Below are 71,766 nucleotides of genomic sequence, written 5' to 3' on the forward strand. Positions count from 1 at the left end.
CTTTATAAAAAGAGTTGTGTGCACTTTTCCTCTTGAAAAACCTTTTTATAAAAGAAATTTGCTTAATCTTTCATACCATTCTCTTGGAGCTTGCTTTAAACCATATAAGGCCTTTTGAGTTTAAAGACATGGTTAGGTAAATCAAGATCTTCAAAATCGGGAGGTTGATCAACATATACTTCTTCTTGAATATAACCATTTAAAAAGGCACTTTTAACATCCATTTGAAAGAGTTTAAAATCCATTATACATGCAAATGCAAGTAGTAATCTAATAACTTCTAATCTAGCAACGGCAGCATAAGTTTCATCATAATCAATACCTTCCTCTTGATTATATCCTTTAGCAACAAGTCTAGCTTTGTTTCTAGTTATTATGTCATTTTCATCAAGCTTGTTCCTAAAGACCCATTTGGTTCCAAGTATTGGATAATCATTTGGTTTTGGCACAAGTTCCCAAACTTGATTGGGGTGTCCTCTAGCTACTCTGCAATCTTGTGGTAGATTGTTTCCATCATTGGCTTGTTGACTTGGTGTTTCTTCATTGTTTGCTTCCTTTTCGTTTTGCCTTTCATCTTCCTCTTTGTCATTCAAGTTTATGTTTTCCATGCTTTCTATAACATCATCATCACAAAGTTTCTTTCTAGGCAAGACATTGTTAGTCTCATTAAATACAATATGAATAGACTCTTCAATGACCATTGTTCTTTTGTTATAGATTCTATAAGCTCTACTTGTAAGTGAATATCCTAGAAATATGCCTTCATCGGCTTTAGAGTCAAATTTGCTAAGGTTTTCTTTTCCATTATTTAAAACAAAACATTTGCAACCAAAGACATGAAAATATGAAATATTGGGTTTTTTTCCTCTGTAAAGTTCATAGGGATTTTTCTTTAAAATAGGTCTAATTAAAGCACGATTCATAACATAACACTCGGTGCCAACGGCTTCCGCCCAAAAATATTTTGGAAGATTATTTTCATTTAACATCGTTCTAGCAAGTTCTTCCAATACACGATTTTTGCTTTCTACAACTCCATTTTGTTGTGGAGTCCTATGAGCGGAAAAATTATGTTCAATACCGTTTTCTTCACAAAACATTTCAAATTCTTGATTTTCAAATTCTCCACCATGATCGGTTCTAATTGAAACAATATTTGAAGATTGTTCATTTTGAATAAGCTTGGCTAGTCTCTTGAATGATTTAAAAGCATCGCTTTTATATGTAAGAAATAAAGTCCAAGTATAGCGAGAATAATTATTCATAATGACCAAGGCATAGTAATTGCCACCAAAGCTCATGGTTCTAGTTGGTCCAAAAAGATCCATATGTAAAAGTTGTAAATGCTTTGTGGTAGAAACAATATTTTTTGATTTAAAAGAAGCCTTTACTTATTTTCCCATTTGACAAGCATCACAAACTTTATCTTTTTCAAATTTGAGCTTTGGTAACCCAATCACTAAGTCTAAGGATATCAATTTGCTCAATTGACTCATGCCAATGTGTGCTATTCTTCTATGCCATAACCAAGAGTTATCTTCCTTACTAATCAAACATTTATCGTCATTTGAAGGCATACTATCTAAGTCTATCATATAAATGTTATTCACTCTATGACCAAGAAATTAACTTGCCCATCAATTAGACTCTCAATTTTACAAGAGGTTGAGTAAAAAATAATTTTATAATTTTTATCACATAATTGACTAATGCTAAGCAAGTTATGTCTAAGGCCCTCAAAAGGCAAAACATTTTCTATAGAAATGGAGGAGGAGTTACCAACTTTTCCAATACCGAGAATCTTTCCTTTGTTGTTATCTCCATAGGAAACGTGTCCAAGCTCTTTCTTGGTGAATGATTGGAACTTAGTTACATCTCCCGTCATGTGACTTAAGCAACCACTATCCAAGTACCATTTAGAGCTTTTAGCCTTCAAGCAAACCTACATCACAAAGTCAAGATTTAATCTTTGGTACCCAAACCTTGTTGGGTCCTTGTGTGTTAGTCTTGGGCTTAGTTCCCTTAGGAACCCACACTTTCTTTTGCCCAATAATACCATTCTTTCTAACTTTACATGTGGATGCACTATGACCTTTTCCACCACAATGAAAACATTTAATGAATGGACTACTTGTCATGTAGGATGGAGAAATGAAAAAGTTTTTATATGATTTTTCTTGTGTGCTAGTGTCAAAGCCTAAACCGGATTTGTTGAACATGCATCTTTGTTTACCAAGCAACATATTTAAGTTATCTCTTCCATATGTGAATTTGCTTAGAATTTCATTTAAATCATCAATTTCATTGTTTAGATTTTTACATGAAGTACATGATGATGAAGATGCATGATCATTTGAAGATAGGAATTTGATACAACTAGTGCTAGCATCAAGTAATTTGAGAGTTTCATTTTCATCTTTCAAATCTTTCACTTCCTTTTCTAAAGATGCAATTTGTTTTTCCAAAGAACTAATAGTTTTCCTTGATGCTCTAAGAGTTTTAACATGTTTTAGTGTTTCATTATGCATTTCTTCAAACATGTCAGACAACTCATCATATGAAGGGGAAAGAGTAGAGCAAGATGAGTTTACCTCGGTTTCGGATTCATTTTTGTCCTCATTTGCCATGAGACATATATGTTGAGTTCCTTTGCTTGATTTCTCTGGTGGTCTCCCATCTTGCATGAAGCATAGGTTTGCTTCTTCCTTGGAGTCATCATCGGAAGAACTAGATTCGTCATCCCAAGCAAGATAAGCCTTCTTGAAGTTCCTTCTATCCTTGCTTTGCTTCTTTTCATATTTGTCTTTCTTTTGAATATTTGGACAGTCTGATTTGTAGTGACCGGTTTTTCCACATTCATAGCAAGTGATGGTGAGTTGTGAGGATCCTTCATCTTTAGATCTTCTTCTAGGAGGAAATGCAGATTTCTTTGAAAAATTCTTCTTAAAGAATTTTCCATACTTCTTTACGAAGAGGCTCATCTCATCTTCGTCAAGACCATTTTCGGAATCTCCATCTTCTTTTTCCTCATCCTTCTCTTTGCTTGGTGTTGAGGCCTTCAAGGTAATTCCCTTACTTTTCTTGATGGTTTGTTCCTTCAAGGTTATTCTGGTTAGCTCCATTTCATATTCTTGGAGCTTGCCGAACAAGGTTGCAAGATCCATGGTTTTCAAATCTTTTGATTCCATAATAGCCGTCAACTTGGGTTGTCATTCCCTATTATGCACACTTCTCATCACCTTAGCAATTAACTCAAGGTTAGTAAAAGATTTATCCAAAGCATTTATATGAGTGACAAGGTGTGTGAATCTTTTTTGCATACTTTGAATACTTTCATTTTCAAGAATTTCAAACATTTCAAATTCTCTAGTGAGTGCATTTAATTTTGTAAATTTAACATCACTAGTTCCTTCATGGGTTATTTGAAGAATATCCCACATTTCCTTAGCATTCTTACAATTTGAAACACGAAAGTATTCATCACGACCTAAGGCATTTGTAATCAAGTTTTGAGCTCTAGCATTCCAATTTCCTTTCTTAATTTCATCTTCGGTGTAATTATCTATATCTTTAGGAATATCTTCATCTTTCTCATTTTTTATAGTAGGTGGTGTATACCCTTTTTCAACTATACTCTATACTCTTAAATCATTAGATTGAAGAAATATTTTCATTCGACTCTTCCAATAGGAATAATCGACGCCATTGAAAAAAGGAGGTCTAGTACTAGAAGATCCCTCAAGGGGCATATCATGGTTCAAAGAAGCCATCCCTTCTCTTGAAGCGGTTAAGCTCTTTATACAAGAGTTCAAGCTCTGATACCACTTGTTGGACAAGTAGCTTCAATACTCAAGAGGGGGGTGAATTGAGTTTTACAAATTCTTTTCGCAAAGTGCCTCCTTTGAAATTTTAAAGACTATTTCTTCAATAAAGTGATTTAATAAGGAAAAATCTAAGTGTGAGAGCAAGTGTAGAGATTAACAAAGTAAGCAAGCGAATAAATAAAGACTATCTAAAGATGCAATTTCAATAATAAAGTAAAGAGGTAAAGGTTAGAGAATTTGCAAACTAGATGTATCCTGGTTCAGTCACCACCACCGTGACCTACGTCCAGACTGAAGCCGCTCGATCAATTCTTTTCACTAACTATCAAGCTTGAGGGTGCTTGACAAACCTCTACAATCTTTCAAGACTTCAGGCTTTTGATGCCTCACAATTTTTCACTCCAAATTTACTTAGAAATTTGGTAACCTCTCAAGTATAGGGTTCACTCCCCTCTCAAATCAAGAAGTAATATTGAGGTGATTAGAAGTGGCTAAGTACTCTCAAAGTACAGATTGAACAAATTGAAGAACTAAGAGATGTATAACTTCAAAGAAAAGATGAGCTCAAGTGTATGCAATGATCAAAGAAAGTAATTAATGAACAATAAAAGGCTAGCAAGAGTAATAAAGCATCAATAAATGATCTAGGGTCGTGTACTGTTCATCCCAGCCGATGTGGGTATTTATAATGACACCTCCTAAGAAAACTAGCCGTTTATAGCCGTTGTAATCCGTACATATCCGGATATTTATCGGGCACATATCCGGATATTGGATATCCGGATATTTTTGGTTCCATATCCGGATATTTAATATCCAAATATTTTTGTTACATATCCGGATATTGGATATCTGGATATTCTAAGTGAAATATCCGGATATTTCATGGCAGCATCCTTTTTGTACGAATTCTGAGTTTCTTCTCTTTCCAAATGATTTTTATGACTTGTAATGCATGTTATTGGTTATGGAAATTATCTAGAAAAGTTTGTATCACGTAGGTACTTCTTCCAAACCAATATTGTACATATGAAGCCATTTGTCTTGATTTTTCTTTTAAGGATGCATGCTTTTGAAATATATGAGTGATGAATGACCTTGAGCTCATGCAATGCTTTGTATCTATACATCTTTACATATTTTTCTTAAGTCCTAAATAAATATAAAAATTGAGATTTTGGACTTGGATTGATGCTTGAGACTTGGTGCATGCTTTCACATTTGCTTTTTGGATATTGCTTTGTCTTTGAATCATTCCTCTTTGTTATCATCAAAACGTTGTTGACGTGGAATCATCAAGTGTACGTTGTATCCACATCATCACTTTGATTCATCAACAAGGAGTTTGAATCATTCATGACTGATCATAAGTTTGAGAAGACAGAAGTTGACACTGCGTATTTGTGAAGAGGTATGAGGCCAGAGATTTTTTGATCTTGTTGTTATATGTTAACGACATGCTTATTGTAGGGAAAGACAAATCGAGGATAGCCGCCCTGAAAAAGGCGTTGAGCTCGTCCTTTGCAATGAAGGACCTCGGCCCTGCAAAGCAGATTCTCGGAATCAAGATCATCCGAGATAGATAGAAGAAGCTACTGTGGCTGAGTCAAGAGAAATATATTGAGAAGATACTAAAGAGATTCAGCATGGACAAAGCCAAAATAGTGAGCACCCCCTTTACCGGACACATAAAGCTGAACCAGAAGCAATGTCCGAGATCTGATGAAGACAAAGATGAGATGATGAAGGTCCCGTACCAATCCGCCTTCAGAAGCTTGATGTATGTAATGGTTTGCACTAGACCCGACTTGGTGTATGCTGTTGGAATGGTAAGCCGGTATTTGTCAAATCCCGGCAAAGAGCACTGGGAAGCAGTGAAGTGGATCTTCAAGTACCTCCGAGGTACAACCGACTTATGTCTCAGATTTGGAGAAGGCAAAGCCGAGTTGCAAGGCTAATCGGATTCTGATTTAGGGGGAGACGCCGACTCAAGGAAGTCGACTATAGGATATTTGATGAGATTTGCCGGAGGAGCTGTCTCTTGGCAATCAAGACTTCAGAAATGTGTTGCACTATCGACAACTGAGGCTGAGTACATTGCCGCTACTGAGGCAAGCAAAGAGATGCTGGGGATGAAGAAGTTCCTCATGGAACTCGGCCATGATCAAAACAAGTACGAGCTGGGTTGTGACAATTAAAGCGCAATCCATCTTGCGAAGAATTCGACCTATCACTCCCGCACTAAGCATATTGATGTGAGGTATCACTGGATCCGGGATGTGGTGGAAGGTGGAGAGCTCGAACTCGTCAAAGTGCATACTGACCAAAATTGGTACGACATGATGACGAAGCCAGTTCCAGCAAGGAAATTTGAAGACTGCTGTGAAGGAGCCGGGTTGATGCTGAAGCCGACGCATTGAAGTCGGATGGGGAGATTTGTTGGGCTTCCTCCTTCAATGCTAAGCCTAAGCCCATTAAGGGGTTTTCTAAAAACCCTAACCCTAGATCTCACCTCCTCTATATATTCATTAGTTGTAGGTGGAGACTAGGTTAAGAAATTTGAGAGAATTATTTGAGAGGTTTGAGCAAAGCTTTATGCTTTGCATTTGAGAGATCTCTAGAGAGAGTTTGAGTGAAACATCTCTAGGGTAGTTTGATTATCACCATTGTTGGAGAGGTTGAGTTAACCACCACATTGGTGTATTTGATTCTTTGTAACCATTATTTTCATAGTGGATTTTTGATCCGGACTAGGTCCCGTGGGTTTTTACTTCTTCATTAGAGAAGGTTTTCCCACGTTAAATCTGGTTGTGTTCTTCTTCTTCTTCTCTCTCTCTCTCTCTCTCTCTCTCTCTCTCTCTCTCTCTCTCTCTCTCTCTCTCCCGTTTTGTGTTTTTCGTTTTGATTTTTCCGCTGCGCTGCCCGACCTGGTGAAGTTCAGGCCGAGGTATTGCCGAGATGCGAGATCAGGATCTTGTTGATTGACTTCCGCAGAAAGGCTGCTTAGCCGAGCTTGAGGGAACCGAGTTCCAACAAAAGAAACCGATCTAATCTCATCAGACAAACAGTTGATCTTCTCGAAGTAATTATCAAATAAGTGACTATGTATTTCCCGATATTTTGTTTCATTGCTGACCTTTGGTTCAATGTCATTATAAAGTTTCGTTTATGATTAAAAAGAGAGTAAATATCATTTTTGGTCCTCAGCAAATTTCACGATACCCGCTTTAGTCCCTAGCAAATAAAAAGGCTCATTGTCGTCACTAAGAAATTCAAAATGGACTCATTTAGTTGAAATCCTGGTCCCTCACAAATTCAAAAAAGACCCATATTAGTCCCTCAAAAGGACTAAAATGGGTCCATTTTGAATTTCTTAGGGACCACGATCGGCCTTTTTATTTGCTAGGGACTAAAGCGGGTATCGTGAAATTTGCTGTGGACTAAAAAAGGTATTTACTCTTAAAAAGAAAAGAAGTAGTCTGCGATCACATAAATACTAATATGTCCTTTTCCTGATGAAATGACAGGGCTATGGCAATCAGTCAATTTAGAACGTTAAATGATTCGATTAAATTAATTCTGCGACTCCTTATGGTCTCATTAGGGGTGTAAATGGGTCGGGCTGGGCTGGGCTTTGGCCTTCCTGGCCCAAGCCTACGTAAAAAAAAATTTAGCCTATCTGGCCTACTGGCCTATCAAAGGCTTTATTTGTAGGCCAAGCCTGACCTATTTTTAAAAATAAGAAAGTCCGACATGGCCTACAGGCCTTGTAGGCCTACCATTGTAGATACTAAGCAAAGAAAATAATTGTATAGAGCAAAGAAAGTTTCATTCATGAATGCACTAGTACTTTTCATAAGAAAAAAATAACAAACAAGAAAGAGTCAACATAATACCCCAGCTTTAGAATGTATATCATAGAGGAATAAAGTCAAAGAAATGGGAAAAATAAGAAAAATACAATTATTGGGTGCTGAAATAAAGTCTACAAGAGAATGTCATTCATCTAAAAATTAGGGTTGGCATTGGTACTTTGCCATGCCACATAAAATAAATATTATTTTATTATTTATTTTAATAAATTAAATAAGTCAGCCTACAAGGCTTTGGGCCAGGCTTAACAAAAATGGCCTACGGCCTATTTGTTAAAAAAGCTTTCGTAAAAGTCTAAGCTTACTCTACTTTTCTGAAAGGCCGAGCCAAGCCAGGCTTAATGTAGACCGGGCTGTAGCCTGGCCCATTTACACCCCTAGGTCTCATCATTCATTTATAGAATTCTTTTAATTCTTTCCTAAACAATAAGGAATAATATAATAACATAATTAATTTTTATTCGTTTTTTAAAATAATAGAAATATTATACATATAACTAAGTTACAAAATTTTCGCCGGACTATTATACGCAAAACATTACACAATAATATAAAGGATATTACAATTAATAAACTTTATGTTGTTTTATTTAATACTTATGGATATTAAATGGATATAAATTTTTTTTAGCTGTCTACATTAACCATGAAATATCTAACAATACAAAAATTTTATCTTGTGACCTAATTATTGGTACTTAAATATCATGTCGGTTCTATCACTCACTAATATATCAAACCTACTTAGGACATTATATTTATATGTGGCAACCACAAAGGTCAATTCTGAATTGCCGTAGAAGCACGTAGCAAATGATAAAGACATATCAACTGCCAGAACAAATTATAAAATTGAGTGTTAATTTACAAGAAGAAAGGTAATTATTTAAAAAATAATTATTTATTGCTTGTAATTACTTTATTATGTGAATTTTAAAATCTCAAATAATTATAAAAATTAATTCATGGGATATATATATATATATATATATATATATATATATATATATATATATATATATATATATATATATTGTGACAATATTTTAAGAAATTGGCTTTAATATTTCTACAGTGAATGTAGATAAATTATCTATATTCGGTCCCAAAACGATATTATTTTGGATTAAAAAATTTAAAAATTATAATAAAAAAGACTATTATAATCCTGAAATAAATTATAATTATAAAAATACATTAATTTTTGCCTAAAAATAATTTTATTTTCGGTTTAATGTAGATAAATTATTTATATTGATTATAGAAAAAGAGAACCCAAAAAATTATACATAAAATAATTTTCTCTATACCCAGTTACCCACTATAGCCTAAGAAATTGAATTTATTGGCTAACTTTCATATTCTTTGCATGCGTATTTAATGCTGATTTTCGCTAAATTCATGGTAATTTTGTGTGTTCTGAACGAAGTACAAGCTATGTTGCACCCACATTCACTCGGGACACGGATTACAATACGACACTTCGACACATTAATTTTAAAAAATGTCAAATTTTGAGATATTAGGACACGTTTTGATATTATATAATATTTTTAATTTATGTAGTGTATATTATATTTAATATTCAATAATTTAACAGAAAACTAAAACTAAACTTATAATACCCAACAATTTTGCAAAGAAACATAAGATATCTCAAATGTTTATATTAAACTCAATAAAATAGTAATCGTAATCCAACGAATCTAATAGTTTGAACTCAAAATGCAACTCAACGTAACCTTTGAACTTTTTTTTGAGTCTTTGCAATGAATATTAGAGTGTCAAGAAGTATCAAAGTATCCGTGAATATTAAAAAATATCGGATACGATGAATTTTGAAATATTGATACTTTATAGATTACAGATATATATCCTGAGATTCAGCACGTAAAAGATGGTATCAGAACTTCATAAGCTGGTACTCATTATTGGATACACGTGGTAGCTACCGATGGTGGGGCCAACAAGAGCAATTGCTCTCAATCTCATATAAACTTTGAAAAATATATTTCTAAATATATTTCTAATTTTATAATTATCTCATGCGTATACAAAATGTAAATATGATTATTTTTTTTCTCTTTCTTCTTTATAATAGATTTTATCCATTTTTTTTGTGTTACATCAAATAAAAATATTTTATACAACAAAAAATATATTCCACATAAACTTTTATCCTAAACCCTTGAGACATAAAAGAAATATAATATACTATAAGTCTTCCTCCCTCAACTTCTGCCTTTCAATTTTTAATGTTATTATTTCTCTTATAAAAAGAAAATTGGGAGGATTCTTCAAATCTATTTATGAATTTATTCTTCATCCCTTCTCATAAAATTTTCTAGCTCCGCCAATACATTCTCCTCTCTCTTTCCGGTTAGTTTTACCTAGGTTAGGGAGATAGCTATTGCTTTTCAATAAGAAATTGAATTTATGTCCCTCATATTTTATTTAAACTTAAGCTTCCACTGAGTTAAATCTCAAGAAACGAAGTTCCATGTTAGTTTAGGTGCATGCAGTTCAATAAATACTAAATAGAAACTTTCAGTAACTACTCTTCTGTCTGTTTCTGCCTCTCAGGCTAAACTTTCATCATGCACCTTTGTAGTATGACAAGAATTTAGGAGTTATACTTAAGCTCAGCATAGTATATACTTAACTTATGTAATTTAGGCTTAGCAATTTATAATTTTATAGGATCACAATGTAATAAAACAAAACAATATCTAAATCATAAAATTCTTTTATTCATAATTTGGAGTACAAAAGCACCAATTTCTGTTTTTTTGCTTCACACTCCATACATTTATGATGCTCTTGTCTCGGCCATAGCATTGTAAATAAAGGGTTGAAATGAAGAAGACAAGCGGTAACTACACCTCTTATTTAGCATATCCTTCATGTACGACCTCTTACATGCTTTAGAGACGGGTTCTATCATCTGCTGGAGGGTAGTGACCATAAGGTGGCTTCTCATGTGGAGGCTTGTAAACTGGTGGCTTCTCAACTGGTGGCTTATAAACTGGTGGCTTCTCAGTTGGTGGCTTATAAACAGGTGGTATTTCAGTTGGTGGCTTATAAACTGGTGGCTTCTCATATGAAGGCTTGTAAACTGGTGGCTTCTCAACCGGTGGTTTATAAACAGGTGGCTTCTCAACTGGTGGCTTATAAACTGGTGGTTTTTCAACTGGTGGCTTGTACACAGGGGTTTTTTCATAGTTGGCTAGGCCTTGAGGGGTGAGAATGAGTGCTGCAAGTAGCAACACTAAGAACCTTAAGGAAGAGCCCATGTTCCTGATTTTTGAGTTGCTGTGAAAAACATAGAATAATGATAAGTTTTTATACTAGTTAGAGGCCTTAGTGAAAGGACTGATGGGTGCAAGTCTCAATCTTGAATAATCATGATTTGGTGGAGCTCTTGTATATAAAGTCAGAAGTTGGTGTGGTTTTTCAACATCGATATAACCGATTATGTCTTCTTATAGCTGCCAAGTTGGAAATTATGTGGGAACTCGACAATATCAGCATTAATAGTGTCAATATATTTCAATGCACCGTACGTCATCTTGTCTTCTTTGGAAGTGAGTTGAAGTTTTCAGCATAATTGAAATTGCCATATGAATTCAGACCAAATAATTTCATCGTTTTCCACCACATCGCATCCTACTGATTCTAGCTTGAGAGAGTAGTAGCTAGTAGCAACTAAAACATAATTTATGAGATTCACACGTCAAAATGTATGTTGGGTTGATTTGTGAGGCAAAACGGGTTGTGTATGATTTGGATATATGACAAATTATTATCGTGTCGTGTCACATATATATTCATTCAAATGATCCGCATGTTAACCCCAATTTTGTTAAAAAAAATGTTAAAATTTAGTATTTTTGCATAATTCGTTGTGGATCAGGGATCAATTCATGGGAGATCAATTTATGGGAGATCAATATATGGGAGATCAAGTTTGTACTCAATTTTTTTATATTGATTAAAATTTTTAATTTTTAAAATGGACATTAATTAAATTATTTAATATAATTTTAACATTAATTATTATTTTATATTATAAAAAATTAAATTTACGTCAAAAAAAAAAATCAACTCACTCGCATAACTTTAGGGGATAAATTTGAACCTTTATTTTAAAAGTATCCCTATGTTTTTTAGCTGAAAGAAATAAAAATAACTCTTTAAACCAATAATTTATCAGGGGAAAAAATAATCATGGTCCCTCTAGAAATACATGATGCTTAGCTGATGTGGTAGGGCTTTGTGGCCTAGCTGATGCTTAGAATATAGAATTGGTGTCTGACAAAAGATGAAAAACAACAAAGTGTGAGCAAAAGTAGCAACAATTAAATCTGCCTTTTATTCATAGGCAGTGCGCCTGAGTTTCTAAATTGTAGTAGCTGAAATGACCGCATGCACATGCTTAATGAGTGTCGTTGGACGTCACTCAGATAACAAAAAAAAAAAAAAAAAACCAGTGCCGATGTGGGGTGGGGGCCGTGACACTGCGTCCGAAAAAAAAAAAAACATCGCATGAGGGTCGCAGGAGACTGTGGGCGTCATTTAGAGTCGCTGGGTCCCCTTGCGACACTTAAAGACCCCCAATCGGTAATTTCTTCCATCCAGTATCAAATTTGTAAATTTAAATGGGAATAATCCCCAACTAATCAAAGAGCCGGTCTAAGTTCTCTACGTGGTCCACTTTCATCGGACGAAATGTTCAAATTATAATATAAGGAGATTATATTTATAATTTCTTTTTTTTTTTACAATCATTTTATGGTTGTTGAATCAAAATTAAATTAATATTTATAAAAAATTATTAAATAAGAATCGTTGATTTAATTTTGATTCAACATCACAAAATAATTATAAGAGATTATAAAAAAAAAATTGTAAGAATAACTTTTTCTACGTGTTAGTTTGCCAGGATGTACATTACCTCATTTGTATCAATTTGTCGCTTTATATTTATTACATGGCTTATAGAATAGTCGATTACTTACCGTGATAATTAATTATTATTACCAAAACTTAGTTTTAGTTTTAGCTTTTGTATAAAAATTAATAACTTAGATAATCAATTATCTAGACAAATTAAGAGTAAAGCTGCTATTTTTCTTAAAAAATAATTAATTATTCGTTTTAATAATTGATTTTTTAATCAAATAGAAAATTCCCAACTTCATATTAATCTATTATCACCTGTTATGATAATTGATTATCTTGTTCCAATTTTTTTTTAATTTCTGGAACTTTAACTAATCAATTATTTACCGTTTTTCAAATTTCAAAATTTAAATAGTTCCACATGTATATAATGTATGTGATTCAATTTTTATCCAATATTGGTAAAACCTCATTCTTTCATTTTGTCCACGTCGAAAAATTATTGTTCTTGCTCTGTTCCTTTTTCCTATAAACACGGGCTTGATTTATTCCAAGAAAAATAGAAACAAATACTATTACATGGGCTTATTATTAACTTTTGGGCCACAGTTGCTTTTAGTAAAAACAATTCTCTCTTCGTGAATTAATGCACACATTATTATATACGGTGTCTTTAGACATCTTGGTGGCTTTACTCTTTATCATACTTTTTTCTCTTCAATATATTTTGTTTATTTGTTCATTAATTCCGATGTTCAATTTAGTTTACATTTATAAACTAGCAAGTTAATTGTTATAGTTATCTATTTTGGATTGGTCACACATGCCCATCTTATAAACCGGCCACAAAATCCATTTCTGTCTATGTGACAGAGATGTCTAGTCTAGGGTTAGTAGATCAATATGGAATTTTGTGCTCTTTCTAAGTATCTATGAATTAGATACCTTGGGGGTAGCGAATCATCGTACACAAAAGATTTTAGCCAATGAGGTGGTGTGTGTGCATAGTGACAACATAATAGTAAAAGAGAGGGAAAGAGTGGTCCATACATATGGTCTTTACCTCTTATTTATAGAGTTTACCTTTAGAGTTTGAACAATCTGGACCCTTTGCTTCATGGGCCCAACTGTTTTCTTACTTAGTTGTCGAATATCTGCCTTTTATTGGACCTTTCAGGCATATGAGCCTTATGTATATCCATAACAGTTACCCTCCAGTTCGGCAGCTTGGTTGTCCAAGTTGCTAGGGTGTACGTATTTTGCAAACAATTTTTCCTGCTTGGCTTTTGGTTTTATTCAGGAATAAAACTCTTTTAGCCGCATCCTTTCTTTGACCTTGCTGGTTGAAAGGCTTTGTTTCCGTCTTTGTATATTTTATCCCGAGTTCAGTACCATCCATTTTTGGACTTTGCTGAACCGGGATGAGGTTTGAGCTGAGGCGTAAATGCAGCTTTAGGTTCCTGATCATTGCGAAATATTGAAAGGCATGGGAAAATTATTCTTCCTCTACCATCCTTCAAACCGAGGTATAGATATTACCCTTACTTCACTCCTCTACCAATATCAAATCTTCACATCCCTGTTCATCAGACTCAATTTTCTCCCTGAGTCGTTATTTCTTCCAAGTAATGATAACTGCTTTCTACGTGGCATTTTTTCATAGGTTTGATGTGCGTTGTTATCCCTTCCACGCCGTTTGCATTTAATGCATACTGTCAAGACATCCCTCTTCCGTCTTGTCTTCTACACGATATTACAACACTGCACCTGCCATTTCGCTTTGTGGGCTTAAACCGTTTAACTTTGTTGCTCATTTCATTTTATCCTCATTCTCCTAACTTGCTTTGCATTTACTTGCGAACATCCTTGTTTCTGTGTGCTCTTGCTTCTGAGTGTTCTTGTTTCTTCATCATTTTTCTACCTTTCTTTGTTTTCTCTATCAGGTATGTTAATGATCGCAATGTTGATACCTTTTACATATTCTAGCGTATTTCTGTATTGCAAGCTTTCAATATATTATTGCAATGTTGTTCTCTGCATGCTTTTTGTTCTTGCTGGTTTCCTTTTCACGAATTCTAACTTTTATCTTGAACGTCATCTTTCGTGTTATTTTCTATGTATACCTCTTAGGTTTCATAATTGCATTTTTTTGTCTGGCTTTTTGTAAATGTGTTTGATCTGGGTTTTCAACGTGACCCATTCCTATTTCCCTTTTGAAATCCTCTGTTAGTATGAGTGAGGGAAGATTCAGTGGATGGGGGAAACCAACTTGCCTCCGTGGCTTTGGCCAAAGTGATGAAATTGATGAGGAAGAGGAGAGATTCATCCAGAGTCTTTCTCCAGGTCTGAGGCATTGGATTTTTGGGAGACCTCAGACCGAAGAAGAGAAACAAGCAGCATTATTAGGTAGATATCGAGGAGGTAGAAGTAGAAGGGCGTCATCATCTTGATCTCCATCAACCTGGGGTCGAGGTCAGAGCTTAGGTCATGGTCTCAGAACCATACTTCATACCAGACGAACTAACGTTGATTTAAACCTAGCCAAACAATCATTCAAACCATCGTCTTCAACACCTTTTATTGCCATCCCTTATGCATACCAGTCCAGAGCAAACATTGCAAAGCCAGTGTCCAGCCCTATCCCAGCTATTCAGACCCCGGATCCCTGTTATCACTGCGTGTATCTTAGTGCTCAGTTCATCGAAAGAGGTAATGACACTATGGCTGATTTCACCTTAGGTAGTTATACTCATCAGCAGAGCATCCCAGCTTCAAATCTTACCTTAAATGATCCTAGACTTCCCATTGATATCTCAGATGATTCTTCAAGTCCTTCCAATAGTAATTTATTTAGTTCAGATACGTGCATTCCTTATTTTAATCTTCCCTTCTTGTTGTTCTAGATTCTTATGGAGTCACCTTCTGCAGAATTAGACGTCGGGGTAACTTCTGTTGAGCTAGGATCAAACCCTGAAATAACCTTTGCCGACCAGGGATCGATCCTTCCCAGCACGGATCTAGTTGACCATTACCCTTGGGTAACCCTGGAAGTCTTGAGTTTCAGATCTGACGTGAAAGCTGAAGACATATATGGGCTTCCCATCGGTAACCCGTTATGTTTTAATATGTTTCTTCTTGCAGAAGATGAACCAGTCTGTTCAGGGAGGAATCCAGAAGAACCCCTCTCTTTTTCCTTTTATTGAGACCTGGTTACCAAGGTTGGCATTCGCTTTCCTTTTTCAGATTTTCGGATAAACTTGCTAAACCATCTTCACCTTGCACCTACCAAAATATTTCCCAATGGTTGGGCATACATTGTTTCTTTTGAGCAATTATGCACATCCTTAAAATTACATCCTTAAAATATTTCCCAAGAACATCACCTTCTTGACTCAGCCGCCTTTAAAGTGAAACTCTCCAAAGAAGACAAAGTCATTGCTGAGGCTCTATTGAACCATGTGAATTCATGTGGCCATGTGAGCGATGCTTCCCTTGTTTCTAAGGTGTTGGCGAGTCCTAACAAGCCTTCGAGTATGATATTTGGTGCTGGACTTTTACACATTTGAATTTAAATTTCTTCTTCCTACTGTAACTTTTTCTTTGCTACTTTTCAGGTTCATAAATGTCAGAGTCGGACTACATATTTGCTCTGAGAAGGAAAGCCTCTTCTCGTGTTGGCTCCAAGGCTAAAAAATAAAAGGTATCTGATACTTCCAACTCGGTGCTAGATCTGACTGTGACAGACCTCGTCATAACTGAATCTGGTATTCCACCCTTTGCTCCTGCCGACATCCCAAGTGGGACCTCCTCCAAAGCAGTAGTTACCGTGGATAAAGGGACGCATGTGCTACCCCTACCAACAGGTCTGAGAAGGGGTGCTCTTTTGGATACTTGGAGTCTCAACTGAACTACGGGGTGTAACCGTTCTCCGCCCTCCTTCTACGGTACAAGGATTCCATCAAAAGCTGAGATAGAGGATTTCCAGAAAGCCAAAGTGTATGCATATAAGGCGACTTCTTTACTGAAGCCATATTCAATCCTTCTTGAAAAAATTTCGGAGCTTCAAGCCGAGATAGAAACACTTCGTGCAGATCGGGATAAAGCTTTGGAGGCACACCAGAAGCTTAACGAAGCATCAGCCAAGCTAGAGGCCAATCTGAAGAAATCCAGAGCGGACTTACAATTTATTGCCAACTCTATTGGTGTTGAAATCGACAAGGACATCATTGCCTATTCCATCAAGTAGAAGTCGACTATTCTTCAAGAAAAAGAGTCCGCTCTAGGCAACCTAACTTCTGAAAATGAAGGGCTGCAAACCAAACTTCAAACATTGCAATCTGATTATGATCTCAGTGAAGCAGCGTTAGAGAAATGCACCATGGTTGCGTTTGACAATGAGGAGCTGCAAACCATACTCCCTTGCTTGTTGTAACCCGGCTATGAAGACTTCATATTCAACCTGATTGTTTGAAGTTTTAAAACTCAACTGGAGTGAATATTCCACTGATACTCCATTGGGGCTTTCAACAATGATCTCGGCTCCACTACCATTTGTGTTAGAAGAGCCATAAACATAAATCTTCCAGACATATTGAACCGACAAATCTTCATCTTGAATTGAGGTAGTAAGTTCTCTGACAAAATTCGCTAAAGCTTGAGACTTAATGGCTTTCCGTGCCTTGAAGATGATGTCAAACTCAGATAGCTCAATTTCTCAGTTCATCATTCATCCTGCCAAGTATGGTTTATGAAGGATTTGCCTAATGGGATGATCTGTCCTTACTACCACTTTGTGACCTTGGAAGTATGCCCTTAGCCTTCTAGCCGAGATCAACAAGGAGAAAGCTACCTTTTCCACTTTCTGGTATCTGAGCTCGGCTCCTTATAAAGATTGACTCGTGAAATATATCGGTTGTTGACCTTTCTCATCTTCTTGGATGAGGGCTGCACTAACTCCTGTTTTCCCTACTGACAAATATATTATCAAGGTTTCCCCTGGCCTTGGTTTTGATAGAACCGACGTGAAGCCAAATGCCTTTTCTTTCTTGGAACGTTGTTTCACATTCCGAGCTCCACACATTTTGCATTTCTTTTCTCAACAATTTAAAGAAAGGTAATGCCATTTCTGCTAACCGCGACAAGAATCTGGTAAGGGAAGCTAACTGCTCTGTTAGTTGTTGAATTTCCTTCTTGTTTTGGGGTGCTTGCATATCTAGCATGGCTCTACATTTGTTCGGGTTTGCCTCAATGCCTTTATGGGTCAACATAAAACCCAAGAAATTTCTAGCTTCGCTCTTGGATATATTGACATTTTATGACAGCAGAACATGTGATCTACCCCAGGAATCTCATATGACTTTCATGCGAAAGCATCCTTATTATTCTTAAGGCATTTAATCAATATTGCTTTTACCTCGGCTTCCAAACCTTTTCCTATCTTGGTTGTCTGGCCGAGATCTCCTATTATAACTTCTTCAAGTTCCTCATCAGGTTCAAGCCTAGGCAACTGGGTTTCATCCCTCATGTCGAGCTCCACCACGTTGATAGAGCTTTTCTGCTTTTGTTGTTCCATCTTCCCTGCTTGATCGCCTTCTCTAATCCGGGTAGAGGAGGAAACATTCTTGTGACTGATCTGAAGTAACATTCTTGTGACTCCTTTTGATCTCCTCCGATAGTGATTACCATATTTTGTTTACTCACCATCTTCAACTTCTGATGTTTTGTGAATACGAACATATCCCAAATATGGATAGTTGGCCTCCCAAGAATAACATTGTATGGCGAAGGGAAGTCGGCTACAATGAACATCACCCTTTCTGATTTGTATGCTTCCTTCGACCCCAAATCTAATCTGAGGTCAATATACCCCTTAGGAGAGGTGTTTTGGCCATTGAACGCAATCAGAGTTGTCTTGCAAGGCTTCAAATCTTCTTTGTCCAAATTCATTTTCTTGAATGCATCCCACATGATTATATCAGCATAGCTGTCGTTGTCCACAAACATCTTCTTAACTCGACAATTAACCATTGTTCCTATAATTTTCAGGCCATCTGCATGCCCAAGCATCACATCCTCCAGTTCTTCTTTTATGAAATACAAGAGTGGTGGTTCCGGCTTATTGAAGTCTTCTTTAAATTTGGGCCGCTATCTGACTGAGTGCACTTCCTTTAGATACTTCCTCTGAGTACTCATTATATCTCTGCCACCATCTAGTGCTCAACTAATCATGCTACATTCAAACTCTGGTTCCATGAACTCGTCCTTCTCTTCATCTGATTTCTTGTCTTGGTTTTCCTCCCTTGGCTTCTTTTCTTTTGTCGAACTCCATTTACGACCTTTTTTTTTGTTATTTCTCCATCCTTGTGTTTTGATTAGATACTGGCATAATTTTCCCTCCATAATATACTTTTCAATTGCATCCCTGAAGTCCCAGCATTCATCCGTGGTATGCCCTAGGCCATCACGAAATGCGTAATATCTCGTCTGGTCCAAGCCGCCCTTGTTTAATAACGGCCGATGTTTCTCTACCTTTTTCATTTCGGTTATAACCACCTCCCTCCAGATCTGAGAGTGCGGCAAGTTGAGTGGATCATATTTTTCATATCTTCCTCTCAGTGGTGGTCTTTCTTCGGGTTTCTTACCCCGGAAATCACATTGTCTTCTATTTCCAGGCCTCTACATTCTTCTTGGGCCTATATTTATATCAGAGTTCTCTATCTCTATTTTCTCCAGTTCAAGGTACTTTTTTGACCGAGCTGTGAATTCCACCAATGTCCTAACTGGGTCCTTGTAAATGGATTTCACCACTCTAGAAGTCCCATACAACCCGGCCACCACTAAGTGCACATGAACATTTTCAAACAATCCCGGGACTTGTAACGTCGCTTCTTTAAAGTGGTCTAGGTATTTCTAGAGAGATTCACCAGGTTACTGTCTTATCTTTCTCAAAGCAAATTCTGACTTCGGTTGCTTTTTGCTGGTGGCAAAGTTTAACAAAAACTCCCACCAAACTCCTCAAAGGACCTAATAGATCCTGTTGGCAATGAAGAGAACCACATCTGAGCTTCCCTTGTCAGAGTTGTCGCAAATAGCCGCGGAATCAGTGGTTCTTCTATACCTTTGATATACATGGTTGTACCAAAAGTATCCAGATAGACCTGGGGGTCTTGGCTTCCATCGTACTTTGGCAACTTTAATAAGTTGATATTCTCATGAAAGGGTGCATCATCAATTCCATCAACAAAGGAGCTATCATTGTACTGGCCCCTGTGATACTTCCTCTTGTAGACTCCTGTCACATCATCCGGGTTCCTTGGTTGCCTGGGTTGATCATCAGATAGTCCAGTATGCTCAACTTTCCTATGTGCTTCGACGTCATCCCTTTGGATATTGCCTCTTCCTCCATCTTGCAAGTGACTTTTTCTTTCACTTTTATCGGTTCGTTCATTTTTGGCATCCAGGTTACTTCTTCTTTCCAGTTTGCCGAGTTGTTCATTTTGGGTTGTTCTGTTCATTGTGTCCTCGGGTCTTCTATCCCGGCTACGACTTACATGATCAATCCGTCTTTGACTCCCTTCACCGACATGTCTAGTCGGGTCAAGATTGTTTTTTCCGCGCTCACTATTTGGCTTAGTCACCCTTCGTGGAGGACTTGATATCCTCAGATCATTCATGACCCAAGTCATAGTCTGCCTAGGATCCGGGTTCCTAGCCTGCAGTAATCTTGCTTCCAGATCTCGAATTCGATGTGCATCCTCCTCTCGTTGAAGCTGATTACGTCTCTCCATCTCCTTCATCCTTCTCAAGATTGCAACGACAGCAAGATCTGTAACACGCTGGTCTTGAATGATTTCATATGGGATCTATACAATGTTTGGGATCTGCACAACCAGTGGTTGCAATCCTTGTACATATGGCGCATTCTGATTTATCGTTGGAGTAGAGGTCCAATCAGAATACACATCGCTGACATTAATAGCATTGTGGTCAGCTGCTTGTTGATTCTCAGGGTCGTGTTGATCCGCTGGATCCTCTTGTATCACCGGGTTTTGTTGTGGCTCAGGACTTGGCAATGGTGTGTGTCGATAACCACTTCTGGTGGTGCGTGCCATGATTTTTGTAGGATTTGAAATTTCTTTCGTCGTTCCCCACAGACGACAACGATGTTCTGTCTATGTGACAGAGATGTCTAGTCTAGGACTAGTAGATCAATATGGGATTTTGTGCTCTCTAGGTATCTATGAATTAGATACCTTAAGAGTAACGAGCTTTGGTTTTAAAAGGCTAAGCCTGTATTTAAATGTGTCGGCCTTACCAAGCTTGTTACCTGTTACAAATATAATTATCGGCATGTGGCCTACCTTATTTACGAAAAATAAAAACCTGATTTAGCCTGTTAGAAAAAAATAAGATAACAAAAATTTATCCAAACAGAATATACAATCAACAACACTAGTAATTCCATAAATATTAATAAATTCAATGTATATCCAAACAGCATAATATAGAACAAAATAATTCAAAAAGTCTGTTTAACTAATAAAATGGGTGAAATGGATTGAGAGGAGAGAGAGGGCTATTACAAATAATATAAAAAATATAAATAAAAATAAAAATTAATATACTAGACCAGCCTGAGAGGCTCCAAAGCCGAGCTTTTAAATTGGAGCATGAGCCCTTTTTACTAAACGAGCTTTTATACAAGTTCAAGCCTGGTTCCAACAACCAATATTAGGCATGTAAGCTCAGGCCTTCACGAGCCGAGCCAAAGGCCCCTGGCTCATTTATCACCCCTAATCATGGTCTATTTTGAATTTTAGAGGGACTACGAGTCAATTTTTTTTAAGGGATTAAATTAGACAATGTGATATATGTTGAGGACCATAAATGTATTTGACTCTCTTTTATTTTTTTTCTCTATTTTCTCTTTATATAGTCTCACATGAATCTCATAAACTTTTGGATATGGATCCTCTCATGTGAAAATTCACATGACCATGTCATGTGGAAAATCATAACCATACAAAAGTAGATCAATGGTAATAAAGGAGGAGAGAGAAACAAATGTTAAAATAGGTAGTTACAAAATCATAACCGTTGATTTACGTTTGTATGATTGTGATCTTCCCACATGACCATATCATTTTTTTTTTCCACATGAGAGGATCCATTTTCTAAACTTTTATATGTATGTAAGAGATAAAAATTATCTCAAACGTTAATCCCTATATTAAAATACTACATCTCATTAAAAGAACCGATCTAATCTCATCAGACAAACCGTTGATCTTCTCTGAGTAATTATCAAATCCGTAACTATGTTTTTCCCGATATTTTTGTTTCATTGCTGACCTTTGGTTCAATGTCATTATAAAGTTTCGTTTATGATTAAAAAGAAAAGAAGTAGTCTGCGATCCCGTAAATACTAATCTGTCCTTTTCCTGACGAAATGACAGGGCTATATGGCAATCAGTCAATTTAGAACGTTAACTGATTTGGTGAAATTAATTCTACGACTCTTATATTTTCATCATTTATTTATGAGTAAGTTGTATGTCATTTTAAAGAATGTAAAATTATGTTATTTTAAGAGAGAAAGAAATAGATAAAGGAGGAGAGAGAGTTGACAAAAAAATAAACGTGTGGATCCCACCTCTTTATGAGAGTGAAAAGATATAAGTTGTGTCATTTAAAAAGATAAACATTTTTCCCTTCATCTTTTAGTTCTTTCCTAAAAAATAAGGAATAATATAAGAATAAGAGTAGATTATATTTGTAAATTTTTTATCTATAAATTTTTATAAACTATACTATATATTATAAATAATACATGCTCAAGTAATATGTATTACTTATAGTATATAATGTAGTTTTAAAAAAAAAAAATTATAAATATAAGTCTTATCTAATAAAAAAAATAAAATTTATTTGTTTTTTCATATAATAGAAATATTATACATATAACTAAGTTAAAAAGTTTTCGCCGCCTTATTATATACAAAACATTACACAATAATATAAATGATATTACAATTAAAAAACTTTACGTTGTTTTGTGGGTATTAAATGGATATAAAAAGTTTTTAGCTGTCTACATTAACCATGAAATAACTAACAATACAAATTTTTTATCTTGTGACCTAATTATTGGTACTTAAATATCATGTTGGTTCTATATCCTATGTTGATCCGACATTGATATGGGACACAATGTGACATGTTAATTTGCTAATTCTAAAAAATGTTATATTTCGATATGTTAGGAATGATTTTTGATATTAAATAATATTTTTAATACATATACATTTTTAAAATATAATTTGTATTTAATACATATAACAGCCTATAATAAGTCATATAACTAATCAAATATTTAAATTCCATAACATAAATATAAAGCAAAAATAATTTTTTGTACCTTGTTAATTTTTTATGTCAAATTTTATAATAGAAAAAAATTGATTTATAAATTATTTTTTCATGTTTAGTTAATAAAATCAAATTTAGACCTAAAAAAACATGTTGGATGTATGTTGGAGCATTGACCACGTATTAAAAGGTTAACCGCGTATCCCAAAATATTAACCGTGTGTCAGAATGTATCAGAGCATGTCGATATCTGACACGTATTCGACATGTATTTTTTTAAAGAAAATTGCCTACTTAGGTGATTATATTTATGTGTTAAATCCACAATGGTCGATTGTGAATATTACCGTAGAAGCACGCAACAAACGATAAAGACATATCAACTGCGGGAGACAAATTACAAAATTGAGTGTTGATTTACTAGAAGAAAGGTAATTATTTAAAAAATAAATAAATTATTTATTTCTTGTAATTACTTTATGTGATTTTTAAAATAAAAAATAATTTTAAAAAATAATTTATGGGATATCACCGGTGTCAAATTTGAAATTTGACACCTCATCTAAAAGTCGTTATATAAAAAAAATCAATGGTGTCACATGCTTACAAATCAGAGTCGTTGATCTTTTTTTATCTAACAGCTCTCAGATGAGATATAAAATTTTAAATTTGACTCGGGTATCAAATGATCTTGCCTCTATATATATTGTGACGATATTTTAAGAAATTATACATAAAATGATTTTCTCTATACCAACCATAGCCTAAGAAATTGAATTTATTGGCTAACTTTCATATACTTTGCATGCGTATTTAATGCTGATTTTCACTAAACTCATGGTAAATTTTGTGTGCTGAACGAAGTACAAGTATATCCTAAGACGCAGTACGTAAAAGATGGTATCAGAAGCTTTCATTGACGAGTAAGGGCACTTCATTATCTGGTAATGGTACTCATTCGATACACGTGGCAGCTACCCATGGTGGGCCCAACAAGAGCTAATGCTTGCGACTTTTTCACCCTTTTGTCCCTCATTAATTATTTAATAACTATTTTGCCCCTTATTCAGAACTATCTACCAATCTGTTCCTCTTTAATCGATTAAGCCAAAAAATTAATCGATTAAATGGTCAAAATAGACAAAAATCGTTGACTTGAAGATTTAGTCAATTAAATCTTTCTATTTAATCGATTAAATCTCTCATGCATAAGGCTGTTCTTCTGATAAAGAGGAAGATTTAATCGATTAAGTTGAAGATTTAATCGATTAAGTTGAAGATTTAATCGATTAAGTTGAAGATTTGACCATTTAATCGATTAAATATTCAATTTAATCGATTAAAGAGGGACAGATTGATAGATAGTTTGTAATAAGAGGCAAAATGATTATTAAATAATTAATGAGGGGAAAAAAGGTGAAAAAACCTAATACTTGCCCCCTCAATCTATATAAACTTTGAAAACTATATTTATCATCTTAAACGAATAATTTTATTGTATGCACACACAAAAAATAATAATGGCATACTCAGCAAAAAAAAAAAATTATGTTTGCATTTTTAGGGACGAGAGTTATAGGACAATGCTCCCTAAATTTCCTTTTATTGAAAGTTTTAAATATATTAGAAAACAAAAAAATATAAATAATAAAAGAAAAGAAAACTTCAACTTCAATTTTTTTTTTGAGTAAAGTACTTTTAGGATCTCAATAAAAATGACGAGTTCCAATTTAATTTTTTAGAAAAATAAGTCAACTTATGATCTCTCTGAATTTCAAAATAGACCATGTTAGTTCTTTTGAGGGACTAGTCTTCTTTGAATTTCAGAGGAACCACAATTTCTTTAATTGAATCTATTTTGTAATTCATAGGGACCAAAAGTCGACTTTTTTTCTAAGGGATTAAATTGGATCCCATAATTTTTGTTGAGGACCCAAAAATTACTTTACTATTTTTTTCCAAATATTTATGTCTGCACTTGCACACAGTTGCAATAACATAGGTCCGCCCATGACAAAAAGTAAATATGATTCACTTTTTTTCTCTCTTTTTCTTAATGAATCTCATCCAATTTTTTGTGTATTGCATGAGATAAAATCATCTTATGCAAAATAAAAAAATATACTCCCCATCAACTTTTATGCTAAATCCTAGAGACATAAAAGAAAAATAATATAATATAAGTCTTCCTCCTTCAACTTCTTCTGCCTTTTAATTTTTAATGTTATTATTTCTCGTATAAAAAGAAAATTTGGAGGATTCTTCAAATTTATTTATAAATTTATTCTTTATCCACTCTTATAAAAATTTTAAAATTTTCTAGCTCCGCCAATACATTCTCCTCTCTCTTTCCGGTTAGTTTTACCTAGGTTAGGGAGATAGCTATTGCTTTTCAGTAAGAAATTGAATTTATGTCCCACATATTTTATTTTTTAACTTAAAGCTTCCACTGTGTTAAATCTCAAGCAACGAATTTCCATGTTAGTTTAGGTGCATGCAGTTCAATAAATACTAAATAGAAACTTTCACTAACTACTCTTTTGTCTGTTTCTGCCTCCCAGGCTAAACTTTCATCATGCACCTTTGTAGTATGACAAGAATTAGGAGTTATATATACTTAAGCTCAGCATAGTATATGCTTAACTTAAGTAATTTAGGCTTAGCAATTTATAGTATCACAATGTAATAAAACAACACAATATCTAAATCATAAAATCCTTTTATTCATGATTTGGAGTACAAAAGCACCAATTTCTGTTTTTTTGCTTCACATTCATACATTTATGATGCTCTTGTCTCGGCCATAGCATTGTAAATAAAGGGTTGAAATGAAGAAGACAAGCGGTAACTACACCTCTTATTTAGCATATCCTTCATGTACGACCTCTTACATGCTTTAGAGACGGGTTCTATCATCTGCTGGAGGGTAGTGACCATAAGGTGGCTTCTCATGTGGAGGCTTGTAAACTGGTGGCTTCTCAACTGGTGGCTTATAAACTGGTGGCTTCTCAGTTGGTGGCTTATAAACAGGTGGTATTTCAGTTGGTGGCTTATAAACTGGTGGCTTCTCATATGGAGGCTTGTAAACTGGTGGCTTCTCAACTGGTGGTTTATAAACAGGTGGCTTCTCAACTGGTGGCTTATAAACTGGTGGTTTTTCAACTGGTGGCTTATAAACAGGTGGCTTCTCAACTGGTGGCTTGTACATAGGTGGTTTCTCTATTGGGGGCTTGTACATAGGTGGCTTATACTCAGGGGGTTTTTCATAGTTGGCTAGGCCTTGAGGGGTGAGAATGAGTGCTGCAAGTAGGATCACTAAGAACCTTAAGGAAGAGCCCATGTTACTGATTTTTGAGTTGGTGTGAAAAACAGAGAATAATGGTAAGTTTTTATACTAGTTAGGGGCCTTAGTGTAAGGACTGATGGGTGCAAGTCTCAATCTTGAGTCATCATAATTTGGTGGAGCCCTTGTATATAAAGTCAGAAGTTGGTGTGGTTTTTCAACATCGATATAACTGATTATGTCTTCATATAGTTGCCAAGTTGGAAATTATGTGGGAATTCGACAATATCAGCAATAGTGTCAGTATTTTTCAATGCATCGTACGTCATTTTGTCTTCTTTGAAAGTGAGTTGTAGTTTTCAGCATAATTGAAATTGCCATATGAATTCAGACCAAATAATTTCGTCGTTTTCCACCACATCCTATTATTTCTAGCTTGAGAGAGCAGTAGCTAGTAACAACTAAAATATAATTCGAAATTTGACTCACCGTTACTAGTATGAGGTGACATCCTTGCCGACATCTGTGAGGTGAAAACTTTGCCGACATCTGTGAGGTGAAAACCTTCAATCGGCATTACATGATTAGTTGTAAAACTAGCACCTGCAATGGTTAGCAGAGCATGTTACTATTCTCATCCTTCGCAATTTCCTTTCCACTCAATTCATTTAATAAATGACATAATTTTTTTATGAGATTATAACTTTTTTTTCTCTCTTACAATTTCTTAAAATCACTTTACGATTATTAGATCTAAATCAAATTAATGGTTACAAAATAATATTAAATGAGAGCCGTTGATTTCACTTTGATTCAACAACCTAAAGCGATTGTAAGAGAAAAAAAAGTCATAAATATAATATTTTTCATTTATTAAATTATTAACAAATCAAGTTGCAATTAAGCGACAACCTGCTTGCAACGGTTGTGATTTTTCCCTTAGTGATATATATATTAATTAAAGTGACATCACTTGAGGTACGGCAAATAATAAGTTATTTAAAAAATATATATTTTAAAAAAATTCTTAGGGCAGGAAAGTATTACAATTATTAAAAAAATTATATATTTTTTAAAATCGTGTAGGTTCACTATTAAGCAAAAAACTAAGGGGTGTATTACAAAAAAAAAAAAAAAAACTAAGGGGTGTATTTACAAAAAAAAAAAAAAAAACTAAGGGGTGTATACTGGATTGAGATTTTAAAGAATTTTAATATATTATTTTTAGACAAAAAAATCTATTGGTATCCATTAAGATTTTAAAGGATTGAAAAAAAGTCTAGTATAGATATGTGAAGAGCTGTTACTAGTATGATATCAACTTACATCAAATTACTGATTGAGAAATTTATATTAGGTTTTACTTTTTTTATTAATATCATTGCATTTCTTTGTTATTTTTTTATTTACTCTTGTAATTTTGAATTTTTGTTAAAAATTCATATGATTTTTTGAAATCTTATAAATCTATATTGTCATTTCAAATATTATAAATTGTATTAAAATCCTTTAAAGTCCAATCTTATAAAATCTTGATTATGAAAAAAGTCTTTAAAGTCATTACAATTCTAGATAGTCTTCTAAAATCTATTAGATTTTTTATGTCAAAATAGTCTTTTAAATCATAATACAATACACTCCCTAAATATACAAATACTAAAGCAAGTAGCTTTTCAGTTAATTGCAACTTGATTTGTCAATAAGAATATTTTGACTGAAGAGTAAGATTAAGAAGTCTTACTTTCCATCTCAACTATTAATTTTCGTCCATATAATGGTTGTAGTTTACTTAGTTAATTAATTGATATAACTCAATACATTACAATCATTAAATTGAAGGAAATTAACGTATGAAATAGAGAGTAAGACTTCTTACTTCCACAAGAGTCAAAAAATCCCATATATATATATGGAAAAAATGCGTATCCTTTTAAGAGAGAAAAAGATAAATCATGGGGGAAAGAGTGGAGTTTTTTCTCTCTCTCTCTCCCCAATGATATATCTCTATCTCTCTCTTAAAATGACAATCTTTTAAAAGGATATACATTTTTACACACACACAGACAGACACACATATATATATGGCATAGGATTAACTTATACTAGTGCAAAAATACTAAATCTCACGTCAAATATTAGCCATTGATTTCAATATATTTAGCGGTTATAGTTTACTAGAAATTAATAATCAATTATAAATATTACCCAATAATTTACAACCGTTATATGTACGAAAAGCAACGGTTGAAATTTGGTGTAAGACTTATTATTCTGACTATGTGTGTGTGTGAACACAAATGTCTAGCTGGGAGCGAGTAATTGTATCTATGGAGCTAAGGTAGAGATGGATGACAATGAGAAGTGTGTGTGTGTGAACATAAATGTCAAGCTAGGAGCTAGTAATTGTATCTATGGAGTTAAGGTAGAAATGGTTGAAATGAAAAGTCTAATACTTTTAGCCCAAATTCTGTTGAAAACATTGTAAGGAGTGTGTGTATTCCTAGAGATGGTGAGAGCTCTTTAGAGATAAAGAGTGCTCTGTAATATGCAATGTGGCTAAAATGATCCCTTGTGGAGCATTGTTAAGGTATTATAAAGCTCTTGGGATGGTTATTGTGAAGGAAAGAGACCCTAAAGGGGTTATTTCACATATGGTGATCGTGGATGAGGAAGAGGAGGTACAAGATCATGGGTCGCAGATGTTGAGAGTTGTTCCTTTTTCAATGCTTGGCTTTAGTCCCAAGAGGTTGAAACTCTCCATTTTTGGTGCAAGGCTCAAGGGACACATCCTTTGAGTGATTTTAATGTCTCTCCATAAATGAAGGTTCAAGGCTTAAGGGATACATCCTTTGAGTGATTCAATCCCTCCCCTATATAAGCTTATAGTGTGTGAGGTTTAGAGATATGAAAAAGAATTTTGAATACCTCTAGAGAGAAGTTTGAAGTAAGATACCTCTTTGTGGAAGTTTGATATTGCCACCATTATAGGTGATGCTTAATTATTTGATTGTACCTCTAGTGAAAGACTAGGAAAGTTAGGAGACAAAATGGAGACCAGTGTCATAACCCATGAAGGAGATATATTCAAGCTGAACGCTGATAATTTCACTTATTGGAGACCAATGATGGAAGATCATGTCTACTGCAAAAATTTACATGAGCCCACTTGATAAGAGACCGGTAGGAAAAACCGAAAAGGAGTGAGAGATCCTAAGTCGTAAGGCAGTAGCTACAATAAGGAAATACATAGACAAAAGCCTCTTTGCGCACGTGTCTGAGTTCACGAACACGTACGAATTATGGAACAAATTGGAGTCCATGATTCAAAAGAAGACTGAAAGGAACAAAGCACACCTAGTTCGCCGACTTGTGAAGTTGAAATACAAGGATGATATGAGCATGATTGAACACCTCAACATCTACAAAGGGATTATGAATCAACTGTCAAAAGTCGAGATGAAAACTGATGACGAGATGCAGGCTTTACTGCTGTTGAGCTCGCTGGTAGAAAGCTGGGATACTTTGATGGTGACTTTGAGTATTTCGGCTCCAGAAGGAAAATTGAATATGGATGTTGTGACAAACAACCACCTGAATGAAGAGTCCAGGAGAAGGAAACTAGGTGTAACCAGCACATCTGAGGAAAACATGACCGAGAACAGAGGAAGGTCCGACGCTCGGGGTCGTAGCAAGAGTCGGGGTCGTGACAAGTCCAGAGGCCGGTCTAGGCCAAAATATGAATTGAAGTGCTTCTATTGTGCGAAGCCCAATCACAAGAAGATGCACTGCAGGACTCCGCAGAAAGATGAGAAGAATGACACTGTAAAGCCGAATTAGATTAATCCAAAAAGAAAGAAGACAAGAGCGCCACTGTGGTGGCTGCCAACTCGGATGACGAGATATTTCTCCTCGGCGAAGATAATTATTTGAATGTTGCATATGATGACTGCATATGGATTGTTGACTCCGGTGCCTCCTTCCACGTTACTCCACATAAAGGTTTTTTTCTCCTCTTACCGAGATGGTGATTTTGGATTCATGAAGATGGAAAATCAAGTGACCAGCAAGATTGTTAGTGTTGGTTATATAACCCTAACCACGGATGTTGGGTGCCGACTTGTGTTGAAAGATGTAAGGCATGTCCTGACATGCGATTGAAACTAATCTTGGTAGGCAAGCTTGATGATGTCGGGTTAGTGAACTACTTCGGTAGTGGTTGATGAAAGATGGCCAAGGGAAACTTGGTTGTTGCCCGAGGTAAGAAGGAAAGATCCTTGTATGTGATGCAAGGAAAGTTAAATGGTGGAGAAGCCAATTCTGTCCGAGATGGACATAGCTTGGAGCTGTGACACAAGCGCCTCGGCCTTATGAGCGTGAAAAGGCTCCAAATCTTAAATAAGAAAGGATTATTGATCAGGTTGAAAGGCCAAGCGTTGGAGAGTTGCACGCACTGCCTAGCTGGAAAGCAGCACCGAGTTTCTTTCGTGAAACCGGATCAATCCAGAAAATGCAGGTAAATTCTTGACCTCGTCCATACTGATGTCTGCTCCTTGTCGGAGAGATCCCTCGGAGGAGCTCAGTACTTTGTTTCATTCATTGATGATCACTCCTACAAAGTGTGGGTGTATTTGTTGAAATCTAAAGACCAGGTACTTCAAGCCTTTAAAATGTTTCATGCTATTGTGGAAAGGGAGACTGATAAAAAATTGAAGGTGGTCTGATCTGACAATGGTGGTGAAATTATGGTCCAGTTGATGTATATTGCAGAGCGGCCGAGATCCGACTTGAGTAAACACCCCTAAGACACCTCAGCTGAATGGACTTGCTGAAAGAATGAACTGGACTATTGAAGAGAAGGTCTGAAGTATGCTATCCAATGCCAGATTGCCGAAATCATTCTGGGGAGAAGCCATCAGAACTGTTGTTGACTTAATCAACCTCTCACCATCACGACCACTTGAAGGAGAAATTCCAGAAGAAGTATGGATAGGTCGGAAAGCAGCCTATAATCAATTGAAGGTATTTGGCTGCCGAGCTTCCGTGCACATCCCTAAAGATGAAATGGAGAAGCTTGATGCAAAGACAAAAGAATGTATTTATCTCGGTTCACCAAAATCTGTTTTTGGTTTTTGACTTTGGGATCCAATCAATAAGAAGATAATGAGAAACCGAGAAGTGATTTTTCAAGAAGATGAGACCATTCATAACATCTCGAAGCCCAAAGTCTAGATTAATGTCAGATGTGAAAAATCCATTCCTTCTGTCCGAGCTGAAGCAGGGGGAGAAAATCTAGAGAATGAAGAAAATGATGACCTGCAACAAGCTGATGAGGACTAAGATACTAATGTCTTAGTTGAAGATGAGATCTTGGATGAGAATGATGAACCAGGTTCTCAAGTAGAAGAACAACCGAGATATCCAACTAGAGAAAGAAGACCCTCTACAAGGTACCCACCTGATGAATACGCTGTTGTTGTTGAAGACAAAGAGCCTCAGAGTTATGATGTGGCAATGACGAGCTCAGACAAAGAAGAATGGGAGAAGGCAATACAAGATGAGATGAAGTCTCTGCAGGAAAATCAGACTTATGAGCTTACTGAGTTGCCTGAAGGAAGAAGAGCTCTAAAGAACAAGTGAGCTTATAAAATCAAAAATGAAGAGAACGACCAGAAGCCGATATACAAAGCCAGAATTATGATGAAAGGCTGCAATCAAAAGAAAGGAGTAGACTTTGAGGAGATTTTTTCTCCTGTGGTGAAAATGACCTCGGTCCGAATCGTGTTAGCAATAGCGGCTTCGATGGACCTCGAGGTAGAACAAATGGACGTGAAGACGATATTTCTTCACGATGACTTAGAAGAAGAGATATATAGAGCAACTAGAACGATTTTGAGTTCTAGAACAAGAAGACCTGGTATGCCGGTTAAAGAAGAGTCTATACGGCTTGAAGCAAGCACCTAGGCAGTGGTACAAGAAGTTTGTGAAGACTGAGGCCGACCACTGCATATTTGTGAAGAGGTATGAGGCTGGAGATTTTCTAATTTTGTTGTTAACTGTTGATGACATGCTTATTGTAGGGAAAGACAAATCGAGAATAGCCTCCCTGAAGAAGGCGTTGAGCTCATCCTTCACAATGAAGGACCTCAGCCCTGCAAAATAGATACTCAGAATCAAGATTATCCGAGATAGACAAAAGAAGCTACTGTGGCTGAGTAAAGAGAAGTATACTGAGAAGATTCTGAAGAGATTCAGCATGGACAAAGCCAAAATAGTGAGCACCCCCTAGCTGGACACATAAAGTTGAACCAGAAGCAATGTCCGAGATCTGGTGAAGATAAAGACGAGATGTTGAAGATCTCATACCAATCCACTGTCAGAAGCTTGATGTATGCAATGGTTTGCATTAGACCCGAGTTGGCATTAGCTGTTGGAATGGTGACCCGATATCTATCGAACCCCGACAAAGAGCACTGGGAAGCAGTGAAGTGGATCTTCAAGTGCCTTCGAGGTATGACCAACTTATGTCTTCGATTTGGAGAAGGTAGAGTCGAGTTGCAAGACTACTCAGATGGTGATTTAGGGGGAGATGCCGACTTGAGGAAGTCGACGACTGTATATTTGATGACTTTTACAGGAGGAGTCTCCTGGCAATCAAAATTACAGAAGTGTGTGGCACTTTCGACAACCGAGGCCGAATACATAGCCGCGACTGAGGCTTGCAAAGAAATTTCATGGATGAAAAAGTTTCTCTCTGAACTGGTCATGATCAAGACAAGTATGAGCAGAAGTGTGACAAACAAAGCGCAATTTATCTTGCGAAGAACTCGACCTATCACTTCCGCACTAAGCACATTGACATGAGGATCACTGGATCAGGGATGTGGTGGAGGATGGACAGCTCGCACCTGGCAAAGTGCACACCGACCTTAATTGGTCCGATATGATGATAAAACCAGTACCAGCAAGAAAATTCGAAGATTGCTGTGAAGATGTCGGACTAATGCTGATCCCGACGCATTGAAGTCAGAATAGGAAGATTTGTTGGGAGTTTTCCCTTCTTCAATGCTTGGCTCAATTCTCAAGAGGTTGAAACTCTTCATTTTTGGTGTAAGGCTCAAGGGACACATCCTTTGAGTGGTTTTAATGTATCTCCTTATATGAAGGTGCAAGGCTTAAGGGACACATCCTTTGAGTGATTCAATCCCTCCCCTATATAAGCTTATAGTGTGTGAGGTTTAGAGATATGAAAAAGAATTTTGATTACCTCTAGAGAGAAGTTTGAAAGGGATACCTCTTTAGGAAAGTTTGATATTACCACCATTATAGGTGATGCTTGATTATTTGATTGTACCTCTAGTGAAAGACTAGGAAAGTTTGATTGTAGTAACCTATTATTCTTATAGTGGAAGTTTGATTCCGGACTAGTGTCAAGTGGGTTTTTACTTCCTCACATTGGAGAAGGTTTTCCCACGTTAAACAAATTGACCGTGTTCTATTCTCCATCTCTCTCCTCTTGCATTTTACTATTTCGCTTCCGCAATTGACTTGAGAGTCCGACTTGACCCAATAGCAGACCCCCGTCCTGAGTTGGTAGGCTCATGCCTTAGCTAGTTGGATCTCCTCAAGTGGGAAGCCTAGCTTAACAACAGGCCTATTATGTGACTTCCACAATGATCCCAAAAACAATATATATATATATATATAAATGGGCTTATCATTTCCCAAGTTGATTGACATAACTTTATCTCCTACTACTAAATCATAACTGTACAAAGATTAATCAATGGTGATAAAAGAAGAGAGAGAAAAAGGGAATCATAATCATTCAAAGGTAAATTAATTAATATAAGGAAATAAAAAAATAAAAAGACATAGTTTTTGGGTGGATGAAGATAAATATATCTCAAGCTGCTTAAGAAATATTTCTCTCTCTCTATATATATATAAAAGAAAATATTTGTCGTTTTAAAGAATATATAATTTTTGTTATAAATAATTTATTGGTTATCCATATCCGTTATATAACCATTATAACTGTTGGAGACATTATGGCTGTTGGAGACATTATGACTATTGGAGATATTATGATCGTTGGAGAATAATTTCAGTTATTGTAACTTTCACATTTCTCGAGCCTATAAATAAGGCATCATTGTAGTATGACAATACAACCAGAATACATTTCCCTATCTCTCTTGTCTCTATTCTTCTTCTAATTAATTTTACAACAAGTTATCAGCACGATTTCGCTCACATGAAGATTCATCTAGCATGATTTCGCTCACATGAAGATTCTTCTAGCGTATTGGAGTTTTGGATATAGAGAGCCTAAAAGAAAAAGGTTAGATTTTCAAATAACTATGGAGAAAGGTTAATAACCCAATTTTTAATCTCATTTATATAAAATAATGAATTCTAAAAAGACCATATATATGCATACACGAATATTTCTTATAGGGTGGATAGAATTTCTTCTTGAATTTCACAGGGGATAAGTTTTTCACAATTTAAATTTATCACCACCCACAATTTAATCCTCATTCATTGAAGTGGTGTTGTTTTGTATATTTCTCTGCATTGGAGGATACTAGTTGTTAATCATTATTATATTATACTAAATATTTTTCCATTAAAAACATTTTGTTTTCGCCTTTTTCATTCTGGAGTTAATTCAATGCAGCTGGCCTTAGTGCTTTCCCAAACCATTATTTCACCTTATCTTTTTTTTTTTTTTTTTAAATTTGTTACATTGGTAATGACTATTATACGACGAGCATAAAAAGAAAATGAAACATAGAAGTGGGAAAAGGGGGTGTCGATTTCATTATTATTGTTTCAATATAGACATTTGCATGTTAAATATATGCAAGAGGTGCAATGTAACTTGTCTGTCTGGCTATAAAAAGAAACCTGAATGATAAAAGGGTATATATGCCAAAAAGAAGCTTGAATCTGTAAATGTAATTGGCAAGGAACAATTCTCTGGAAATGTCTTTTGTCTTTTGTCTTTTCCTTCAAAGTGAAGGGTTTAAAAAGTTGTCATCCTATACTAAAAAAAAAAAAAAAAAAGTTGTCATATACCTTCAAAAATGAAAGAACTTGAAAGGGTTGATGGGTTAAATATGTTAGCTCTTTTAGAAGGAAGAAATATCTTTTTATTAACTTAACTGTTGGTCACCCGGTGGCTGTTCCTCTCTTGATAAGCTGTATTTTGGGTTTATTTTTTTTTTGGAAGTATTCATTCAACCATTTGCTACATGAAGTCGCAGCTGATTTAGCTTTAACCTAGGGTTTTAGCCCATTTAGAGTGCATTGCTACTAAATTTGTGCTAAATATTCTGACATATTGTGTTTGAAAAAAAAAAAAAAAGTATCTGCGTTGTATGGCTATTTCCCTATAGCATAACCTTTTAAATTGAAGTGGTTGATTGAAACGGGATTCAATCCCAAGAGCAGAAAGTTGCTTCATATATTTGTTTGTTCTATTTTTGTCTTTCTAAGATGTTGATTGTTGAATTTGATCATAGGCACCTTTTGTGATTACTTAACTGAGTATATACGATTGAGAATATGTCGCTTTATTGCAATTATTATATAAGCATGTATTATAATATGTGCAATTTATTTTTCCTTTTATATTGCTATTAATTTTGTGTTAAAAGGTAGTTACAAACCATTTATCATCAATCAAATTTAATTTTTTAAATGAATGAGAAATCGTTGGAGCAATTAATGCATTCAATTGAAAGGTTACGAGTTTAACCGTTTTATTTTGCATGTAATATATTTTACTTCAATATATTCAGTAGTAATATTCTTTTAATTGAATGCAAATAAAGAGTAATGATGATGTGCAAATAAATTCATTCTTTTATTTGAAATTTAACCGTTAATTAAATAACCGTTGATTAAATAACTGTTACAATTATTTTATATATGATCAAATCTCATAACCGTTACAGTTATCTCGTGCATGGCTAAATGTTATTCAATAATTTAACGCATAAATTTATGAGTTGATATGATTATGCATATATGTTTTAAATGAGACAATAATGATTATTACTGATGCTGTATTTGTGATTTTTATAATTAAATACAATTTATTCAGTTATGGATTGACATGATTATTGTAACGGAACGTCATAATTTGAATTGACCTTCTTTTTTTAATAAAAAAATACATGTAATGAATTTGTATGGTTATTTATAGCATGACATTGATTATATATTGAATATTTTTAATGCTCAATTTATAATATAAATTATCTTTGTTTTGGATCATTATGAATATTCATTGTTTGTCCATATCCGAATGAGTGCAAATAAATTTTAGACTCGTTGTTCAAAAGCATTGTCTGAAGCAAATGCCAAAATCCCGATAGAAAATCCAACATTAATTGGGTCAAATCATGAAAAGGAAAGAAGCCAAACGAAAGTGGCTAATGAAATGAATATGACAAATTAAAATAAGTGCAAGTGTTATGAATCTTATGCCATTAAAATTAATCCCATTGATGAGAGGCTAAATATCTTTGTTGGTTATTGCTCTTGAAGTAACAAATTCTCAATTATTTTATCAATTGCCTATTTAATGCCTCAACCTGTGATACATGTAATTACACATATAGATATGGAGGAAGCAAATTTTAATACAGTAATTGACAATATAAAGCCCTAGAAGAGCTAATTTGTGATTATCAAGGGGGACCAAATTGGCTATAAATGATATCACATTGAGATCACAAATGGTGGTAAAATTGACTATTATTACAATATTGCAGGTAAGAAATGAGAATAAAAAAAAATTACCTGCTTTTTCTTTCGATTGAAAACTACACTAATTTTAGCATGATTGAAAAACATGCCTAGGTAGATCAAAAGGATATTGGTTATGATAGCTACATTATTTGGCATGACCGCTTGGACCATCCCGAATCAAATATGATGCAAACAAATTATAAAAAAATTCATATTATCATGCATTGAAGAACCAGAAGATTCTTCAATTTATTGAATTTTCTTGTATTGCTTGTTCTCAAGGGAAATTATACAAGATAAAGTTAAGATTCAATCACCTGCATTTTGAAATGCATACATGGTGAAATATATGGGCCCATTCACCCATCATGTGGACCTTTCAAATATTTTGAATTTAATAGATGCATCTATAAAATGGCCACATGTTTCTCTATCTTGACATTTATGAGATTGTTTGCTCAAATATTAATATTAAGAGCACAATAAAGACAATTAATTTTTATAATGATGGTGAATTTATATTATATGTCTCCAATTGGTTGCTAGAACATTGCCTATGAGAACAAAGCTCCTTATTTTGGCATGGGGATATGCTATATTTTATGCTCCAATACTTGTATGCATCATGCCAATAAGTTATCATCTCCCCATTACATTGACTTATGGTCAGGAGCAAAATAATATTTTTGATGTGCGATTTATATTCTAATTACTCCACCACAACGCAAAAAGATGAATCCCAAATATAGTTGAAAATATATGTTGGATATGAATCTCCTTAAATAATATATTGAAATAATGATTAGAGATTTAGTGGATTATTGTTATCAGTTTTTCCAACATAAGGGGAGAGAATAAACAGTTGGAAAATACATAATGCATTATCATTATCTCATATAGATCCTCGCACCAAGTAAATATGAGAAAAATATATTATATATCGACTGCCAGATGGTTTAACTGACCAATAAGTCTAATATTCCAACTATAAATGCTCCAATTCATATTGTACATAGAAAAATGATCAGTTCCAAAGATAAAAATCCTCAAAAGGGGAGGAAAGGAGCAATTGATTATGATGGTCATAATATGGAGACAATTTTTAATCATGAAGACATAACTTTGGTTAAACCTCAAGGGAGGTTCAGGTACCTGAAAAATAATAAAAACAAAGAGATCTTGATTAGTTATGTCATTACAAGAAACTGATGGAACCATAAAGATATAGTTGTCGACAACGTTTTGCATAAAATGAAATGATGAAACAAGACGAGGATTTTGAAGCTAAATTTGTTGATGATGATTGGCCAAAATATAAAGACGCAATTCAAATTTAAAGTTTTTTGGACCTGTAGTCCAAACAAGAAGGTGTAAATGCCAGTGGGGTACAAATGTGCACAAATTATAATGAAGTTGTTGTAGCACAAGAATTTTGCAAAAACCTGGCAACTATTATATGAAAATATATTCTCTTGTGGTGGATGAGATCACCTTCAGATATTTTAATAATCTGGCAGTACATGAAAAGGTTGACATGCGTCTAATAGATGTTATTATAGCTTATTTATGTGGCTTATTCAATCGATAGTGAAATATATATGAAAATTCTAGAAGGATCTAAAATGCTTGAAGCATATAAAAATTCTCGGAAAATTCGTTGAATGAAGCTTCAAATATCATTAATGGATTAGGGCAATAAAGACATGTGTGGTATAATCACCTTAATAAAATATTTATCTACCAGTTGACTTGTAATTTAAAGATATTTTACATGCATAAAACAAATCCATTGAGTACCTCAATGGTTATATGAGCTCAATTGAAATAAATAAAATATTCATTTAAACCCATGAAAAATCATGAATTTTGTGTGTGTGACATATTTAGTTCAATCGAGACAATCTTATTATCGTATAATAAATAGTGAACATCCAAGGGGAATTATAAAATTATTAAAGTGGATGTTTGGCTTTTAAACCTCATATCTTCCCCCTTATTCTTACATTTTATCTTTATTTGTAAATTTGTTAGCATGAATTATTTCTTTTTGATATGAAGATACTAGAATAATGCAGGACCCACACAAAGCTGGATTCCAAACAGGATATTTATTCACAAGTGGAAGCACGACAATGGGATAATAGCAATTCATGAAGAAAGTCAAGAATGTGTTTGATCAAGGTCAATGACGCAACACATCCGAAAAGCATGCGGTTTTTAGTTAGAAAAAGAGGTTCCAACAATATTGCATGAAGATAATGATGCTTGCATAGCTCAATTAAAGGGAGGATACATCAAAGGAGAGAGAACAAAACATATTTGACCAAAATTCTTCTTCACTCATGATCTTCAACAAAATGGTGAAATTGATGTTCAACAAATCCGTTCAAGTGATAATTTGGCAGATTTATTTACCAAGGCGTTACCTACTTCAAGTTTTGAGAAGCTTGTTTACAAGATCGGGATGCGTAAACTCAGAGATATTAAATAATGTTATCATCAAGGGAGTGAAATATGTGCTGCACTCTTTTTTCCTTCACTATGATTTTGTCCCATTGGGTTTTTCTGATAAGGTTTTTAATGAGGCAGCTTCTAATACATATTTCTTCTCAATAGGATTATTGGACATCCAAGGGGGAGTGTTATAAATAATTTATTGGTTGTCCATATCCGTTATATAACCCTTATAACTGTTGGAGACGTTATGGCCGTTAGAGACGTTATGGCTATTGGAGACGTTATGACCGTTGGAAAATAATTTCAGTTATTGTAACTTTCATATTTCCCGAGCCTATATATATAAGGCATCATTGTAGTATGACAATACAACCAGAATACATTCTCTTATCTCTCTTATCTCTATTCTTCTTCTAATTAATTTTACAACAATTTTATCATTTTTTTTATAAACTAATTGTATCATTTTAAGTGAGAGAAAGAAACCAAATTAGTGTTTTTTATTTAAAATTTAAATTTTAAAAAATTTACTCTTTTTCTCTCGCATGATTTCTATTGTTTGTGTCTTTCTTTCATTTAAAATGATACAAATATATCCTTCAAAAAAAACATCAAACCCATATATATATATAGGGAAAAGTATTTGTCATTTTAAATGACATAAAGTTATGTCATTTGAAGAGAGAGATAGACACAAGAAATTTTTTTATTTAAAATTTAAATTAAAAAAAAAATCACCCACTTTCTCTCCCATGATTTTCATTCCTTGTGTCTATCTTTCTCTTAAAATGACATAACTTATATTATTTAAAATGACAAACACCAAACTCATATATATATGCCATTTTTTGGGTTGCTTTCCGCCTGCATTTTGTTTTTCTTTTGGGAAAAGTTCACTAATGCCCCTGTGGTTTGCTTCAGAATCACCTATGCCCCTGTGGTTTTTTTTTTATCACATATGCCCCTGTGCTTTGTAAAAATTAAAAAATCATAGGGGCATATGTGATAAAAAACACCTTTTGCAAACCACAGGGGCATATGTGATAGAAAAAAATCACAGGGACATAGGTGATTCTGAAGCAAACCACAAGGGCATTGGTGAACTTTTCCCTTTTCTTTTTTCTTTTTTTAATAATTCCAACATTGTCCTTAGATAATTATGATTACATTTTTATTACATTTTTTTGATAAATATTTTTAGTACATTTTAATTATCTATTAAAATTTCTTTTTAAGTTCTATTTATTTTACTTACTTAAAATAATATTAACTGGTTTTTTTAAAAAAAATCAAGACTTCTCACACTTGTAATTTTAATATATACTGATGATTATTTTTATATTTAAAATAAAACGTTAATAACTTTATTTATTGGGAGCAAGGTATATTTTATCATTACTTTATTTAAAGAAACCAGCAATTCTATTCATATAGATTAAGAACTTATTTTAAAGGACAGATAATTTTCTCTCTATTTTAAAATATTTTTTTATTTTCACGTTTATCATCGAATGTATTAACATTTTTAGATAGTGAATGTGAAAAAAAAAAAAAAATTACCAAAAATTTTGGCGTCTGATACTCTTTTGTTTTGGAAAGAATTGTTAATAATTTGTTAAAAATTGATAATAAGAGGAGCGAAATATTAATAATGAAAAAAATGAAAAACGCTAGATTAATTTAAGGGGGTGTTTGGTTCAAGTTTTTGGAGAGGATTACCGGTAATCCTTCTTTGGTAAATGTAATTACCACGTTTGGTAGAAGGAATAAATTACGATTCCTGGATATCCAAGGATTACCGGTAATTTGATTTATAAAGAAAAGTCACTATTCAGATTACCAAAAATAATATGGTAATTCGGAATACCAATCAGAATACCAAGTAAAGGGAAAACACAACAATAAATTTTGAGACAAAAATACCCCAATACACATAAAAATCTAGACCCAACCTATCAATTACAAAAGTAAAAATAGTTTGGGGTTATATTTTTAAAATAACCTCATATTCCAAGTCATATTTCGTTCTAAACCAAATATGGAATCAGTAATTTTTACCCAGTATTCCCGGTAATATTTTGGCGAACCAAACACATCTTTCGTAAGATTCCAAGTAAACTCAATTTCTACTGAATTCTCATTAATCATGATTCCCGGTCACCAAAAAATTTCTCCTGTACCAAACACACCCTAAAAGAGTATTGAACAATGTATAACTATACATGTGAAAAAAACAGACAAAAAATATCCATGAAATTGTGTACTAATTTCAATTTTAAATAAACCTCAATTCAAATGGAGAAGAAATGGCGGGGTTGTGGATGTTCCCACTAACCGTCAAAACCGTCAACATGTGAGAGTGGGAGCAGGAATCCTCTGCGTTCCGTTCACGTAGAACAAGAGACCACGCCAGTAAAATACTGCCACGTCACAACATCACAAAACAAAATGTTCTGACTAATCAGAACAGTGATTACACGTGTGCAAGTGTACCTCGTACCCACGAATCTAACCATATAGGAGCATAAACACAACCAACCATTTCAAAAATTGTGTGGCACCTTAAAAAAATCAGAGCTTTATTTGGGAGAAAAGAAAAGAAAATCAATAAGCATTGCAACCAAAAAAAAAAAATTCATGAAATGGAAAGAGAGTTTGATAGAACAACATACATAAAGAAAGGGCCATGGAGTTGTGAGGAAGATGAGGTTCTTTTAAAGCATGTAAACAAGTATGGTCCAAAAGATTGGAGCTCCATTCGATCCAAAGGCTTGTTGCCTCGAACTGGAAAATCTTGTCGCCTTAGATGGGTTAACAAGCTTAGACCCAACTTGAAATCGTAAGTTATAATTCTTTTTTTTTTTCCAATTGGTTCGTCGATTATCCGATTAATCCGGTTCAAACAGAAGTACAGTGGAATGCTCTCATGTCACCTTTTTTAGTCACATTTAAACATGAACATTTCATGTTGCTACCCTTTTCTTTCTTTCTTTTTTTTTTTTTTTTTTGGTATTTGTTGTGTTGTTTTCTTTTGTGGGTTGTAAGAACATGTGGGGATAATAAGAATAGTTGCTACTGTTATTGTTTGTGTGATGTGAATGCCCTTTGGTTACTTTATGACAATGTACTTTAGTACTATTGATGATGATCCTGAATTGTTTCCTTTTATATTGAACTTTTTTGGAATGTGGGATTGCAGTGGCTGCAAGTTTTCAGCAGAGGAGGAAAGGGTTGTGATAGAATTGCAGGCACAATTTGGGAACAAATGGGCTAAAATTGCTACATATTTGCAAGGGAGAACCGACAATGATGTGAAAAATTTCTGGAGCAGTAGGAGGAAAAGGTTGGAGAGAATGTTGCAAAGGCCATCACAGCAGAAAAACAAAGGAAAAGCTCCTCTTAATCAAGTACAAGTTGAAGAGGTGAGGTAGATGAGAATCCATTGCTTCAAGATTTTTATGTGTGTGTGTGTGTGCAGACCTATTAGTAGTAACAATGCAACACGAATATAATTTTTATTTTACATTTTTTGCAAATCCACCTTGTTAGATCCTAAGATAGACTTCACTACTAGAGTGGCACTTACAATCCGTTTGGTACACGGATTCTTTCCGAATTCCCGAGAAACTGAAAGTTTTAAAATTTTAAATTTTCAGATATTATCGTAAATTGAATGTAAAAATCATATTTTTGAAAATCGAGATTCTCGGACAAATAAAAATTTCTCCTATACCAAACGCCATGTCCGGAATTCTTACTAGGAGACTAGGGAGGGAAAAAGGGGAAGTAGAATGAGAAAGGAATGTTCCATAAAAAAGTTACAAGCAAATGTCTCAATTAAGTTCCCCGGATAATACTTAATAATTTTATTGTTGTGGGTTTTTAATACCCTTTATAAAATACTTGATTTAGTGCATAAAAGATCATAAAATCATGAACTTAATGGTCAAAATATCTATTTCAGGTTCCTCCGTGTAGTTCTAATCAGCTGGAAGAAAGCCTTACTTACTCTACTTCCTATATGGGAAACACTGAGGTGTTTGAGATGGTCAACCTACCAGATTTGACAAAGTCAAACTACCAAAGTTTGGAGAGTGACCTGAATGCAGTTAAGGTTGAGGCCACCCCACTTCATATGGTAACACCTTTTGAGTCTTCATCAGGGTACAACTTTCCTCTACTCCCTGAACCACAAATGGACTTTCCACTATTCCCAGAGTGCCACGACCTCGTTCCGGAGCACTATGACACTAACTTGATTGGTATGTTCGAGCAGAAAAAATGTTCAGAATGTTTATACGGCCAGAAGCTTGGGACTAGGTTGCCAACTCTTGGATTGGAAGGAAATTCTCAAAGTACAAGTTCAAATGGCTTCTTTAAGGACTTCCCAACTGATATTTTTGAATACTTTGAGCATATTCCATCCTCATCAGAACAATGAAATATTTATTTTTAGTTAGACTGTTATACTTAGTGATCATTTAGCTCCTATTTTACATGTACCATCCTTTCTGAGAACAATCAAATCTAAATTGTTGTAACTTGCTTATGCAATATGTTAATGCATTAACTTGTATCAGGTTCCTTGAATTTACCAAGGAAAAACCTTAAGCTGCACAATATTTGACAAGTTGTGGAACTTATTTAATACCCGCACATTTGAGAGTATTACCCATATTTAACTATTTTTTTTGTTACATTATGAAACAAAGCCAAGGAAAACTGTTAATGTTCCTCAATGGCTATGTCACTCAGAACATGTGAATCTTTTCGTTTTATTTCAAGATTAATCCTTTCATTCCCTTTTGACTAACTTGAACAAAAGAGCCTTTCATGAACCTCAAGTTAGCACCCCAAAAAATTAGTATAATGAAAACTTAAGACTGCATTATAAGTACACCTTGAATTTCCAAGGTCCTACGATAAGATTACCACTCCCAAGTTTTTTTTAAAAAATCCATGGCATATACTTGCGTAGCTCTTCACATCAAAACTTAGTTTTGTCCACCCCTTTTCTCCGCATTCTTGCAATCAGGGACAATAGTAGGTGCACCAAATTGACCCTTACATATGTAAAAATGGCTCTGTATACATAAACTATAAACAAAGATCAATATATCATCAATCCAAGCAAATGACCACAATAATAAATTACATCAGTAATGAGAATTTCTGCAAGCAACAGGTAATAGCTGTACAATACTTTTCGAACCCCCACCCCCAAGGTAAAACAGCCACCCCTCTAAATGCAAAACGACTTCAAAAATCAGATACCCTTATCACTAAAACTACAGAGACCAGTATCCAACATCTTTCCCCAGCGCAATGATTGTCCATAACTTCAAAAGTAGCTTCTATATAATGTTCTTCATATGATCGATTGGAAAAAATAATTCCAAGTCTAAAATATCCAAGCCAACGAATCAATACAGGATGAGGAGTAAAGCAATTCATTTCCAGACAGTCTCATTTGCATCAGTGAAAATTGCATTATGATGTTCTATGAGCAACTGAACAACCTCAATTGCACCAAAGTCAACTGGCGTGCCATCATCCAAAGGAATAAGAGAGGATGCATCTAAGGCTTCACCATCATCTGCAGCACAAGAAAAAAGAAAAGAAATGAAATGACTATCTCCAATCAGCACTAATTCTATGTCTTCTCTGCATGTAATTTCTGCAGACCAACTTTAGTTCAATACAAGTAAAGCCAATCAACTGTTAAACTAACTTTAGCACCCTTCCACATTTTTTTGCAAGTGACATGTAATTAGAATGCAATGTTGATTGAAGATCCACAAGTTAGAAGTACAACTTTCAAGCAAATTTTAAAATGTTTAACTGTACCGCTTAGAAAGAGATTCGAAGGCTCCAAGACTCACCCTTTAATCAAAGAATGCCATTGTGTTATGTCAAAAAACAAGTTTTCGGAAAGGCCATATAGATCAATTACTTTTTTAATTTTTTCTCTCAGGGTCTTCCTCGGTCTTCCTCCACCCATTTATTCAGTTATCCTCTGATGGGCCAGGACAAGTGGGTCCAGGTCCAGCTATTAGGAATCAGTTAGAGGAGAGAGAGAGAGGCAGTTATATTCGGGGCTTTGGGGATGAGGTTCCTTATGCATGAATTCAGAATCTTGGAGTGAGAATTGGGATCTCTTTGGGGCCTAGGGTTGCTGGTCTTGGAGAGTGAGGGTTTGGGTATTATTCTTGCGTGTTTAGCTTGTTAATTTTTGCACAATTTCTCTATTTTGGTGTTGTTGTTGCTGATATCACAAGCTTCTTCCTGTGGCGTCAGTGTTTGTAATGAGCTAGTCTCCAATTTCTCATTTATTTTCAATATAAAATACTGGTACCATCATCCTCCATCGATCAACTCTTTTCTTTTTAGGACCTCTGTTGGTCTTATCCTCACGTGGCCAACATAGAACTCATGGTTAGTGAAGATTATTGCACATAGAACATTTTGTTCTCAATGAGAAGCAGGATTTCTCTACTCACACATTTTGACTAAGAGAATCCCCATTGCTAGGGACTAGAGTTAACTTGGACAGTGATGGTTTCATGCAATTTCCCACATGGTCATCATCTTTTTGGCTATAGCCAATAATAAATACTATTTTCAGTAAAAATGGTTATCTTAAAAAAAATTTACATGTTTTGGCATCATTTTGCTTACCAGCAAGCATGTCCCATGCATTGTATTCACCGGATGGCGGATCCAAGCTCTTTTTGGAAGGACTTTTCGACATCTGACTCCAATATTGACGATAAAATTCAGGTTTTTGTCCCTTTTGCCACATAATAACAGGTGCCATTTCCATTGCAAGGCTCCGAGCATCCATCTAAAGAAAGTCAACAATCTTAAGCATGCTAACCAAATCAAATTTGTATTTAGTATCTAACAAGTAACAACTGTGTGACTGTTCTTAAGGTCAACCAACTGATCGGAAAGCAAACACACTAAACCATGATGATGATCATAATGCACGGAGTGAGGAAGGTTGCTAATTGCATATAACAAAGCAAGTAAGTTATGCATCTTGGAAAATAGTGACTTTCCTTTGTACTTTTAGATGAAGAGAAGAAAATAGTGGTATTACCAGGAAAAAAATAAAAATAAAAATATTAGAAGAGGAGAAAAACACAAGAAACAGACCACAGAAAATCCTTCTAGAAGTAAACCAGAAGTACAAAATCAAAAAGCAAAAGGTACTAAGGAACATAAACTTGTTACATTAGAGCTCTCCAATCCTTCTCCAAATCAGACAACAAAACTCCATACAAGACCATTAGCAGAAAGCCCAAAATAAGCTAGTCTTCAATCCTATCCCAGAGAATACATAAACATCAATTGAAAAACTGGCATTTTGCTCTAGCCATATTACATATACACCATATAGCAGCTGATTAAGCACAATCCCACAAAGCATTGCCTGCTTCCTCTCCCTATAACAACAAAAGAGCCAAAACTAGGCATGCTAGAGACCTCTGGTCAAAGTTCAATGTTAGTTGTTACATGGTCAGTTTGGTCAAAGTGGTAGGAACAAGAAAATCACTATTTAACCAAAGACAACGAAAAGAGAAATTTATATTGATTGGTAAATGGGTTACAACAATTCTCAACTATACAAGAGAATTTACAACTGAAGAATGAAACAAGTAATGATTTACAACTGAAATGGAAAGCAGAATACAGGGAACAGAATTCTAATACAGATTGTTTAGAGTAGATATGAGAGGCCCTAATCTCTCCCAGGTTCCAGTCCAGATTCCAGAAATGCCCTCTTTCTCAACTACCCCCTTATATAGACTGTTCTTCCCTTTACTTTCTTTAACTACCCTCGCTTAGCCTCTTCTGGACTATTCCCTTGTAACTGTTTGGCTGACTCAGCAAATGAGTAAATAAGCTCATCACAGCAACTGAACTCCCCTCTTTATATTTTTTCCTTGCATAAGTTTTCATAGGCTTTTTCCTATCACAAAGCAAAGACTAGACCTTCTCTTTTAGCATCATTGTGTATTTCTAGGAGTGGCTTTTAGGCAATTCCTTTGCCAGACATTCAATGCCATACAGGGCTCCAGAATTTTGATAATCTTTCTTTTTCATTTTCTATCTTCTTTCTTTTCTTGTTCTATTATGAGGATAGTTTATCCTAATGTCTACTCTTGCTCTATTATGAATAATGAAAGTCGTTTTTCCAATTTATAAATATATTGGACAACAGTACCCTCCATTTACCGTGTGAACAGTATATTGGTCAAACCAACGAAACTCAAGAAGACCAGGAATAAGAATATGAAAGTGAGCTGGTTGCCAAACACCAATTGGAGAAAACCTCACGAGAGAGTTAGAGACTGCTAATGAAAAAATAAAACAGGTCTTTAAAACAGTTTAAAAACCACAACTGTCAAAAGCAATAACTTATATTTAAATACAATGTCTAATATATAGAGACAAATCAGATTTCACAAAAGAAAACAACTTCAAATGACAAAACAACAAAAGAAATGCATGGATTCAATTTCTTTTTCGCATGTGTTTTAAACGCTACTTGCATAGCAAAGCAAGTATATTATGTGTGACATTTTATAGGAGAGAAAATGTATGTCCGATAATCAAAGGGAAATGGGCCACAAGACTCCATCATACATAGTTTATATAGCAATAAACAAATGCAAGTACACACTGAAACTCAATCTGCCACCCATCCCTGCTTCCGCCAAACAAACACACACATGCTCCCGTAGAGAAGCCTCTTACCTTATTGAGAAGTGACTTCTGGCTAACACGGAGCAGAAGTGCTGTTATAAACTCCAGAGTCATGTAGTTTACACTGGAAAGCCTCTTGAGTATGTTTTTCATGGAATATATACTAGATCGAGCACCTTTGATATCATTATAAAGCTCCAACGTGGTAAGCGGCTCAGGAAGGCTAGCAAGATAATATTTTACAAGAGCTGCTACGTCAATTGGATTTGTGCCTTCTGGCACTGAAGCAGTTGAATCTGCAACATGCAATTATAGTAGCAAGTATAACATAATCCAAGTATAATAACTATAACCTACCCATTACTGAAAGAATGATTGAATTACCTTGGTTGTATAGGGAAACCAAATGCTGAATAACCTTTTTATCCCCTTCAGATTTAAAGAGATATGGCAAGTTCAATCCTACATAAAATAACAATAATCAAATTAATAAGGATTAAAATAAAACAAAAAAAAATAGACTCATATGCACGGATGTAGAACCTTACTCTAGAAACAGCTACCTGAAACTATAAGATAATCTGCACAATTGACCAATATGTGAGGAATAAGCTTGCTGCAATCTTGCCTCTGTACAGTAACCTCAATAGGAACTCCAAATACTGGGGTCAAGATAATGAACAATTAACTACTATAATTCAGGCTGGCACAATTTTTTTAACAAAGTAAAAATCTACATAAACAAAGCATGCTATACTGCAATATAACTTAATAGTTCACAACTAATCAAAATTATTATTGTATAAGTTTCAAAATGGAATTCATCCCATGATGCCTTGTGGGAACAATGGAACTAGTTCTACATAGTCAGCGAAAGAATCTAATGCATGAAAAGAACCCCTTGCTTGCTCAGTTATGTGGTTTGAGAAACATACCATCAGTGCTTGCAACTCCCTGCAACAGAAAATTAAAGTAAGAATACTTGGGAGTGATGTATACCAGTAGACATAAGTCACAGTTAGCCTAATGCCATTTACCTTCTGCCGTCTTTCAATGTCAGTCAAGATAGTCTTACTTTTCTGTGCTGTTATTTTTGCAACCTGAAATAAGTGACCATGATGCCAAATCAAAGAGAGAAGAAAGTAAAGAATCTGAGCATCAAATTAGTGCAGGAAAAATACACCAAGAGTGATAACATGGTGCATGACTAGCAGATAAAGTTATAAAAAGAAGGAAAACATAGAAGATTATAAGATGAGACAAAGAGAAAATTTAAAAAACATCCATTTGATTAATACCAAGTCCAGAATAACAGCTTCATACAAATCCTATCTACAATTAAACCAAAAGTTATCATTATCCAACAGACAGAATTATGTAATCCAAAATCACTTTGGATTAGGCATTCCCTTAACCCAAAGGAAAGGATAACAAGTAATAATGAAATAAAATCCCCATACACTAATATACTTTCACTAATATTTACAAGAGTAAAGTATCTTTTGGGTCCTCAACAAATATCACGGCGCCCAATTTAATCCCTTAGAAATAAAAAATCAATTTGTGGTTCCTCTGAAATTCAAAATAGACCCATGTTAGTCCTTTTGAGGGACTAACGTGGGTCTTCTTTGAATTTCAGATGGACCACAATTTCGACTAACTGGGTTTATTTTGAATTTCAGAGGGGCCACAAGTCGACTTTTTTTTCTAAGAGATTAAAATGGGCCCTGTAATTTTTGTTGAGAATCCAAAAAGTACTTTACTCTATTTACAAAAATGCCACATTATTTTCATTTTGTATCCTGTTCTCACAATGTTGTCAACAAAATGGTGAAAACAACTAAACCTAGTCATTATGCATTTATGCCTTAAAAATTTCTCCATCACAATCCCAGATAATTTACTCAAGTAAATTACCTCTTCAACCTTGGATTTTCCCACAACCACCTTCTCTTTTGTCCCTGTCAACCCTCTCCTTAGTAATGCCCCGGTAGTAGCAGCAGCTGATACTAATCGATCCTGTACAGCATGTCTTGTGGATGGCTGCTGAAGAAGTGCCCACCGACTCTTGACCATCGTTCCAACTCGTCCCGCCACTTCAGCAACATTACTCTTTGTATCCCTAGTGACCTCGCCAACAAATGTTCCCGCTGATTCCCTAGCTTCTTTAAGCTTGACCCCTACATTAAACTTATATTTGAACAAACAGAAAAACAGAAACCAGAGAGTAAACAAGAAAAATAAAAGTTCTCAGATTTCGTGAAGGATACCCGAGGAAGAAAAAAAATCAGTAGCCTTATCTTGCCACTGAGGTGAGATGACAGAAGGCATTGAACCAGAAGCTAATAACAAAATCAAAATCAATGGAAAAATCAATTCACACTTGATCCTGCATAGAAGTGAACCCATAAAAGACAAGTCAACAATAATTGACAAAAATACCAGTCACAAATACAATCATAAGTTCTTAAGAAACAGAATCGACATAAACTTTATTTAAAAAAATGGTAAAATTAGTTATTTATTTCACCATACACATGACGAAAGCTTTTGATGCTTGTCATCAGTGAAGATCATCAATTTCTTCAAAATCATCAATCAATCCATAAGAATTTCTTTTACAGTTCTACATACAACATAGTCAACTCTACGCATTCAATCAGCAATAGAACAAGCAAAAAACAATCACACCCACAATAGTTTCTGCGGTACACAGAGCAAAACCCATAAAATCAACACTTGTTACTCAACTATACCAAACGATTCCATCACCCCTCTACAGGTAGTACTATTAAAAATACCATTTTTTCTTTACCCAAAAATAAAATAAAATCAGGATAATCAAGGAAAAGGAAAAGGAACTAACACAAACCCGTTTCTGGGTTGCAATAAAAGCATAGAAAAAGAGTAGAAGAGACCAATAAATAAAGGAATTTAAAAAAAAAAAACCCTATAAGTTGTCGAAGCAGTAAGAGAATCAAATCAAGAATACCTTGCTTCTGTAAAAGCTGAGCACGTTGCAGAGAGAGAGAGAGAGGTTAACTGCGTTAGATATTCAATTTTGATGTACTCAGAAAAAAAAAGAAAAAAAAATTAAAATAATAAAGACGGCACCACATAGATATGAGATCAGAATGAGACTGCTCTGACCAATACGTTTGTTCAACCAAATAACACCAATTATAACACTAATTCTTTTGTCATTCTCAGTTTCTCTCACTTCCTTTGTTTTCTGTTTTTTTAAAGGTGTTTGTTATTTTAAATCGCATAATTTTGTTATTTTTAATAAAATTATATCAATTTAGTGTGTTTTTATATTTTCTTTTCTTCACTTTTTTTTCCTAACTTTATATAAAAGAAAAAATATCAAAAATACATCAAAATGATATAATTTCATTAAAAATGATACAAAGTTGTGTTGTTTTAAATAAAAAATATTTAACTTTTTTTTCCCTATATTTCCATATTTTATTTAGAAATATGCAGAAATACAATTAATATATTCCGAAGTGGTTCATTGCATTATTTCTTTGAAGTGATTAACTCAGTTGGAAAATTGGTTAAATCAGAGGTGATCAATTGTAAATTATCAAATATAATTATTTGAAATGTAAAATTAGTTCCTCTTACTTCAATACAATGTCATTTTCATATTTTAGAAAAGAAATTATAATCAAAATTTTATAGATTTTATAACAGAAGAAGGATTAAACCCTTCCTTTAACTTATTTGAGATTGTTTGAAATTGAAAATTGTATTAATGGAATGGATCAGTACAACAATTAAAATAAATAATAAATAATAAAAAATTTAAAAATGACAAGCTTATGTTAAAAGCGACTTTCGAAAGAAACAAATGAACATGAAAATATCACGGGATATGGGACTAGTGTCAGGAACTCTCTATGAGATCAAATTTACATTTATAATTTGAGGTTACGTTTGCCACTTTTTTATTTACAACTTTTACAATTTTAATTATGGTTTCTCGGAAGAATATTATTGGAAAGTGTTCTCAGAACATAATTGAAATTGTAAGAGTTCTAAACAAAAAAAAGTTATGAACGTAATCTTTTCTATAACTTCACGTGTGAAAAACGTTGAATAGTAGTACAATGCGTATTTCACTTCAGATCAGCCAAGAAAATGTGAGATTTTCCGTTAGACCAAGCTAAGCTGGAATGTATATATATATATATATATATATATATATATATATATATAGGCCAGCACCTTATTATTGATATTTTATTTGAGGAGTCCGAGATGTGTTCCCACTTTCCCACACAACTTCTATACGCTTTTTCTCTTTTGTAGACCACTCTATTGAGGAATTTTTCAAGAAAAATTGGGTGTTGGTGGTAAAGGTCGGTTTTTAGTGTTTGTAGGGGCAAGCATGGCTTTGTGCTGTTCTCGAAATTCTATGCAATCTAATCTAGCGTGGATGATTCCGCGACGAAGGGGTCATTTGTATTGACTTTTGAAGAAAGTTATTTTTATTACTTTTTTATTTTAAAAGTATTTTTTATAAAAGTTACAGCTATCTAGATTTTAAAAAAAATATTTGACTTCTGACTTTTGCTTTTTGTAAAAGCTAAAAATTTTAACTTCCGAAAAAAGTAGATTTTTAACTTTTTTAATGACTGTTGCTTTTTTTAAAAGCAGGCATCCAAACAAACTTTGTTTGAAAAGTGCTTTTTCAAAAAAAAAAAACAGCTTTTGAAGAAAAAAAACCCATCCAAAGAGACTCTTATCGTGACTTCAACGAAGGGGATAATTAGGAAAAGTTTCAATTAATTTCACCATTCGCTACGTTGGGTTAGGGCCTAGGGGCATAGGTTAGCTCAAACCAATAGGATAGAAATTTCAAAATGGGTCAAAAAATTTAATATCAAGACAATTTGTTTATTTTGCGAATTATAATGATATAATATAAATAATCTATTTATTTTAAAATATTATTTATTATGCGGATTGATATAATAAGACATGAACAAATAATTTATCAATCTCAAAGGGTGTTACTTACAATATGAGTTGACACAACACAAAAAACTTATAAGAAAATTAATGTGGGTTAGTTTCATATTTGTGAGTTGACATTCGACATGACAAATTCTTTTGTGTAAGACGAATTTCTCATATCGTTTTCGTGTCACGTTAACATATTGTGTTGAAAATTGTCACCTCATTGCTTTACGAAACGAAACTCTATTCTTTAATTGTCCGGCTATAAATTCTGCAATAATATTAGGGTGTCTATAAGCGTTTGCAATTTTTGTAATAACAATATTTATTTTTCGGTTCACACAATTTACTTTTTCTTGTACATTCATTTGTAATTGGGTGCACTAGGATCATAACAATCCCATTTGTTGATTATGGTAGATTACAATAGTTAATTATAAATTAATTATGATCATTATATATTGATTAATGATGTGATTGATGTGACATATTGTGATTGATGTGACATATTATTCTAGGGAGAATCCTAGTTAGTGTTGGAAATCGACAATCACACAAAATCCATAAAAGAGAAAAGAGTAGAGAGATTGACACGATGATTTATCTTGGTTCACCCAATATAGGCAACGTCCAGCTTGTCTGTACTATATTCACCTCACCGGCACTCGTTACAAGTCACTCGATTTACAAGGAAAATATAAATAGGATTAGAAAATCCTAACATCAGCTATTAATGGGCCCAAGCCCAAACTGCTAAGAAAATTACAATAAATCAGAGGCCCAACACAGTACCTAGTCTCTACGGGCGGGGCGGCTCCCCCGGACAACAAGGGCCCTCATTAGCATGCGAAGTATGAGCCATACCCAACATTCTCCCACTTGCTGAATGGTTCACATGTTTCTTCAATCCCAATACAAATGTACACCATTCAAACTCTTCAATCTTCTCTCCTATGAAGTGATACTGTATGCCGATATGCTTGGTCCTCGCATGGAAACCTGGGTTCTTAGCCAAGAAAATGGCGCTCTAACTGTCACACCCAACGATTATCTCTCCTTGTGCAAAGCCAAGCTCTTTGCACAACCTCCGTAACCAAATAACTTCCTTAACAACATGTGTCAAGGTCATGTACTCAGCCTAGATAAAGCAACAGTGCTCCGCCTCTTACTCATCCAACTGATAGCTCCGCCAAATGAAGAAACAACATATTTTGTAAAATATTTTAAGATATATATATGTATATCTAATCTAAAAAATTATTGATTGAAAGATAAAAAATTAATTTTTCGAATAATATGTATAATTAATACATCTATCATTCTGTAAAAAATAAAATAAAAAAATTTAATCACTATAAAAATAAATGACCATTCAATAACCAGTGACTATCCAACTCCTGTATGGTAAAAAAATGTTTGTCATTAAGTATTTCACAGACTATTTTAATATTTCTCATTACTTTTTGCATGAAAACTTGTTAAGCCTATTAATAATATTTATTATTATATCTAATTTATAGTAAAAATTTAAGGTGCTACAATTAAAATTTAATAATGCTAGGTAAAAAGGAAATAAATTTCGAATGTACTACTTATTAAATGTTACGTTATAATATATATATATGTGTGTGTGTGTGTGGGTGTGCGTGTGTGCGCGCGTGTGTATGTGTGGTCTCGGGCCGGGCCGCCCTGCACCCTAACACATTTTTTTAATAAAATAAACATTTCACCTTTCATCTTTTATAATTAAATTCCAAAATTCGATTTCAATTTTGTAAATATTAATTTGTGAAATTTCAAATACTAATGCCATAAATCCATGGAAAAAAATAATTATTTACTCTTATTAATTACTAATTAATGAACACTTGACTATTTAATGTTTTGCAGCATATCATTATTTTAATGCAATTTATGATTAGTTGTTTCTAATACATTGAGTAGTTGACTTTTCATATTTTTTACCATATTATTATTGGTAGAGTTGAAGTATTATTGAGATTAAATACGATACATTAAATATATGCTTATATATATATTAATTTGTGGATAAATATGGATAGATAGTAATTTAGACGCAACTATAAGAATCTCTTTTTGTGGATAAATATAAGAACCTATTGCATGCTGGTATAAAATGCTGATAGTTAGAGGTGGTAAATTAGACTAAGCCCGGAAGGCCGTCTCATCCCGCTAGCCAACACATTTTTATAATAAAATTAAAATTTCACCCTTCATCTTTTATAATTAAATTCTTAAATCTGATTTCAATTTTGTATATACTAATTTGTTAAATTTCAAATACTAAGGCCAAAAATCTTTGAATAAAAAATTTATTTATTCTTATTAATTACTCAATTAAAAAGAATGATCATTCAATATTTTGCAATATATTAGTATTTTAATGCTATTTATGAATAGTTATTTTCAGTGTTATTAAAACCAGACCGGTCCGGCCGGTTGGCCCGTAAATCAGCCCATCAACCGGTCCGATTTCAGTATTAGACTGTTTAAGAATTCGACCCGGTATTGACCTAATAACCCGGTGAAAAACTGCGGTTCGACCGGCATAAACCCAAGGCTATCATCACTTGTTGAATAATATGCATCATTTAATATATTTATTATACAACTATTAAGTTAACATAATTATTTCAAAAATTGCATCGAATGGGGATTGAACCCCTTGCTTTGAGAATATACAACATTGTAAATACCACTAGACTACACAAGTTATTGTTTGAATTGTACCATTTAAAAGATTTATTATATAATTAAGTATAGAATATGAATTTATATATATATATATATATATATATATATATATATATATATATATCCGGTTCATGCGGTACAACCAGTGACCCACTGGTTGAACCATTGACCCAGTGACCCGGTACCTCGGCCGGGTCAATGACCGGTCCGGTTCTAATAACATTGGTTATTTTCAACAAAGTGAGTAGTTGGCTTTTCATATTCTTTACCAAATTATTATTGATAGGGTTGAAGTATTCTTGCGATTAATTACAATGCATTAAATATATGCTTATATATATATATATGTTATTTTTGTGAATAATTATTAATACTTATGCAATTAAGCTAATGAATGGTATTTTAATATTAACTCATTCAACTTCAACTATGAAGTGTTTTATAAAATACTAGTGAATTACCCGTGCCGATGTACGGGGAAAAAAATTGGTTTGTTTGGCATGGTGGGTCGGCCCTCCGGGCCGAACTCATTTTGTCAGTATTTCAAAGGTCCCAAACAGTCATTTTTTTAAATAACAAAACAGTCATTCATTGTTACATTAAAAATATGAAAGAAAATAGGATAATAAAGGTCATATATTTGAAGATAGATAAGGAAAAGAGACGCGAATAAACAGTCATTTTTTTTGTCTTTGCTTGTACCATACAACGAAGTTATATCTTTGAAGAAAGAACCCAATATACTATAATAGTCTTTGAAATACTTCCTTGTAAACTATATTAAGGGTACTATTCGTAACGCAGCCATTTTCATCAAGTATCAATATCTTCAATCCATGCTTACTCTTTACTCTATTTAGTGCCATATATAATTGCCCATGAGTGAAGACAGGCTTAGGGAGATAAATTGCAACATGTGAAAGTGGTTGTCCTTGACTCTTGTTGATAGTCATGGCAAACGATACAATCAGGGGGAATTGTCTTCTTTGGAAATTTACAGGAAATGTATGACTCGATGGGCTCATCGTCATTCTAGGGATTAACACAGTTTCCCCTATATTGCTTCCTGTAAGTACAATTGCCTCAACAACATGATTCCCTAATTTTGTAATAAGCAATCTCGTGCCATTGCATAAACCTCTCGATTGATCAATATTTCTTAATAGCATTACTGGAACTTTAACTTTCAAGATTAATTTATTATCAGGAATCCCTGAGCATGATAATGTATTTAAGATCTCAGGGGTGATTTCATCATCCTCAACAGATGGTGATTTCTAAGTAAAAGAAGCAAGGAATTAATCATAAATGTGTGAAAATAAGCTCATAAATGCAAGAAATATTGATTATTCTATCTCAATCATTCTCTCACTCAATTTATGCATTTTGATAGCAGGAAACACAAAAAAGAAGTTAAAGAGAGAAGTTGAAATTGCATAGTCTAGTGCAAAACGCGCGAAAATTGCGCGATCTGCGTGATTTTGGCAAATTACTTTCTGTTTGTCCGCGCGATCCGCGCTGATTTGGCACTGATCGCGCAGGCGTCATGAATGCAGTCCTTGATTTGTGGAGTCGCGAATTTGGCTCTGACCGCGCGGGCGTCATGAATGCATTCCTTAATTTGTATAGAGTTTGATGAAAATGGAAATTTAATCAAATTAATGAGAGGATTATGACCTGATTGATTGGTGGAATTATGAGAAAAATGGAAATTTAATCAAATTAATGAGAGGATTATGACCTGATTGATTGGTGGAATTATGAGAAAAATGGAAATTTAATCAGAATTAATTAGAGGATTATGACCTGATTGATTGGTGGAATTATGACGAAAATGGAAATTTAATCAAAATTAATTCAAGGATTATGACCTGATTGTTAATTAGTAATCATTTTGATTTGGGTTTGAATATCTGATTAGTGTGGGTAACAGTGTAGGCCTAACCCATAGGCCCATGATGAGAAGGGGACTAGGGTTAATAAGTTTGGCTAGGTCCCTCTGCATTTACAATGTGTTAGAAAACCGTCACTACACAACTCGCCCCATCGACGGTTGTAATCAGGGATTGGTGTGAATTGCAGAGGAAGATCCTGGTCTTTCTATTGCAGGATCATCAGAGGAAACAAGAAGACTTCAAGAAATCACGAATGATGTATTCAAGAAGTAAGTCTGAATCTTTTAGTGTTCTAATTTCATATAATCCTATTTTGAAATTTCTTACCGCCACTCCATCAGACATCTCAATAGCATGCCTCACACATGCTCAGAAAAAGGACGGGGAGATCTCAACAGAGAACAAGAAAAGATACACACCAAATTTATTTATTTTTGAAAAAAAAAGAGAGAGGAAAGATCACAACATATAGAGAAAAAAAGGGTTCTTAATTGAAAAAAAAAAGGCCGTGGAACTGTTTTTTCGCTTCTCTTTTATGTTTGCCTATAAAAACTTGTTACTCCCTTTGCCTTCTTTATGCTTCACCCCTTTACATGTTCTCTCTTCCACCTTTACACACTCTTTAATTTTCATTCTCTACATTTCTACTAGCTTCTTTCACTTTCAGGTTAGCTTTAGAACCCCTTCTTCTCCCTGTCCCAATATGTATATAATTTTTTTTTTTTTTTTTTTGGAATTATCTATTCTGTCATGTGTCATCCCATGCATGCATCATGCTACTATCACTTGGTTTGGTAACATTTGTGTATCTTTGGATAGTGATATCAATCAATTGTGCTTACATGTAGCGGGCAGTGATAATGTGAATATCGTCTTTATTTTCGTGCAAGAGCTAGTTTATCTCATAGGAATTCACGCTTATATTGTTTATTTTCGTGCAAGAAAAAAATTTGAATTTCTTGATTGGTGTTTTGATAAAACTGCAATTTTTTGCCACAAAGCAAACACACACAGAGAGGGTGGAACACAAGTAGCAACATCCATGAGTAAGCACCCTGACCCCACTCCAATCCGTTTCTTCAAGATTATTCCTGGAACAAGTCTTCAAGAAGGAAAGCTGGTAAACGTCCTTTCCTTCATCTCCTTTTTCTCTCCGTGTATTTTCATTATTTTATTTTTTTGGATTTTTATTGTCAGGTACATTTGAATTTCTGTGTTATATATGCCTGTGAGTTTCATTATGCATGCTAACAGAAAGTTCTTTGCAGAGGATCCCAAAAAAATTCATTAGGAAATATGGTGGTGACATGTCAAACCCAATGTTTCTTAAGCCTCCAGATGGCACTAAATGGGAAGTATTTTGGACTGAAAATGATGGTGATATTTGGCTTCAAAGGGGTTGGATAGAATTTGCCACATATTACTCCCTGGATCATGGTCATTTGCTGTTGTTTGAATACAAGCAAACTTGTAATTTTGAGGTACACATATTTGACAAGAGTACCCTTGAAATAGATTATCCTTTGTATGTCCCTCAAGATGCACAGGACAACCTTGACCAGACTAGTGATGATGAGTCAATTAAAATTTTGGATGCGGTACCACCACGCCATAAGACTAGACAAAAATCACCAATGCCTTCTCCTCAACCACGTAAAAAATCAAGATCTGACACAAGTGGAGGTGTGGAGAGAAGATCCACTGAGCAAAATCTGCCTCATCATGCCCAAACTGAAGGCACAAACTTTGAGAAGTCTAAGTTTGCATCTGTAAAGAAAGAATCGGATGGTATGTTTCTCGTGATTGGATTATCCTTTTCATTTCATTTCATGTATTTCACGAATTACTCATACTTAACAAGAGTACCCTTGTAATAGGATTTCCTTTCCGTGGCACTCAATATGGGCAACCACCATGCCAGAACACTAGACTGAAATCACCAGTGGCTTGTCCTCAATCACGTAACAAATTGAAAACTAGCACAAGATCAGGTGATCGGTCTCAAGGGACAAACTTTGGTAAATCTAAAATGGCAGCTGTCAAGAAAGAATTGGATGGTATGTATTTCATGATCGGATTATCCTTTTATTTTAATGGATTCTTTTGAGTATTTGAGTTCAAATTTTCATAACTTTCACCCATGTTCAATTTTTTCAGAGGATGTGGATGGTACCTCCCCCAACACAAATGGAGCTCTGAAAGAAGCTGATAAATTTGCCTCAGAAAATCCCTTTTTCACAGTCAAAGTGAGGCCGGGAATTCAATCTAGACCGGTGAGGTTTAAGTTAAGAAGCAAATTAAACACATGTATCTGTATGGGAACTTTATTCCATATATGCATGCATCAAAAATGCAGTTATTGTTATACTCTCATTAAATATTAGGCTGTGATCTAATGGTGATGAAAATTTAACTTGATGCAGTCGTAAGAGAGTACTTCGATAACAAGACACAGATTGTGAAGTTACGGTGTGGAAAGAAAGTGTGGCCTATCAAGTTCCTATGTTATCCACACAACTCTGCCTCCTTTTTTTCTGGAGGTTGGTTCCAATTTGTAAAAGAATGTAAATTGGTAGTTGGAGATGTTTGTGTGTTTGAGCTCATCAACAGAGAAGATGCAGTGTTTGATGTTCACATTTTCAGACGCCACACTTAGACAATGTAATTGGAGTACTGTTACTCTAAAGATGTATCACTCATTTTATTGTAGTTAAGAAATCTTAGGACTTAGGAGGCTTTTCTACCGAAGCATATGATTACATTATGAGGAACAATATTCCCTTCATGTTATTTTTGGATAAATTTTAAAGTACGTTTTCTTAGCATTTAATATTTTTTGGATACAAAATTAAAAATAAAATAAAAATTAAAAAAAAAATCAAAAGTTGCGGGAAAGAAGTAGAAGGAAAGTCGGTTTTTTCACCCTTTTGCTCCTTATTAATTAATTAATAATCATTTTGCCCCTGATTCAAAACTATCTACCAATCTGCCCCTCTTTAATCGACTACCTTGCATTTTTAGTCGATTAAATGGTCAAAACAGGCAAAAATGGCTGTTGGGAGATTTAATCGACTAAATCTCTCTATTTAATCGACAAAATCTCACAACAGACAACAAAGGAAAACAAGTCAGTATTATTTTTTAATCGATTAAGTAGGGAGATTTAGTCGATTAAATCTCCCAACAACCATTTAGTCGATTAAAAATTCAAGTTAGTCGATTAAAGAGGGGCAGATTGGTAGATAATTTCAAATCAGGAGCAAAATGGTTATTAATTAATTAATGAGGTGCAAAATGGTCAAATAGCCAGGAAAGTCTGTGAGAGTGAAAATTGAATATTGGATGTGTTTTAAGATAACTTATGTAAGATACTCAGCTCTTATTATTGTATTAAAAAAAAGCAAAATATGGGACACAGAATAAAAGAAAAAAAGATATTTTCTGTTGAATTAATAATGTCTAAAATATTAGTTTAAAACTTGTATTTTTTTTTTTGGTAAACAAAACTTGTATTAAATATGTTGATGTCATATTTTTAAATCAAATTCTCTAAAAATAATTCCACAAGTCTTTGAAGAATTTATACCTTTACACATTGTAAATCTTCAATAATTTAAGATAAATTAAAAAAATATAAAAATTAAATGTAAAATAACGTGAATTGAAAATTAAAAAAATAAATTTTAATGTATATGCATGATTGGATGCACTGTACAATTTGAATATATGCATTAGTATTTTATCAAAATATTTATGTATTTTTTTTTAATTCCTTTACTTAATTTCATGGAATGTTTTTAGAATTTTAAATTATTAATTAGAATGGTGACTTTATTATATTTGTTAATATATTTTTAAGTCTGAAATTAATTAGTTGTTTGGAAAGTGATGAGGGAGCACATTTTTTTTTTTTTTGATACAAGTGAGAACTAAATACACAACCTAATGTGACATATCTAAACCCCTCATTATTAGATCAATTTTAGTAGCTTAGAGAGAACATTTTCTCTGCAAGGTGAGTAGGTATCCATATTCCCTTATCGAAAAAGGGGGGAAAATATTGGAAAAAAATAATCATAAAAATATGGATAGTGATGGGTTACTTTTTGCTATAGTTTTTAAATACCAACATTATAACTTTCTAAGAGTTATAAAATTAAAAATTTTGCCAAAATATGATTTGCTTTACCTCATTACTGCACTTAATTTTAGATATTTCTTCCTGATGTGATGAGCTATATAGAACCGACATTTTAAAAAATCTTAAGGGGCGTTTGGTATAGGAGAATTTTTTTTTACTAGAAAAAAAATTGCTCGAAATATGATGGTGAGACGAATTTTTTGCCGGGTAAGTTAAAAAAATGTATATGGTAGGCTAAATTTTTCCGAAAAATTTGAATGAATTTTACTGATGTTATGTGTAAAATTTTACCACCGCGAATGACTTTTTTTTTTCATTCCATCGTTGGCAAAATTCAGAGGATGATCCATGTGTAAAAAGATTAGATTGAAAAATTTCTTTTCCAGACCCCTTTTAACTCTTCCTCTTACCAAACATGGGCATGTATTTTTCTTACCCTATTTTCAGAGCCAATTTTTTTCCCCTCCTACCAAACACCCCCTAAGTGTCATGTCCAACATCCCAACTCTCCCCGATACTTTGACATGCTTGGAGAGCTCTAATGAAATGTACCGTTTAAAATTTCCTTGACTCATTAAAAAAAAACAGCTCTAATGGAATGTCAAGATCCAGAAAATAAAAAAGCTTCACTAAATGAAGAGTTATTCTATTCTTGAAATCAAATCACCCGAATATATATTCCTATATTCAAGTCTCGAATTTTAATTTGAAAATTACTCTTCTATTATTGTCAACCACGACAATAATTACAAAAATGCTTTTATTAAAGCCAAAAAAAATTAAAAAAAAATTCAAAACACACCTTCTAATCAAATAAATAAATACAATTCGAAATTGTGTGTAGACTACATAAATCTTTGTTACACTGATAATGACATGGGACACGAAAGAGACATGACGACAGGTTAATTTTAAAAAATATTAGATTTTCATATGTTAGGACGTGTTTTGATATTAAATAATATTTTTAATTATTGTATCGTATATTGTCTTTAATATTCATTAATTTAACAAAAAAATAAAACTAAACTTATTATACTCATCAATTTTGCCAAGAAACATAAGACGTAAATATTTACTATTATATTTTCAAATTGAAAATCTCTTATACACTCCAGTAAATTTATTCGGCATCCAATTTTTTTTAGAGGAAGGTTATACTTACAACCTATTTTTGTTTACAATCTTATTTTAACCGTTCATTTTCGCCAATCAACGGTTATTATTTTCACAAATCAAACTCATTAATTAATTATTAATTGACAATATATGACAACCGTTGATTTGACAAAAATCAACGGTTAAGATATAGTTGTAAACGAAGATAAATTATAAGTATAACCTTCCTTTCTTTTTTATTATATCAGATTGGTCGATCAATTTTTTCATAATACGTAATGAAATTTCAAATATTATAAATGTTGGAGCGTGTCAGAGTACTAGGGTGTCGGAAAGCGTCGGACACGACACTTCAGATTTTTTGAAGTGATGTCAAGACTTGATTTTGAAAATAGCCTTGAATAATGAAATTTACGATACTATCTTCACGATTCCATGTCCAACAAAATCACCAGCAAGGAAAAAATTGTTTCCCACTTTTTTAATTACTGATTTACTTATGTATCATTTTTTTTAAGTGTGAGACGACTCTTTTTTTTTTTGGATTACAAAGGAAATTAAAACAGAAACAGACTATAAAGCATCATAGCTGGGCGAAATTCCCCTACAATCCTCTAAAACAAGGTCTCTACACCCATCCAAAGGAGAAGTAAACCAATGAACATCCCAACTGTCATCAATCCTAAGTTTTGCTAGCCAATCCGCAATTCGATTGCCTTCTCTATACGTATGTATAATATTCACATGCCAATGAGCTTCCATCAAAACCTTGATTCTATTTACAAGAGAAAAGCAAGGGTGAGATTCAACACATCCTTCCTTAATCAGCTGAATGGCCACTAGAGAGTCCCCCTCCAACATAACATCCCTAATATTGTTGTTCCAAATCCACTCCAGACCAACCAAAATACCCCACAATTCAGCCATCAACACCGTACCAAAGCCTAGCTTTTTTTAGAAGCCAAGGATCCACTTACCATCACCATCTCTAATAACTCCACCACAAGCTAGGTTATTGCCATTATCTTTGCAAGAACCATCCACATTAATCTTTAACCATCCTTTTGGAGGAGGTTTCCAATTAACCCAAATTTCCCTAACTGGTTCCAGGTTTAAGCCCGCAACCATCAGCATCACATTTGCAGATCTAATCTGCATAATATGGGCAGCAACCTGTTGAAAGAATTCATGAGGAGAAAGGCTAATACCTTCAAAAATGAGCTTGTTCCTATCCTTCCACATATACCAGCAAATCACACCAAAGCTAAGGATCCAATCAGCATTACGAGTTCTGGGATTAAGATTGATATTCATCCAGTTATCAAAGTTAACTCTACAGAATTGGGAGTTCTCATTGAAATTTACCCAATGGCTCCAAACCTCCCTAGCCCAATCACAATTTCTGAATAAATGGTCCCTGTCTTCTAGCACATGTTGACATCTTGGACACCGAGCATTATCTGACATGTGTCTTCTCACCCGTTCAGCATTAGAAAGGATTTTATTGCCATATAGCAACCATAAGAAGACTTTGATTCTCTGAGGCCCCTCCCATCTCCAAATAAGGTTCCAGTCCTCAAACTCAAGGTTGCTCTGAACAGTACACAAAGAATCATAGGCTGAGCTAATAGTGAACAAACCAGAAGATGAGTGGTTCCATATAATCTTATCCCTGCCATCAGTGGACTTTGGAACAGGCATATCAGCTATAACAGGTAATATCTCATCCGGAAGAGACTGCTCCAAAAGCTCCCAGTTCCAACCTCCCTCCTCCAAGATATAATCAGCCACCTTCCAATTGGACACCTCTCTAGGAATATCAGCCTGCACCATATCAATTAACTTGCCATAACCAGGAATCCAAGTGTCCTTCCAAAAATCTGTGTTCCATCCATCCCCTAAGATGATCCTAGAATCAGCCTGAACCTGTCCCCAAACTTGTTGTATTCCTTTCCATGTATTAGAAGCATTTCTACAAATGGCAATATTAGGAATCATGCCTTTCTCAACTTTATACTTGGACTTCAAAATTCGAACCCATAGGTCTCCAGGTTTGCTCATAAGTCCGAAGCCTAGCTTCAGTGAAAAAGCCTTATTTATTTTAACTTGATCCCTAAGACCCAATCCCCCTCTCTTCTTGGGCTGACACACTTTGGACCAACTGACCAAATGAGGCTTTCTTTGATTTTGGCTGGATCCCCATAAAAAACTCCTTGTTAGTTTCTCTACTTCTTTACAAACATTGTTAGGAATGTTAACAGATTGCATAGTATATGTAGGGAGGGCTTCCAAAACTGCCTTAGCCAGGGTAGATCTGCTAGCAAGAGATAATGAACTTTGATTCCAGGAAGACAATCTCTTGTGAACTCTATCTAGCACATGTGTGAATGCATTTTTTGTCACTCTCCTATGCTGTAATGGAATCCCCAAATAACTCCCCAAATCAGATGTGATAGAAAAACCCAGGCAATCACTGATCTCTTTAGCCTTATTGAAACAAACATTCTTCGAAAAGAAGACTCTTGTTTTATCCCTACTCACTCTCTGCCCAGAAGCTTCATGGAAGACCTTGAGGACTTGATTAATTATGTGAGCTTGATCAAGACTAGCTTCAGCACAAAAAATAATGTCATCAGCAAAGAAAAGGTGTGATAAAGGAGGAGCATCTTTTCTAAGTAAGACATGCTTCCAAGCTTTGACTTCCACATCCATTTGAATAAGCTGTGCAAGTCTCTCCGTACAAAAAACAAACAAATAAGGGGATAGAGGATCCCCCTGTCTTATCCCTCTTTCTGGGATAATTCCCTTAGTAGAAACTCCATTCCATAGCAGATTAAAGGTGGTGGAAGAGATACAACTAAAGATCAGGTCACAAAGAGATCTTGGAAATCCAAGATCCTTAACTGTCTCCCTCACAAAGCTCCAACTAAGCCTATCATATGCTTTCTCATGGTCCACTTTTATCATCATCCAACCCTTCCTACCTCTCCTGTTTCTCATAGAGTGAATCACTTCTTGAGCTACCACTATGTTGTCAACACTTTGTCTCCCATGAATAAAGCTACTTTGATTGGGAGAAATTAATTTAGGCATAAGGCCTCTCAATCTATCAGACACAATCTTTGTAATGATCTTATAGACTACATTACAAAGATTGATAGGTCTGAAATCCTTCATGCTTTCAGGACTCTTTCTCTTGGGGATCAAACAGATATATGTATTATTAACCTCCTTGACCTTTTCAGGTGTTTGGAAACAAGTCTGAACCAAATTACAAACAGACTCACCAACAACACTCCATTGACTTTGAAGGAATATTGCATGTAAGCCATCCGGACCAGGAGCTTTAAATTTCCCCATCTTGAACACAATCCTCCTTATTTCCTCTCTGTTAGGAGTCAGGCCTAATTGATTCCTTTCATTCTCAGACAGTCTAGGGAACATACCCTGGATGGGAAATAAACCATCATCAGGTCTATCAGCCTTGAACAAGTTCTGGTAATAACTCACAGCCATGTGGACCAAAGTATCAGGGTCAGCAACCCAGTTGCCCTTGTCATCCTTAAGAGCTAAAATCTTATTGTGTCTTCTTCTTATCACTGTTGAAGAGTGGAAGAACCTAGTGTTTTTGTCACCATTTTTCAGCCAGTTACATCTAGCCCTTTGGAACCAGGTTAATTCCTCTTTGACAAGAATATCCTGCAGCTCTTTCCATAAGTTTTTCTGCAGCAGCTCCAGGTTATGATCAAACCTACCATGCATGTAGCTGTCCAGATACCTCAGCCTAGCATAGATTTTGATCTTATGCTGAATGTTTCTTCTAAAAACATTTTGATGCCAGATTTTAGCTTCCTTCTCAAAATCATTCCTAGCATGCACCCACTCTTTATTCTTGAGCCAGTTATTTTCCACCAGTCTCCGAAAGTCATGTTCAGTAAGCCAAGCAGCCATAAACTTGGAAGTTCTGGTATTTTCCTTGGGCCTAGCAGTGCCACTTTGGGCCAGAAATAAAGGCCTATGGTAAGAGTTGAAGAAAGGTAGATGAGAAATAACTCGATTAGGCCACTGAAGATTCCAAGCTTTGTTGGAGCAAGCTCTATCAATTCTCTCATGAAGATTTCCTCTCTTCCAAGTAAATTCAGGATCCTTAAACCCAATGTCATTAACTTTGCAGCTTATAAGACAATCCTGCATGTCAGAAATGCTCTCCCAGCACACCTCATTACCCCCAGTCTTCTCAGAAGCATGAAGAACAGAATTAAAATCACCAAGCAAAAGCCAGGCCTCCTGAGTGGATTGAATGATAGACTTCATTTCAGTCCACAATGTCCTCCTTTCTAGTCTTCTAGGGCTACCATACACAAAGGTAATGACTTCTGTTCTCAAATTCTCCAAGTGAGTTACTCTAGTATGCACAAACTGATGATGAGCTACCAGAATATCCAGCTGAACTACATTATCCTCCCAAAGGACCCAGATTCCCCCTGAGTATCCAACAGCCTCCTGTTTAAAAAATCTAGAAAAGTCAAATTGCTTAATAATCCCATCCCCCTTCGAGCCATTAGCTCTAGTTTCTAAAAGCACCATAATATCAATTCTGAAACGAGATTTCAATCCCTAATAAGATTAGCAAAACCCTTTTTGCCAACCCGTCTACAATTCCAAATGCACACAGACATAAAGAAACTAATGTATAAGAAAGGATTAGAATCCTTAACAACACAAACTGAGAAAATTAAGTTTTGGAGACTCCAAAAATTGGAGTAGATACCTCAATCCCCTGCTCAGCTTGAGCTTGATTGGAAGAACTAGGTTGCTCACCAGCTCTAGCTCCGTTCCCTTTTTTCCCCTCCTGGTTAGACATTTCCTCAGCTCTGTCTTTAACCCCAGAGATAAGTTTCCCACTCTCCTTCAACCTACTTGCAGGTTTGCAAGAGCCATCTAGAACAGGGTTTGGAGGTTTATTTTCAATTCCTTTTTTCTGCACAGGACTAGCAGGGGTCCTGTTTTTGTCCTTACCCTCCCTAGGAAGAATTTTCCTAGCTTTAATTTCTGCTCCCTTCGCTCTTCTCTGACTGCCTAAGACATTAGGCTCAGTCATTTCCACCGAGGGCTTCTGTGTGCTTCCCCCTTCCTTATTCTCCATCTCCATAGATACTGGCTTCGAAGCAGTTACACAATTCTGCTTAATCTCCATCTGAGTAACAACAGTATCCCCTCCTCCTGTAGATAACTTCTCTGTGGATTTATTTACTTTATCACCTACTGAACTCCCTTCCCCTTTGACATCAGAAATGACCTTAGCTGGAACTGCCTTCAATTTCCTGCCCCTAACTTGTCTTTGGATAACCATCCAATCACCAAAAGCCTCACTAGAACTCATGTCCTTTTTAATAGCTCCATTGGTATTGTTATTCTTTACAGCAGAGTCTTTTCCCCCAACTCCCACCTGATCCGCATGTTGGTTTATTGAATGGCATTGGTCTTTTCTGTGCCCATAGACCCCACATTTGAAGCAAATTAAGTGTATGCCTTCATAGCCTACCTGGTAAGTTCTGTCCGCTATTTGAAACTTGGAAAGAAAGCTCCTCCTTAGATCTACCTCCACACATATCCGAGCAAATCGTGCTCTTTTTGTGATAACTTCAAGACCTGAGTCACTCTTACGAAGGGAATTCCTATCCACCTTGAGAGTTCTTCCAAAAATATTCCCAATCTTCCAAAGATGGTGAGCTGTATACAGCTCAATAGGCAGCCCAGGGATCCTGATCCACACAGGCATCTTCTTCACTTGATCATCATATGGATCGAAAAAAGGCCTCCATCTTTGGACTACCACATAGTGGTCATTCACAATCCATGGACCCTCCTCCAGGACATGTCTATAGTCAATATCATCTTGAAACCGCAGCAGAAGAAATCCATTGTCTAAATCAATTAATTCAAAGGAACTGACCAGATTCCATTGTCTTTGGAGCCTTTCCATCAGAAATCTGGTTGCCATGCGCTTACCTAGCAGTTTGATAATCAGTGCCTTGCGCCACTGTTTGCAGTCCTCCTTATGTTGGGCTTTGGATATGTGGTAGATCGGGCATAGCGGGTCTTCCAAAGACACCTGGGGGATCTCCTCCATTAGATCTTCTTTTTCCTCCTCCCTCTTCTGCCTTGTCAACCAGTCCTCTTCCTCACTGTCTGAAGCTTCCCCACCGTTCAGCTTCAGGAGTTTGTCCTTATACGACACCATCTTACAGCGTGAACCGTTGAACTGTTTCACCTCCTTCATCTCAGGCCGCCTGACCTCCTTGGGAGCTAAATCCACTCCTTCCTCACCATTCTCCACCATCTGATCATCCATGCTCAGATCCTCCACTACTTCACCCTTCGATTTCTTACCAATCCTGAGGAGCAATTCCTCTTCATCCGTCAGCCTACCCCTTCCTCCTCCCTTCCCTCCATCAACATCCAGAGGGCCACCTCGTAGCTTTTCATCCTCCATAACACCGAAACAAAGAACGATCGCAAAAAATTTACCAGGAACCACCAAACCCTACCAGAGAGAAAAAGATCGCGCGCGTGACTCTACGCGCCCATCATCAGTCTTCCAATAAGAATGGTTTTAGGTTAACTCTAGTGATTTCTAATCTTGCTTATTAAGATCATTGGTCTTGTGAGACGACTCTTTTAATTCTCTTCAAATCACGTTTTGATTAATTTCCATGATTGGATAAAAAATGGGAAAAATAAAATTTGAATTAAGTTACTCGATTCGTTTTCTTCTCTAATTAATTCACTTTAATTTCCATTAATAGTCAAAAAGGGAATCGAAACAGATTATGCTTCTAAATTAAATCAAACTAAAAAGGAATTTAACTCATTAATTGTTCCCCCTTTGTTTACTCCATGGATTCTTGCTCAGATTGTAGCCCAATCCAGAAAAGAATTGGTGCGCTGTACTTCTTCTTTTGTATTGCTATTATTACCACACATTTGAAGACAGAGCAGGTGTAGTAGTATAGCCGAGGATTAGAAATTGGCATTACCCTGATTTCGAAACTTCTAAACTAGACCTTAGAATGGTTAAGGATGTAGAAAGATACATTGTTTATTTAAATTCATTTTAATAATTTAAAATAAGAACTATTGCATAAATAAATTAAAAAATAATTTAGAAATCCATTTTAAAAAATTATATACAATTTTCTTATAAAGGATGTTTTTGTTACTCGATCTTACTTAACTCGGCATTTGTCTACAATATATTTTTTTTCCAATAACTCTACCTCGTATACAAAATGGGACTTCCAGAGGAATCATTGCATTATCTCTTAAGCTTCAAATCATAATGTCTTGAATTATTTTATACTCGTATAGAAACGACCTAGGTGTAAAGACCAACAATTATAATGAAGAATTTTTTGTAAAGCTTACCAGGCAAATAGACTTTAAATTAAGTTGATTAAAACAAAGTATCTTAACTCATTAATTCATAATCCTCAGTGACGTTTAGGTAATCGAGGCTTGAAATCGTGGGAGTCTATAATTGACCCCTCATTTGGTGTGTAATTAAACATTTTGATAGCAATCATATACTCATAAACGCTTTGGTTTTTTCATTTTAATCACGCCTTTCTTTTACACTGAAAAACTGCACAGCGCCCATGTTTTTGAATTATCAACTTTGAAGCACTGCATTTGGCTTTAATCATTGGAACGATGTCTTCTCAAGGATGTGATCATCACGGTTATGGCGTCCATTTTTTCAAGATTATTCTTGAAAGCAACATCCGAGATGGAGAGCTGGTAACAACATATTTTACTTTCTACTTTTGTTTCTTTTTTTCTTTTTGTCTCTAAGTAAATATCGATGGCAAATTTTTATTGATGATTTTTAGAACTCTATAGTAAATCTGTAAAAAATTTAGTTTATGAGTTCTTCATACAAATCTATTTCAATATTTTAGTCACAGTTTTATGATTACACCAAATTAAATAAACCTATGTATTAATCATGTTTAAATTTTTTGATTTATTATTTAATACTGAATGCATGCTAATTGACAAGAACTGTGTGACAGAGAGTACCAAGAAGTTTTGTGAGGAGACATTGGCAAGGAATATCAAACCCTGTTTGTCTAAGGCTTCCAAATAGTACTGAATGGAAAGTTTATTGGATGAAACGTGACGGTGATGTTTGGTTTCGCAATGGTTGGAAAGAATTTGCACAATACTTGTCTTTGGATGTGTCACAGTTTGTGGTGTTTCGTTATGAAGAAAATTCTTACTTTAATGTGATTATATTTGATAAGAGTGCTTTAGAAATAAAATACCCTTCTAGAGTTGCTGATGAAAAAAGTGAAGAGGTTAATGAGAGTGATTATTCTTTGAAAATTCTTGAGAATTGTTCACCATTTGAGGGTAAAAGGGAAAAAACTCCATCACCATCATCTCAAACTCGTAAGAAGATGAAAACCAACCCAAAAGAAGAACAAGGTGATGCAGGTTTTGATAATGCTAAGCATATGAATAGTGGTTGGTATTCTTTCATTTTGTTCGGTTTATTTTTCTTTTTCTTTTTCTGTCTTGTTTCTGAAGTGTGGTTTACCTTATGTTTTTTGGGTTAATTACTCAAAATTATTAGAGTAGCATTAATTTGTTAGGATCCTGATTGTAACTATCACGGTTTGTTACCTTGTATATTAAAATAGATTAGCTTGATTTATGCTTTCTGTTCCTTAGTTTTAGCTGATTT

At 34.6% G+C, this 71,766-nt stretch overlaps 7 protein-coding genes across 9 annotated transcripts; 3 read left to right on the plus strand and 4 right to left on the minus strand.

Annotated features, from left to right (window-relative positions):
* Positions 1–350: 350 nt before the first annotated feature.
* LOC133310482 (uncharacterized) lies at positions 351–3,164 on the minus strand (the record flags this gene model as incomplete). Its single annotated transcript, XM_061511417.1, has 3 exons — positions 2,592–3,164; positions 1,780–1,942; positions 351–796 (listed from the first exon to the last, which is right to left on the minus strand). Coding segments are annotated over exons 1-3 (1,182 nt in total), but the record flags the coding sequence as incomplete, so codon positions are not given.
* Positions 3,165–10,424: 7,260 nt separating this feature from the next.
* LOC133310593 (repetitive proline-rich cell wall protein 2-like) lies at positions 10,425–11,020 on the minus strand. The gene has a single exon (XM_061511556.1). It carries the CDS (start codon positions 10,987–10,989, stop codon positions 10,621–10,623), a length of 369 nt encoding a protein of 122 aa, XP_061367540.1. The 5' UTR covers positions 10,990–11,020; the 3' UTR covers positions 10,425–10,620.
* A 14,649-nt stretch (positions 11,021–25,669) lies between these two features.
* Positions 25,670–26,330, minus strand: LOC133310586 (repetitive proline-rich cell wall protein 2-like). Its single transcript, XM_061511544.1, has one exon. It carries the CDS (start codon positions 26,304–26,306, stop codon positions 25,863–25,865), a length of 444 nt encoding a protein of 147 aa, XP_061367528.1. The 5' UTR covers positions 26,307–26,330; the 3' UTR covers positions 25,670–25,862.
* A 15,779-nt stretch (positions 26,331–42,109) lies between these two features.
* On the plus strand, positions 42,110–43,908 carry LOC133310516 (transcription factor DUO1-like). The gene is made up of 3 exons (XM_061511447.1): positions 42,110–42,306; positions 42,667–42,889; positions 43,432–43,908. Exons 1-3 carry the CDS (start codon positions 42,110–42,112, stop codon positions 43,906–43,908), a joined length of 897 nt encoding a protein of 298 aa, XP_061367431.1.
* A 645-nt stretch (positions 43,909–44,553) lies between these two features.
* Positions 44,554–51,267, minus strand: LOC133310492 (uncharacterized Rho GTPase-activating protein At5g61530). Of its 3 annotated transcripts, none has more exons than XM_061511427.1 (10): positions 51,172–51,267; positions 50,450–50,568; positions 50,097–50,359; positions 49,217–49,279; positions 49,115–49,133; positions 48,743–48,841; positions 48,564–48,641; positions 48,231–48,475; positions 46,146–46,311; positions 44,554–45,063 (listed from the first exon to the last, which is right to left on the minus strand). In XM_061511427.1, the coding sequence occupies exons 2-10, from the start codon at positions 50,508–50,510 to the stop codon at positions 44,918–44,920; spliced, it is 1,140 nt and encodes a 379-aa protein (XP_061367411.1). In that variant the 5' UTR covers positions 50,511–50,568; positions 51,172–51,267; the 3' UTR covers positions 44,554–44,917. The 3 variants fall into 3 exon arrangements, with proteins under 3 accessions (XP_061367411.1, XP_061367421.1, XP_061367418.1); XM_061511437.1 differs by lacking the exon at positions 51,172–51,267 and adding an exon at positions 51,098–51,116; XM_061511434.1 differs by lacking the exon at positions 51,172–51,267 and adding an exon at positions 51,052–51,055.
* A 7,532-nt stretch (positions 51,268–58,799) lies between these two features.
* On the plus strand, positions 58,800–60,531 carry LOC133310523 (B3 domain-containing protein At3g18960-like). The gene is made up of 5 exons (XM_061511460.1): positions 58,800–58,877; positions 59,026–59,545; positions 59,635–59,814; positions 59,915–60,030; positions 60,181–60,531. The coding sequence occupies exons 1-5, from the start codon at positions 58,800–58,802 to the stop codon at positions 60,184–60,186; spliced, it is 900 nt and encodes a 299-aa protein (XP_061367444.1). The 3' UTR covers positions 60,187–60,531.
* Positions 60,532–70,730: 10,199 nt separating this feature from the next.
* LOC133310543 (B3 domain-containing protein At3g18960-like) lies at positions 70,731–71,660 on the plus strand. The gene is made up of 3 exons (XM_061511493.1): positions 70,731–70,817; positions 71,093–71,546; positions 71,656–71,660. The coding sequence occupies exons 1-3, from the start codon at positions 70,731–70,733 to the stop codon at positions 71,658–71,660; spliced, it is 546 nt and encodes a 181-aa protein (XP_061367477.1).
* The last annotated feature ends 106 nt before the right edge of the window (positions 71,661–71,766 follow it).

This window comes from Gastrolobium bilobum, unplaced genomic scaffold, assembly GCF_033153095.1.
Source record: "Gastrolobium bilobum isolate Gb01-03AN ecotype WA unplaced genomic scaffold, APGP_CSIRO_Gbil_v1 utg41772, whole genome shotgun sequence".
NCBI classification, from domain to species: domain Eukaryota; kingdom Viridiplantae; phylum Streptophyta; class Magnoliopsida; order Fabales; family Fabaceae; genus Gastrolobium; species Gastrolobium bilobum.

What these genes read in the sequence shown, in the direction of transcription:
- LOC133310586 (XM_061511544.1), bottom strand. Translation starts at nt 26,306, where the DNA reads ATGGGCTCTTCCTTAAGGTTCTTAGTGATCCTACTTGCAGCACTCATT.
- LOC133310593 (XM_061511556.1), bottom strand. Translation starts at nt 10,989, where the DNA reads ATGGGCTCTTCCTTAAGGTTCTTAGTGTTGCTACTTGCAGCACTCATT.
- LOC133310516 (XM_061511447.1), top strand. Translation starts at nt 42,110, where the DNA reads ATGGAAAGAGAGTTTGATAGAACAACATACATAAAGAAAGGGCCATGG. An exon ending in CTTAGACCCAACTTGAAATC is followed by an intron (nt 42,307 to 42,666) that starts GTAAGTTATAAT and finishes GTGGGATTGCAG; the next exon opens with TGGCTGCAAGTTTTCAGCAG. An exon ending in ATCAAGTACAAGTTGAAGAG is followed by an intron (nt 42,890 to 43,431) that starts GTGAGGTAGATG and finishes TATCTATTTCAG; the next exon opens with GTTCCTCCGTGTAGTTCTAA.
- LOC133310523 (XM_061511460.1), top strand. Translation starts at nt 58,800, where the DNA reads ATGAGTAAGCACCCTGACCCCACTCCAATCCGTTTCTTCAAGATTATT. An exon ending in GTCTTCAAGAAGGAAAGCTG is followed by an intron (nt 58,878 to 59,025) that starts GTAAACGTCCTT and finishes AGTTCTTTGCAG; the next exon opens with AGGATCCCAAAAAAATTCAT. An exon ending in TGTCAAGAAAGAATTGGATG is followed by an intron (nt 59,815 to 59,914) that starts GTATGTATTTCA and finishes CAATTTTTTCAG; the next exon opens with AGGATGTGGATGGTACCTCC.
- LOC133310543 (XM_061511493.1), top strand. Translation starts at nt 70,731, where the DNA reads ATGTCTTCTCAAGGATGTGATCATCACGGTTATGGCGTCCATTTTTTC. An exon ending in ACATCCGAGATGGAGAGCTG is followed by an intron (nt 70,818 to 71,092) that starts GTAACAACATAT and finishes ACTGTGTGACAG; the next exon opens with AGAGTACCAAGAAGTTTTGT.
- LOC133310492 (XM_061511427.1), bottom strand. Translation starts at nt 50,510, where the DNA reads ATGCCTTCTGTCATCTCACCTCAGTGGCAAGATAAGGCTACTGATTTT. An exon ending in AGATTATCTTATAGTTTCAG is followed by an intron (nt 48,642 to 48,742) that starts GTAGCTGTTTCT and finishes TATTTTATGTAG; the next exon opens with GATTGAACTTGCCATATCTC. An exon ending in TGCATGGGACATGCTTGCTG is followed by an intron (nt 45,064 to 46,145) that starts GTAAGCAAAATG and finishes CTTGTGCTGCAG; the next exon opens with ATGATGGTGAAGCCTTAGAT.